At 32.4% G+C, this 62,433-nt stretch overlaps 10 protein-coding genes and 1 non-coding gene across 14 annotated transcripts in view; 4 read left to right on the top strand and 7 right to left on the bottom strand.

Annotated features, from left to right (window-relative positions):
* Positions 1-1,820: 1,820 nt before the first annotated feature.
* On the top strand, positions 1,821-3,947 carry LOC100807356 (protein TIFY 10A). The gene is made up of 6 exons (XM_003523472.5): positions 1,821-2,052; positions 2,619-2,706; positions 2,894-3,138; positions 3,233-3,290; positions 3,487-3,599; positions 3,695-3,947. The coding sequence occupies exons 1-5, from the start codon at positions 1,929-1,931 to the stop codon at positions 3,575-3,577; spliced, it is 606 nt and encodes a 201-aa protein (XP_003523520.1). The 5' UTR covers positions 1,821-1,928; the 3' UTR covers positions 3,578-3,599; positions 3,695-3,947.
* A 1,014-nt stretch (positions 3,948-4,961) lies between these two features.
* Positions 4,962-7,674, bottom strand: LOC100527590 (phosphatidylinositol-glycan biosynthesis class X protein-like). Of its 4 annotated transcripts, none has more exons than XM_006577725.4 (5): positions 7,580-7,674; positions 7,363-7,499; positions 6,969-7,284; positions 6,709-6,866; positions 5,459-5,932 (listed from the first exon to the last, which is right to left on the bottom strand). In XM_006577725.4, the coding sequence occupies exons 2-5, from the start codon at positions 7,441-7,443 to the stop codon at positions 5,666-5,668; spliced, it is 822 nt and encodes a 273-aa protein (XP_006577788.1). In that variant the 5' UTR covers positions 7,444-7,499; positions 7,580-7,674; the 3' UTR covers positions 5,459-5,665. The 4 variants fall into 4 exon arrangements, with proteins under 4 accessions (NP_001238355.2, XP_006577788.1, XP_006577790.1 ...); XM_006577727.4 differs by having other exon boundaries at positions 7,565-7,643; NM_001251426.2 differs by lacking the exon at positions 7,580-7,674 and having other exon boundaries at positions 4,962-5,932; positions 7,363-7,545.
* Positions 7,675-9,996: 2,322 nt separating this feature from the next.
* Positions 9,997-10,854, bottom strand: LOC102670193 (uncharacterized). The gene has a single exon (XM_006578961.1). The coding sequence runs from the start codon at positions 10,852-10,854 to the stop codon at positions 9,997-9,999; it is 858 nt and encodes a 285-aa protein (XP_006579024.1).
* A 4,368-nt stretch (positions 10,855-15,222) lies between these two features.
* LOC100806829 (uncharacterized) lies at positions 15,223-17,003 on the bottom strand. Its single transcript, NM_001317609.2, has 2 exons — positions 16,689-17,003; positions 15,223-16,415 (listed from the first exon to the last, which is right to left on the bottom strand). The coding sequence occupies exons 1-2, from the start codon at positions 16,743-16,745 to the stop codon at positions 15,432-15,434; spliced, it is 1,041 nt and encodes a 346-aa protein (NP_001304538.1). The 5' UTR covers positions 16,746-17,003; the 3' UTR covers positions 15,223-15,431.
* A 4,714-nt stretch (positions 17,004-21,717) lies between these two features.
* LOC100816105 (organ-specific protein S2) lies at positions 21,718-22,622 on the top strand. The gene is made up of 2 exons (XM_003522910.4): positions 21,718-21,858; positions 22,061-22,622. The coding sequence occupies exons 1-2, from the start codon at positions 21,814-21,816 to the stop codon at positions 22,307-22,309; spliced, it is 294 nt and encodes a 97-aa protein (XP_003522958.1). The 5' UTR covers positions 21,718-21,813; the 3' UTR covers positions 22,310-22,622.
* A 6,362-nt stretch (positions 22,623-28,984) lies between these two features.
* LOC100806299 (proline-rich receptor-like protein kinase PERK7) lies at positions 28,985-32,435 on the top strand. The gene is made up of 8 exons (XM_014774401.2): positions 28,985-29,662; positions 29,879-30,406; positions 30,564-30,650; positions 30,907-30,977; positions 31,068-31,144; positions 31,276-31,420; positions 31,608-31,769; positions 31,850-32,435. Exons 1-8 carry the CDS (start codon positions 29,083-29,085, stop codon positions 32,135-32,137), a joined length of 1,938 nt encoding a protein of 645 aa, XP_014629887.1. The 5' UTR covers positions 28,985-29,082; the 3' UTR covers positions 32,138-32,435.
* Positions 32,436-34,707: 2,272 nt separating this feature from the next.
* LOC100814149 (coatomer subunit gamma) lies at positions 34,708-41,938 on the top strand. The gene is made up of 18 exons (XM_003522906.5): positions 34,708-34,893; positions 35,353-35,450; positions 35,553-35,603; positions 35,694-35,807; positions 35,918-36,118; positions 36,192-36,293; positions 37,062-37,169; positions 37,248-37,478; positions 37,738-37,988; positions 38,098-38,269; positions 38,379-38,534; positions 38,635-38,685; positions 39,272-39,412; positions 39,482-39,679; positions 39,762-39,893; positions 39,976-40,149; positions 40,333-40,572; positions 41,420-41,938. Exons 1-18 carry the CDS (start codon positions 34,848-34,850, stop codon positions 41,612-41,614), a joined length of 2,661 nt encoding a protein of 886 aa, XP_003522954.1. The 5' UTR covers positions 34,708-34,847; the 3' UTR covers positions 41,615-41,938.
* A 1,805-nt stretch (positions 41,939-43,743) lies between these two features.
* On the bottom strand, positions 43,744-49,330 carry LOC100811645 (guanine nucleotide-binding protein subunit beta-2-like). Its single transcript, NM_001253962.2, has 6 exons — positions 49,163-49,330; positions 48,986-49,080; positions 47,072-47,496; positions 46,321-46,678; positions 44,679-44,792; positions 43,744-44,065 (listed from the first exon to the last, which is right to left on the bottom strand). Exons 1-6 carry the CDS (start codon positions 49,266-49,268, stop codon positions 44,030-44,032), a joined length of 1,134 nt encoding a protein of 377 aa, NP_001240891.1. The 5' UTR covers positions 49,269-49,330; the 3' UTR covers positions 43,744-44,029.
* Positions 49,331-51,445: 2,115 nt separating this feature from the next.
* On the bottom strand, positions 51,446-51,517 carry TRNAE-UUC (transfer RNA glutamic acid (anticodon UUC)). The gene has a single exon. It is a non-coding gene; the product is annotated as a tRNA-Glu (tRNA).
* Positions 51,518-53,434: 1,917 nt separating this feature from the next.
* Positions 53,435-58,501, bottom strand: LOC100810568 (glucan endo-1,3-beta-D-glucosidase). Its single transcript, XM_003522899.5, has 5 exons — positions 58,022-58,501; positions 57,185-57,849; positions 54,942-55,268; positions 54,557-54,833; positions 53,435-53,685 (listed from the first exon to the last, which is right to left on the bottom strand). Exons 1-5 carry the CDS (start codon positions 58,092-58,094, stop codon positions 53,648-53,650), a joined length of 1,380 nt encoding a protein of 459 aa, XP_003522947.1. The 5' UTR covers positions 58,095-58,501; the 3' UTR covers positions 53,435-53,647.
* A 3,656-nt stretch (positions 58,502-62,157) lies between these two features.
* LOC100305439 (protein kinase family protein) overlaps positions 62,158-62,433 on the bottom strand; it is a 3,022-nt gene continuing 2,746 nt past the window's right edge. Inside the window, exon 7 of the mRNA NM_001248486.1 lies at positions 62,158-62,256. Within this exon, the coding sequence (NP_001235415.1) occupies positions 62,158-62,256 (99 nt within the window). The remainder of the gene's footprint in view (positions 62,257-62,433) is intronic.

Below are 62,433 nucleotides of genomic sequence, written 5' to 3'. Positions count from 1 at the left end.
AACAATTCAAACAAAACGTGGTGGAAATTTCTCCGAACAATTCCACGATACGTAAAAAATAAATAAATATTTTTTAATATATAAATTATATTATAATAAATAATTTTTGAACGTATAAAATATCTTTTATATGTGACATATTTATAAATAAATTCTTAGGGGTGGCTTGACGAGTTGGTGGCTTGGCTGCCAAATTTGAAGTTTTTTAGTGTATGTCTTTCATTTCATTTGGGAAAAAAATGTTTAAATATATCAAGTTTACAACTTTTGCAAAAAACTTTTAGACATTTTATTTGACACAAATATAATAAAACATTACACAAAATAAAATAACACACATCATATACTTCAACAAAGCCATCATATACTTCAACAAAGCCATATGAATCTAATTTAACTAACCCGAGCCTATATTTGTATAGTATGTACACATATAAAGTCAAGACAATGGAAGTGATGGATTGTGATGGTGGTGATAGTTATGGATTAATGATAATCCAGAAGAAGAGTGGTGAGCTAATTTATAGATTTAATTATTTTTTTGTGAATCTTTTAAAGATTTGATGGTTATATTATATTTGAATTTGAATTTTTAAATATTGTAATATCAACTGGCATCTATTATTTTTAATCTTGTTATGATGGTTGTTGTTAGTTGTGTTTTCACATAAAAAAATTGTCACATGAGTCATTATATAAAGAGAGAGGTAGAAGAGGCATCAAAGATGACTATTACATCATTTTTTATAACTTAATAGAGAATGTGATTTTTATTGATTCAATAATTAAATTATATCTACATATTATCAAGATTATTCAAATTTTGTCAAAAATGAATAATAATAAGAAAGTAATTAAATGATTCATATTTTATTATATTTTGAAAAGTTTATATAATATCAATTTTAATCTATATAAATGAAATAACAAATGATTTTGGATTAATATGAATTTTTACATATGTGATCTATGTGGAAAAAAAATTACAATGTAACGATGAGTTTCAAAAAATATTATTTAATTAAAAGTTATGAAATAGTATAGTAATTATCAAAATTATATAAATATAATTTAATCTCTCATTATATATACACATATATATATAATATTATTACAAATTAATAGGTACTAGTGACATGTTCAACTCAACTTTTATATTTCTAAGTCTTTCAAAAATGATGTTTAATTTATCTTGTGTCAATATACTTTTATTATATGCTATTGATTTGTTTAAAGAAACACAAAATTATAAATATTTATATAAATTAAGACATATATTTATTGGGTAAATTTTAATTTTTAAAATTGATCTTAATCTTTTAATCTTAGGTTTGTCTTGGTGATAATTATATAAAAGATAAAAAATGAAATTTATAAAATTGTTACATCTACTTTGTTCATAAACTCGCTAACATATACACACACAAATATCTAGGTTTCGGAATAAATTTTTAATTTTGCAAATTAAAAAAACACACATAAAATTAATAAAATAAAATAATTGGCGGGCCAATGAGCCAATTCACTCCGCCTATGGTTCTTGGCTTGCTGCTCCCTGCAAGGAGCTGGTGGGCTGAAGTATCTATACCAGATACATACATGATAGAGGTATGAAGTAAAAAAGAAACATTAGTAAAGTAGTTTTTGAAAACCTAAAAATTAATAGAGTTAGACGTTTATATAAATAAATAGAAAAAAATAAATTAACAATGTCATAGTGGAACTGCACAAGTGCAGTGCAGTGCACAAGAGACAACAAAATAAAGAACCCAAACATTAAAAAATAATACTCATATAGTCATATATTCCTCGTGCTTCAATTTCATTTTCCGTCCGCACCTAGATTTCACAATATATTAACCTCTCCTTCTCTGAACAGAGATACTAGTATCTATTTTCTCCTTTGGGATTTCACTTTCACGGCAAGAATGTCGAGCTCACTGGCGGAGAAGTCCACCTTCTCTCGGACTTGTACTCTTCTGAGGCAATACCTCAAGGAGAAGGGCAGCTTTGGAGACCTTACCCTCGGGATTGCATTGCCATGCACCAACGGTACTATATACCAATTTCATTTTTTTCCCCTATCAACCCTAAACTAAATAAATTGTTCTGAAATTAATCGCAATTTTTTCTATCAGAATTCAGAAGGAAGCAATTTGTGAAATCCTAGCTTTCGATTAAATCTTTCTTCTCTTAGGTTTGAACCTTTGTCTGACGTGTTCAATGTATTCAATTGCTCAACATACATATGTAAAGACGGGTCTAATGCATAGTTTCCAATTTTTCCATATCGGAGAGAGAGAGAAAAAAAAATACTCAACCACTATGGAAAATGAGAAAAAGATACAAAAAAGAAAAAGTCAACTGAAAATATTTTCCTTTTGGATATGAGTTCTAAACTCACTGTCCATAATTTTCTCCTTGAATTGTTAGGCATTTCGGATTTTTCTCTTTGCAATTTGCAAAAATAAAGAAAGATAAGATTAGAGTTGAGATATTTTCAGTGCTAAGAATATTTCTGGGTAGGGGAATGCTACATAGCAGGAACTGTAGTAACATATGGACTCGGTGTTCTCTATGAGATATGAGATTATCCTGACAGATTCTACTTCTCACAGGTTCCCCTGACACATCATGTCACTCTGCAACAACCATGCAGTCTGTTTATCCTCGCCACTTGGAGATTCCAACTTTTATTAACCCAAGGTGTGTTTGTTTGGTTAATTGTAATTCTTTTTGTGAAAGAAAATTAATGAATGACAGACAATATGTAAATTCTCGCTTAGACCGGGGCGTATCTTCCTTAATATAAACTTTTTAAGTCACCAAAAAGAAAGAGTCATGGCTGCTTACAGTTTCATAATAATGATTAAGATGTGATCCTCTTTTTTAGCTCTACGGAGAAGGAGGCTAAAGCTGCTCAGTTGACTATCTTCTATGATGGGCAAGTTGTTGTGTTTGATGATTTTCCTGCTGATAAAGTGCAGGAGATGATGTCTTTGGCCTTGGCCACCAAGGGAATTTCCCAAAGCCAGAACTCCTCTGCATATGCTCAAACTCATAACCAGCAAGGAAATAATCATCCTTCAAGTATTCCTAATATCATTCCTCAAGCGCCATCCACACCAATTGTTAATGGTACTTTCTTTTGATCTTGAGATGATGGTAGAGAATAATACTTTTGTATTTTGGATCGCATTTTTTCCTGATCATAAATTACATTTCCATACAGACATGCCAATCGCCAGGAAAGCTTCCCTTCATCGGTTCCTTGAGAAGAGGAAAGATAGGTAAGCCTCTCAAGCAAGGAAATGTTGTTTGGTGAATCTGTTAATAATGAGTCTTAAGTTAAGATCTTCTGCTGATTCGCATAAGCATAGAAATTCATCTTGTCATGTTGCAATTTTACTTAAACTATATTCTCTGAATATTGCTCTTTTGGCCTACTTGATTAATTTTGTTATTTTTTTTATGCTGTGTTTGCAGAATTGCTGCCAAATCGCCATATCAAACAAACAGTCCTATCTCTGCTCCTAATAAGCAGGCCGAATCCCTAGATGCTAAACCACACATCTGATATATCTACGCTGCTATTAGATGTTTGTTTCAATTATTATGATTCCAAATATTTCCTGTAATTAGCGTTTCATTTTAGTTACATTCTGATAATTTCTTCATTTGTTGCTTTCTGTAGCTCCTTTTTCGGCTAAGAAAGAGAATCAGTTGATGGTATTAAACTGAACAACCAAAACAATCCCCGTCAAAGAAATCTAATGAGTGAAATTGTTGTTGGCGTTATACGTGAAACCAAACACATACAAAATCAATCAACGTTGTTGCAGAATTTTATTATAAAACTAAAAAGGACTTTCCAGAAAGGAGTAGGTGGCAAATTATCCTATAATTGACGTCTTTTTCTTTAAACTCTATAATAACAGTTAATTTTGATAAATTTAATTTCTTCAATGAAAAATAACTTTGATAAATGTCCTACTTAGACGCTTCGTAAAACCGTACCGATCTAAGAGAGGAGCTGATGGATGAGTAGGCTTCCCCTTTCGATTTACGGAATGCGATAATTTCTTATCTACCGACTTATTCACCATAGAAAATTGTATTTGCGGGGTCAAAATTTGCGCAAACAAATATTATATATTAAATTGACTTATTTTGAGAATAGGGAATAAATGTGTTGTTTGCAGCTGTAAATGAAATAGTTAATCATCTAAATTTATTACGATTGTTTACAAAATAAAAAACAAAACAGTTTATGTTTTTTTTTTACGCTGAAGATTTTGCTTACTTCTTACCAGCAATGTTAGTTCAGGTGGTTGGGGATTGAAATCCTTTGCAACATTATGTGCAACAAAAAGAACTACCTAATTTTTTTGAAATAACCACTACATACTTTATTGAACGGTTTTTAGAATAGATTATTCAGATTTATAAAAGTGACTAATATTTTATTATAATTTCTTTTAATTTATTTTGATAAATTTTATAATCAAACTTAGGATACATTCTCATTTGATAGGAAGTTTTAAATGAATGATTAATTATCACCAAGAGAGAATCAACTAACACTAATTGTTTCATTATAACTAAAGGTCTTCAATTCGTTCTTGAGTATATAACAAGCATAAATATTTGAAGATTTTTTTTTTATTGTGTATTCATATACAATGGTCATACTGAACTCAAACAAATTTCCTCTTATGAAAAACATATGTGGTCTATATAAAAAGGTTTAATTAAGTTGTTTACACAAATACATTGTTGATAAAAATCATAACCAAAAGGGCAAGAGACATATCAGGGAATTAACGAACAAAGGACAGGTGCGTCTCAACATTTTCTTGAACATGATTGGCATAGATGGTTGCTTAATAACCTGTCTAATCATAATGTTACTAACGGCAAGCCGTGGAGTTTGATCTTTGGTGCCGTGTTGAATATGTTGTGGTGGAGGTGCAATGAATCTACCTTTACCAATTCATTGTGGTCTGTGGAAGAAGTTATTGAGAGGATTTCTAGAATGTTTTCTGGAATCATAGCCGCTAGGCATTGTCTTGCCATTTCGGATAAAGCAATGTCGAGTAGAAGTAAGATCAAGTGGATTTTCCCGGCTAGTATAACAACTAAAAGCTAGCTGAAAATATTTGCCAAACATAACCCAAATGTTTACAACCATAAAAGAAAAATACATTTCAAAAAGCTTTTGGAGGGGAGGAGAAAAGAGAAGAGGAATTTTTATAAGGTTTTATTGTTGGTTCAATTTTAGGAGGAAAAAGAAGCAAAATTCCTCGGCGTCTAATCTTTTGCTCTCATTCAATATTGGAAAATTTGGAAGGGAGGTGTGATAATTTTAAAAAAGTCAAATGTATTGAATAAATACTCCTATTTATATTTTGAAATCCAAATTTTAAGAATACAAAAGTGAATTATTTTCTAAAATTTCTTCTTCCTCCTTGTGAGTCAAACAAGAAAAAGTCTCTCTCTCTTCCCGTCTTTTTAACCAATAGTATAGAATGTTTAATCAAAGTTTTTTTTTTCTCGCCTCTCCTCTTACTCCGATCGTTAAAATTCCTCTTCCTTCCCCTTCCCCTTCCCCTTCCCCTCCTTTGAACCAATCATCTCCTTACCATTGTTTTAGTTCTTATCTCAGTCAGCTATTGGAATAATATAATGATGCAACAACAATTGCAAGAGTTGATAACAAAGCTGCAATAAATGTAGCTGCAGAAACAAGATCAGCATGTGCCTTTATTCCAGAAGGTATTCTCCAAACAGTATGAGGACCATACAGATTGGCGTCATCCTTTTCCAATTTGAAGAAGCAATAGTGGTTTTCCACCTTTCCTTTTGTGCCGCAGCGCACTAACATATCCGGTGCACCAAATTCAACCGTCGAGTACCCACTTTCATTAAGGGGCTGAAAAAGAAGACAGAAATAGATGAATTGAAGCAGTACTGCAATATACCTGCTAAGGGTCATGAAATAATATACTGGCATCTTAAATGTTACTACCACACTCTCCAACATTTTCTTTTTGATATATTCTCCTGGTTAGGTAAAAAAAAATTAATTTGACTAAATATGACTATACTAGTTAGTATGGAGTAATAAAAAAAAGAGAAAGGAATAAGGAGGAGAGAGAAAAGACACAAAGTTTTTAAAGTGGTTCGCTATACTAAGAAAACTTTCTTGTTACTTGCATATTTTAAAGCTTACAAGATGTTTATATATATATAATACTAATGAGACACAAGTTTTACAAACCAAGCGATGTGGGACAAAGGAACTAAGACCACAAAACTCTAACATATACGAGTCCCATTCCTCATTAGATAGGTTTCATCCTCAAACTAATAGGACTCATGTAAATTTCAATCAATAAAAAAGAAAAGAGTGTGTTGCCAGCAATCTTCATACTAGTACAGTATTTTTCTTTTTTCAAGCCACAACCATTTTGTTCTTGCAGAGGGGCAAAATAATAATATTAGTATTACAATATTAGCACTAATGGTTATAAAAAGCAATTGGCCACGGTGATGTTGCATATAATCATCATCATCTTAATCTCTAGCGGAGGCAATTCCTTAAAAAAATGTTACTTCTTTTGCAGAACATTAGATTCAAATAAATATAAAAGGCAAACAAGCTTAGCTAAAAATGGCATTGAGATAATTGAAGCATAATAGGCTTACTTGATATCGAGCATGCAATGGAAGCTCCATTTTTATATCAGTTGGCTCTTGCAATATATTTGGGTCAACAAGCAAGTGAATTTCAACAGCAGAACGATTGGACAAGAATGAAGGCAGCTCCAGATTTGTGTCACCAAAGACAGCTACATCACTGAAAACTGTAATAAAAAGTGTTAATCATTTGAAGAAATTAAAAATATGGATATTTTTTTTGCTTCTTCTATAAATATGAAAAGCAGGTGAAGGTGAAGAGTATTTACTGCCACGGTGAACAAGATGTTGTAACTCAAATGGATCAGCAAAAACTCCAGAAGGCAATCTTTCAATAATTATGAATTCACATGAGTAGCTTAACAGTTCACACTTTAACTGTTGGGTCTGAAATTTGATTAATGTAGAGACACTACGATGTGAACCTTCACCAATAAGAGTGCGCTTTAAATCTGACAATCTCAACACAAATCCACACGAAGAACCAGAAGGGATTGCTTGAGACATAAAATTATCAAAATCCGAATCGTGTAAAATCGTGTATCTGTCGTAATAGGACTGCATCAGAAATTTGTTGACGGGCACCTGAAAAAGCAAGAAGAAATCATTTGGTAAAATTAAAAGAAAACAAAAAAGGCAGATAAAGAAAAGAGTTATACTAACCGGACTTGAAACTGAATCGGCAAGCGAAGAGCATGTAGCTAAGAAATAAATGAAGAGTTGAATGCATCGCCGAGTTGCCATGAAGATTAGGGTAGTTTAGAGAGGGATCAATTAGACGCACCCACCCACCCTTGTAACTGTAAAAGATGCAGATTCAGAGAGGACACATATACTCATTCAAACAATTTAATGCAACACATACCTCCACTCTGATTACCTGAAGCTAGGACAGCGGTTCGGTTTCGGTTTCACGGATCCGAAACTTCTTACCTGATAACCCATTGTTATGTTCAAATCACAAAGTTATTCTTTTATTAAAATTATTACATATTTTTTCTTCTTCTAAATAATATCTTTCAATTTACTTCTTACAAATTATAAAAATTATAATTTTAACTATATATATTGTTATATTATAAATCAATATATATTAATTAGTATATATATTATATATATTATTACTATTATACACATATAACCACATTTTTTGGTTGAATATGGAATACCTATCATTCATTTCATTTCTCCAATCTTTCTACATGGAGGAGTGTTAAAAACACTCTCTCTAACTCTCTAACAATCGCTTTGATTGAAATTTTTTTAAATTACCTATTTTAATTTTTCATTTCATTTCATTTTGGGTTCTGGTAGTTTAAAGTTTTCTTATTTTGGATTTATTTCGTTTGCATCTTTATTTCTAGAAATGGTTTCAAGGTGGTCCAATTGAATTTTAAAGAGGCAAGGATACAAGAAAAGGAAAAAAAGATGGACCTAGTAGAGCTCAAATGAATTTTGAAGCTTCCAGCACCTAAAAAAACTCAAGTAGCACCCGCTTTCATTACAGAAACGGAATATATAATCTACAATGTAAAACTACATTATGAATTAACCATTAAAATGAAAATGGGTGTTGGCTTGAAGTTATAGGGTGCAGGAAAAAAATGCCCAGAAACAAAAACAACATTGGGCCTTGTGGCCCAAATTATACAACAAAATAAAAGGATCTTACTATCTACACCCTTTGTTTCTATGTACACCCCATATCTCCTTTTTATCTCTCACTCATCCATTATACTTTTTTTCTTAAAGAAGTATACCTCTTTTACTTTCCAAAATTAGATATACCTAATCCAGAAATATATTTTCAGAATTATGATTCATAGTTTTAAAAATATATTTCTAAAATAGATATATATTTTTTCAGTAGAATAACATTTAAGAATTAAGATAGTTGAAGAGAAATAAAAAAAGATAATAAATGCTTATCTTATACTTATATTTGTTTATCTTATTTTTATTCTTATTAAGATAGTTGAGGAGAAATAAAAAAAAATAGTAAATGCTTATTTTATACTTATATTTGTTTAATAAATGCTTATCTTATTTTTTAGTATAAGTATAAGGATAACATGACTTTTTTTCCAAACCTTATTATGGTGAATTCTTCCCAATTTCACTATAAATGTGTGATGGGAAATTTATATTTTTATATTTTCTAATTCTAAGTGAAAACATAATATCTCTAAAATATCTAGATGTTTATGAGGTTCAGAAGCTTTTTGAAAGGGGAATTCCATGTTCAAGATTTCATTACTAAACATAATATTTTATAACAACGTCTTAATTAACTCTCAAGATGAAAAGACTTCATGTGAACATGCATGTGAATGGTTTTGGGTGGGTGACACACATTGAGAGTAAGAGTTCAATTGAGTTAGACAATACAATAAACAAGGATTTCTTATCATAACAAATGCAGCAATTAATAACTTAGCATAAGTTCTATTTACCAAACAAGAAATATAAAACAAGTTGAGATTGCATATTTACATCAGCAACAAATTGGGACAGTGAATAATCAGTGATAAGTATAAAGATGTTAATGTAATCACACAGACACACTCCAAATGCTCGGCACATCCAGGTTGCACCAAGAGGACAACGTTAGGCATGCCATGAGAAGTACCTACTTTATTCATCACTTTCTAACAGTACTGCATTCAGAAGTGAAGACGTGAAACATTAGATGGTCATATAATTAATGTAGCCTGGTCAACTTATATTCAAACACATGCATGCTGAAGTTTTGGAGGAAGAGACTTAGAATTCAATTATTTCATAATACATTTTTTGGAGAGGAAAAATAAATTCTAAATATGTCCAAGGCAGATCAAATGATAAAAATTTAGTCCTATAGTTAACCTAAAGACATAAAAGTTTGTAAAAATATCTAGAGATTCTCTCAATAAATTAAAGATCTTAATTATGATAACTCGAAGTTGATAATGACTTAATATTTGCATTTTCTAAATAAAAAAAACATAACCTGAATAAGTAAAATATCTAGAAGTACATAGATAAATAAGTAATATATAGGGATTCAATATATAGGATAGGAGGGTGAACATATCAGAAAGTAATACTAGAATACGTAAACAGTCTCCCTGTTGGAGATAATTAAACAGATACTAGATAAAGGTAATAGACTATCATCACATTGTTCCTGAAAGCATAAATAAAATACGATCTCTTGGAACTAACTTAAAATAAAAAAAAAATGGCCTAACATCCGAATTAAAATGACCTAAAGAAAACGGAAGCACACACTACGTCTTATGATGATGGATAGCTAAATTAATCGAACCACTCGGGAACAAGCTGTTTGCTGAGGGTCATGTAGGCACAATAAAGAAGGCGATCTTTGGCACCAGTTCGATGGTTATTGGTGTGCTTGCAGAAATATCTGAGTTGATTAAGGGTGCAGAAACCCAGCATTTGTCCCAGCAACAAGAACAACCAATTAATTGATCTTTTCTTAGTGTACACAAGGATTGGTTTGATGCAATTTTCTCGTCCGCAATGCACACATTTCGGCGTCACCGGATTCACCCACGCCGCCGGGGCTCTATCATGCATGGACCTGCTTTCTTTCTGAATGAATTTGCGCAACTCGTTCACTTTCTCCTCCAGATCAAGCGTCATCTCGAACTCCTGCTCGCACCTCCTGCACTGAACCCTTCCGGTGATGACGAGAACATTGTTTTCCAATAGATATTTGCGGTTGTGGACGGTGGCCCGGCGATCCGTCGCCCAAGGAAAAGGTGCAGGGATGGTTTCGCTCTTTCCTTGGCTCCGGCGGCGGCGTTGAGACGAGGCACGACGGGAGCGACGTGTCAAAACGGGTGTAGGAGCAGCAGCACCTGGAGCGCTGGAAGGTGACACCACCAACAAAGGGTCAATGTTATGGTTGGAAGATGACGCCAATGAAGGGTTAGTAGAGTTGTGGTTAGAACATGACTCAAATAAAGGGTTAATGTTGTGGTTAGAAGATGGCACCAAATAATTAGGGTAAGGCATTTGTAGTTCCATCAAGGAGATGTTTATTTGAGGAAGGGAAGGGGAAGAAGAGTGCGTGGTTCTCTTTGGACTACCACACCTGAGTGAGAGAGTGAGATCATGCTCATGATCTTCTAAGTCCCTTGCGTTCTTCATTCCTGCGGCACGGAAAAAATTATCCATGGGAAAAGAGAGAAAGAGATGCGATATACGTATGGCTTGAAAGTTTAAACAACAGAAACTCGGAGCCTTTGAGAATATAAAGACCATCAGGAGTCATAAGATAGGGTTTGTTTTACTTTTTGATATCTCTTTGATAAATGATAAACCAATTAATGGCGATTCAAAATTTGTTTGAGGGTTGTGACTTTTTAAAGACTAATAGCTCCGAACATTGCGTCCATTCAAAGTTCGATGCTCGAAATCTTAACAGCGATTTTGATGCAACTGATTATATTCCTTGAATGTGATATTCTGTTAGAAATAACTGACTGTGTCCAAGAGATAACTTTACTCATGTACTGTACCCGAAGAAGACTCAATCGTAATATCTCTTTGAATTCTTAAATTTCAAAAACTAATAAACAAAGTAATTAATTAATACCTTTGAATCCTGACGGGTCCAAGATCAGATAACTTCTCCTGCACGCATTAGCATACGTGGAGTTTTAACCCATTTTCACTCGATTCATTGCATGTATGAAACCCTGTTCTTGCTCTCTTCTTAATTAAGTCCTATTTAATTTTTTTTCTTTAAAAAAAATGCGTCTAGTTATTACAGTGGTGGATACTGGCCAGCAGGCAACACTACGTTAGTCTATGCCTGTTAACTTTGCTGACAATTTGAGAATTGTAAGTAAGTCTATTTAAAGAATTGCTAGTAAAATCAACTTAACAAATTATCAAAACGAAATGAAAAAAAAAAACCCTAGTAAGTTCAAGTTCATCAATCAAACTATTTTGGTTTCTAATATTTTTTTTAGTAGATTCACTAACCGCGAACAGAAAATAATAAAAATTGAACCAAATAAAGATAGAATAAGCACTCGCTTGCAGGGCTATGGAGAATGCAAGGTTATCAAGATACATGTCTAAGACTTCATTGGAAATGCAAGTTAGTTTTAATGGGCTTAATAGTGTAGTTAAGTACAGTATTTAAAGTTGAAAGCTTGTGTCGTTTTTCAAGATTCTAACAACTGTAGTAATTGTTATAGTAGTTTCTACATGTATTTGTCTTGGCCGAGCATCATCAAGAGTGCAAATCGAGTAATGTACTATTTTAGTTGGAAGCTTGTGTTCCAATATTTCAATATTTTAATAGTAATTAATATTTTAGTTTGTATGTTGTCTAGGACAAATCTTTACTAGTATTTTATAAAATTAAAATTTATAATAAATAAATAATTTTAATAAATTACTATATTATCATAAGTAAAATATTTAAATGATTATTTATGTTATAGATACACAATGAACAATTTAAATTATGATATAAGGATATCTTGAACTATTGATAATTTCTTAAAAATTAATTGAAATTCAATTTAAAGATAAAGATATAGATTAAAAGAGATACATGATTAATAAAAAGCAAATATAAAGATAGAAATAAATGGATGTTGGTTTGAAATGGCTGAGATCGAGATAACTTGTTTCACTAGTTGTGGAGATAATGACTTCACAAATAAAAGAAGAGAGGAGATAATATGTGAAAGTGGAATGCACAATCAAAAAGAAAGAAAATATAAAAAGAATGTCTAATTAAAAGAGTAGGAATAGGAAGACTATTCTTCAAGTTGTGTACTTCTATTTATAATATGAGTAAATTAGTGAATGAGAAAATAGTTAATTGAGGTGCAATCAAAAGGTATAAGATGCATGGATTACAAAATTGAAGACTCACCCCTCATAATTATTTTATTTTCTCTCTCTACATATATTATAATTTTTAATACTTATAATTTAAATTTATTGCAAAAAAACACTTTTTCCATTGAATATTTTCTATACATATATAATAGATCAATCTATTTGTTCTATTAAGACTGAATCATTTCAACAAATCTTACCGTATAAAACTATTCTCGATTATATATTGGAATCCAAAAATATAAATTTTGGGTGAGGTTAAATTGGAAAAAAAATATTTCTCTTGGAAAATGTTTAAGATTTAGTAAATATTTTAATATTAATGGTACGGTCTTTATTATTTTCAGAATTATTGCTACAAACCAAATTCTACCATACCTTAAAAAAAATCTACAAAAACACATGTCGAGCAGAGGCGAGAATTATGGCTTTTACTTATTACTTTTTGCATTTCCCATTTTGCTTCCTGCACTTCCAAAAAGACTTCAAGGAACAAAAATACCCCTTTCACCAGGCAATCCTATTCCGCAAGAGTATCAAATCCCATAATAGCTATTTTGAAATATGATTTTTTGTATTCCAAATATCTATTTTGGAATAGGTCTCTCGATTACTTATCATATTCTAGAATAAGTATTTCGAAATAACTATTCCATAATAGGATAAATAATTTGAAGACCTATCCTATAATAGGTATTCTAAAATACAAAAAATCATATTCTTAAATAGTTATTTCAAAATACGATACTTTTATTAAATTACCAATCTAGAATAGGGAAATAGAGTGTTGGACTCCTATCCCATTCATTCTTCACTAACTTTCCCTTCTTTTCTTTCTCTCCCACATTAATAACACACACAAAAACCTCCTTTTGAGATGTTGCAACTCTCTCTGCCACCTCCACCATTCTCTTTTTTCCATGCTTTTACTTGCGCTGCCTCAAACCTCTTCACTCGCAACCCCAAGCCCGTGCCATTATCGTCAATGATAGGAACATTGGCATGCGCGTGGGCATGTTTAAATACAGGCTGGGGAGGGCATTGAAGCTTGAGAGGGAGGGGTGGGAGTCGATGCTAGTGAATAGGATTGTCGATGTTTGGGGAGGATCTAAAGGGCACAAGTGCAATTAGATTGTCACGGTGGCATGAGTGCGGCGAAGTTGTTGCTGTTTAGGTTGTGACAACATGGAGGGGGAGTTGGCATCATTGAGGAAGAACATGTAGGGTATGCAATAGAGGTGCTTGGCGATGCAAGGAAGAGGATGTGCTAGGATTAAGGGTATTTTTGACTTTTCATTATTTTGGAGGTACTAGAAGCAAAATAGAGGGTCTAGATAGTAAAATTCGAGAATTATTTAGATTTGCATAGGCCCAAAAGAAGATTGCCACAAACCAAGTTCTACCAAAAAAAATTTCCCTAGGTTTACCAGAAACACAGTTCTAATTTTTTAAAATTTGAAGCATCTACGTCTAGTCTACCCCTTGATGCAGTGGACGAGAATTTCAAGTTGCTGAAATTTGTAACAATCTACGTATATCCATTACTCGTTGTGCACGGCTTGAAAGTTGATAATTATTAATAGGATTAATTAAGTTTTTAATCCCTTAATTTTATTTAGCTTTTAATTTTTAATTCCTTAAAATTTTTATGATAATTTTTTAGTTTTATCTTCAGTTTTAGAATCTTCCAAATTTTTTCATTTTTAATTTCTCATTTATTTTTATTGCTCAAAATTAGTCTCAAATATAAAATAAAAAAGACTAAAATTAAACAAAACAAAGAGTAATTTTGAGTAATAAAAATAAACAAATGACTAAACACGGGAAAAGAATAGAGGAACTAAAAATATTGATAGAAAATTAATAAAGGATTAAAAATTGTCAATTTTTTTAATGATTAAAAATTAGAATCTAAAAAATTTGAGAAATTAAAAAAATAATTAATCCTTATTGATATATCTCGTATCATAGGAAATGAATGAACAATCTCCTTTTCAAGTCAAATATAATTAATGTGAGCAACAAAATTCGTCTTTTAAGCATGTTATACACCATTAAGAAAAATAATGACTAACACAGTTCTCTTTCTCTTTCAAAGGAAATAATTAGATGGTCTAAAATTATCTCTTATTCATGATCTAAATCAATCTTTATATAATGTATTAAAAAAGTTTGATAAACAAGAAAAAAAAAATACTATATGATATATATGATATGGAGATCATATTAATCTAGGACCACCACATAATTTTTCCTTCCTTTTAATATTTAATACATCAATCAAGTTTATAAATTCTCTCGTTTTCATCCAGGAAATAATATTTGATACTCAAGACTCGTTTAAAATGATTGATTGAGCTGAAACAATCCTATGTAACATGCTCGATTGTCCATCCTCTTTATAGAGGAGGAATGTGGTTGTTGGCTGACAGCTGCTGGTTACTTCATTATTTGAGTACGAACATATTTTCTCTGACCCATAATTAATACTAGCTCATAGTATACTTTCTAGTTAGTAGGCCAACTTCAATCCTTCATCCATATCGAATATCGATATCAGGTTAGTTTTTTTCTTGTAAAAAAAAAAAAACAAAATAAAATAAAGTGATTATTTATCTAAACTATGCTAAACCAAATATGCACAAAACGAGCATATGCAGAAGATAACGATTAGATTACATAAACGTTCTATTCTAAGGCACACCAGAGAATAACATCTTTATTAACGTAGATACATACATAGTTTTTCATCAAGGCGCGCTTTCCTAGCTAGTACACCAGGTCTAGAACTTATGTTATACCTGGCACATATATATATATATAACAAACTTTGATGAAGAAGAACATGAAACTATAGACTATAGTTATGGAGCCAGAGGCAAAGGCACCCAGACTAGATTATCAGGAGGGAAGAAATGACACACAGGTGAGGTTCCCGGCTCAACTTTGAGCACACGAAAGGACACGTGGTCTCGGTCCCACTTAGAGGTGTCCATGTGGCAAATAGCTGCAGCTTGAACTCTCCCTCCATTCTCACCTTCTACCATCACCTCATAGAGATTGGTGTCACTATGCTGGCTGTGGCAGTAAAAAACTGCATAAGGGTAAGGCATGGGGTGACACCCTATAACATTTGGAACTGAAATCACTTTCACTTCTGAGATTGTGTAGTTCTGTAGCAGGGTTGTTGAATTTGTGAGATGAACAGTGGTCAAAACTTTGAATTGTGCATTGGACCCGAACAGATAGTGTGCAAAATCAAACAAGGACTCCAGGGAAGTGGCACAGAACTTGGTCTCTCCTTCCATGGATTCAAATTCACATTGTTTGAGGGTATATTTCATTGCCTTGGCTTGGGGAGAGTGTTTTGGGATGGAGAAGAATTTGAGAAGCGATGGTAGGTGTTTTGATGAGAAAGGAATCTGATCAGCTTCTTCTCTGGTCAGAAATTTTGGAGATGTTGAGGAGTTTTTCTTGGAAAAATAGATGGGCATTATTTTCCCAACCTTCAAATCATTTGGGGTGAAAAACACATTCAGTTCAAGGTCCATGTGTTTGTGATCCTCATGAGATGGCTTATAACCATGCACATCCTTTCCAACTATCTTTTTGTGATCATTTTTATCCTCCTCTTCTTCTATGTCAAATCCTATTCCTTTCTTCACTCTAGCCTCGTCTTTATGGACATGCTTATTCTTCCTTTTTATATCAGCGCCTTCAAGCTGAATAATACTGTCAAGTACAAGACCCTCTGTTGCAAGCTTTTGCAAATCATAGGATACTTCCTTCAGTTGAACTTCATTCCCAGATGTTGTAGCTATCTTTCTAGCTACACTGTCTTGTAGAATCTGCAAAGTCAACGAGTTGAAAAATCAAGACGGAGGATCATGGAGAGATTCTCTTAAAAGTAACAGTTCTCAGATCAACAGGATGATGAAGATTAACTAAGGAACCAAAATCATTTCAAACAAATTAAGTTAATTTGCTTGAAAAAAAAGATGACGAAAAAGTAAAAATATTCCAGAAACAGTTGAATAAGACCTAAGTTGCAAATCTGTAAATGGAGAAAAAAAGAAAGTTTCAAGTCAACAAAGATATGGTTTAACATAGTTGGATCTTACCAAAAAGACAACTAGGGTGCATAGGATGAATCTCCAAGAAGCAAATCCAAGTCTCATTTCTTTGTTTTTCCTTGAAGCTTCTGGCAGAAAAGGAGCAGGAGCTAACTAAAGAGATTGGATGATAGGAAAACTAGAAAGCTCAGAATTCAGAATCAGAACCTTCTGGTGCCGTAGTTTTCTGTCAATTTATGCGTGTTGTTGGGGAGGTTTTACTGTTTTAGTTGGCAAAGTGTGCGTTTTTTCTTAAGTGATTTTTAAAATAAAAATTTGCTTAAGAATTTCTCAAGAGAAATTTGATTTGGGTGTTGTACACATGGGAGACCTTGGGCTCCTCGCAAAGCTTTGATTTACCTCATTGGGCTTCATTATGTTAATTAGTGTACTCTGTTTTTAATTGGCTATTTGATGTACTACGTGATCACGCAAACAACAATTTGCTTAAGTTAACATTACACGTAATTTAAATACATTATCACCATTTGATATATGCCACTCACTTAATTAGTCATCTGTGATTATGAGAGAGGTTAATTATATACTGTCTTTTACACTGTTTTTTATACAAAAAAATAGAAAAATTATGTAATAAATAAGTAAAGTAATAAATAAAAATAAAAATTAATGTTATAAAAAATATGATAAAAAGTATTATATAAATGATGTAATACAAACTTAATTACATTTAACAAATAGAAAAGAGAAAAGAGACATGTCATTTATATAATATTTTATACAATATATTTTTTGTTGAGTAATTTTTAGGTAGAATAAATCTAACACATCATTAAAAAATATCATAAAAAACTTTCTCTCTCCAATCCTCTCGTCTATGTCCAATAATATAAGTTACTCTTTTAGTTTATTTCTCTCTCCATTACATCATTTATTACCTTTCATGTTTTTTTTTCTTCTATCACTTTTTCTCTTAGTTGTAAAATTTGTGACACAGATAGCATTTCTCAATAGAAAATAATTACGATGCAAGAAAAAGAAAGAATTTCGAATAGAAGGTAGACTTCGTCTTTTCTAATATTTGTATAGTGGAGTGAAGACGAAGCATATTTTGAATATGAAATAAGATATATAATATTATATAATAATATTTTTTCTCATGCATTTTAATATATATGTTTTTCCTTTTTTCCTTCCTCTTTCTATTTCTAATTGTTTTAATTTAGTTATATCTTTACTCTCCAAATTTTGTGTATATTTTGAGTCCTTATGATGTTCATCTCAACTCAGATAAATAACATGTTGGCTCAAAATCTATCAAATTGTTAGAGATTCTAGATCTTTGTCACAAATATTCTTCACCTTGAAATAACGTATAACAATATGCAATTTTGATTTCCATTATTTTAATTGTTTTAATTTCATCCCTATTTTTTTTCCAATTGATACAATTAGGTCTTTAAACCTAATTTTTGTCATTGGTAATGAACTCATGACAATGGCCTATGACATGTCATTGTTTATTATGCCTGTTTTGTTAAAACTATACTTATAATATCAAATTGATGTAAATTTTTAATAATCAAATTAACTCTTTGAGGGTTTTTTTTAAAGACAAAAGATATTTTATTGATCTACCACATAGTTTTGCACAAGAGGTGCCTAACCAAGCCAAAACACCTTACATCTGATTTTTCAAAAGAACAAAGGACCAAAAAAAATCTAAGAAACTAAAAGCCCAATCCCTATGCCATTATAACGTGATGAAGCATCTGCAATGTGCCAACCTAGGAATTAAAATTGCCAACCTGCACTTCCTTCTATCTTCGAAGAACAAAGACATCGAAAAGGAAAAATTAAGTAATTAACTCTTTGAGGTGAAAATCAAAGTTTAGTCTTTTTTACTAAAAAGCCATTTGGCAAACTTTTTAACTATAAGGTACGAATAGAATAGTGGAGCATGCATCAAATCAGATGCCAATCTCTCCTTGCTGGCCAGCTTTCTAGGCATCGTGGTGTGTCATAATCAATTCTTTTGACTATTGCAGGTGTCTGTCTCATGTATAGTGGGAATCCAAGAGCGTTGACAAAACTGTTCAATCTGCGGCAGTTGTCATGGTTTTGAAAACCCACTAAAACTTTTGTTGATGGCTGTGGTTGAATAAAGACTCTCAAACGGAACTCAAAACCTGTTACAAACCAATTAAAGTGCCAACCCTGATACATACCACACATTTTCTTATTATTCCCTCATCACACATACTATATAGGGTCACATCTATACATCGAGAAAAATACCATTATCATAAAATATTGCCTTTTCAAAGTCTTAGCCTACGATTCAATCTAGCTACTTTTATTCTTCTACCATATCTCTTTCGCTGTATACACGTGTGAAGCATTTCATTTCTTTGAAACCTTTTTTAAAGTCATTTTGACATTATCATATCAAATCATCAAGCCAATATTTTGGTTTCGACCCAAACCAAAATTTGGCTCTGATTTCCCCCCGAGTTAAATGTAGGAAATGGTACAGAGCCAAAATGATAAAAAGAAAAATGTAGGGGAATTAGGTATAGCCAAACTTTCTTCCACTAATTAAGTGAATGTTTGCGGAAAAGCACGTAACCATAATTGGCTTCCTTCGAAGGATAACTCTCTCTTTTCCTACATATCCCTCACCTTGTTCTATTTCATTTTTTTCATTCTAATGATTAAGGATCTAATAATAATAATAATAAATAACAACAAAAGAATTACTGAAACCTCAAATAAAATTGGGCAGATAGAGTATTTTTTTTATTAACTTCAACACTACTTATTTAATGAACAAAATTAAACCAACGAAACTTGATCACAGTTGATACCATGATTAAATAGAGTCAATTTTCATTTAATTTTTGGGAGCAAGAAGGAAATAGCATTGTGTCTTTATTTATTTTGTTGCCCAGCGAAACATTGTGTCTTCTCCCATGTTTATTTAACATTAATCAATTAAGAACTGAACCGACAGAAACCCTTTTGAAACAATTAATTGTTATAATTACAAGTAGGCCATCTGATGCAGAAATATAGTTGACTTTGGATAGGTTTTCGGCAAAAAGAAGTAGAAGAGAAGCATATGCTAAATAGATATACCGTGCATGAATCTGTGCAAGGGAACAAAAGAAAATGCAACTAGATTTTGATTTGATATTTATTTATGACCATCAGTCCATCATAATCATTTCATTAGTGATGCAACGTTTGAAGTTGACTTTGGAAACAATCCAACCGAGCATTTTGGCGAACTCTTATTATCAACGTTGTGGGTTTAAGATAAAATAATTAAAATTAAAATTTTAGGTCCATCAATAAAATATTTTTTTATTTTTATAAAGAAAAAAATTATATATTTTAATAAAAAGGTTCAACATGTAACTCATATTTTTAAAATAAAATTTATTTCGAACTTGATTATCAAATCAGGATTTGTGTTGTTTTATATTGATCTTATCTCAACCTAACAAATAGACCCACTTATTACCTTGGAGTGCGGGCTTGTTCCATCTGATTACTATGAAATATAAAATATAACAAAATTAAGAAATATCGTGCAAAAATGTGTAACCGGTTGATGGGTCTCTCCCGTTGATTGGATAATTCTGTGAATAAGCGAATTTTCACAAAAGAGTTTAATGTTTTGTATTAATTGTGTAAATTTTTTTATATTATTTATGTATAATATTTTTTCTTTACTATAAAATTGAATTAATTAAGCACGTATAGAGACTTAAATTTAGTCTTTATTCATAATATAATATTAAGGAGTCAAGAGCTACATCAAGAATAATTTCATAAAAAATTTAAAGATCAAAATAAAAATAAATGCGATTTGGAGGAAATGAAGAATGGAAGAACTTTTTATAGACTTTTTTTTGTTTGGTTTAAAATTTTGAAAAATTAAAAAATTATGCACTTTACACCGTCATTTATTATAAACACAACTATCTACCTTAAAGAATAATTTTTTTATTGGTTGATAATATATAATTGTTTTAAACTATCGTGATCATGAAACTAAAAAAGAAAATTTATAATTTTTTTAAAAAAAATAAGAAAGTGCTTTGAGATCGAATTAAAAATTATTTCAGCATCATTTTTTCTAAAGACATTAAACTTCATTGTTACACAATTTCAGCTTCTCTTCAAAATTGAGGATTTAGAAGAAAAGTTATGCTTTACTTAATTTTTTTTTACCACCTAAAATATATGATTAAAATAATTTTTTTATTTTCTTTTTTGTTTCCTCTTACCTACTTAAAAAATTGTTTGTAGATTATTATAAACATACACTCATATTTATTTTATAATAAACTTTTTTTCTTTTTCACGATCATCACATTACTTAATGTATTTATTATTTTTCATTTTTTTTCTTTTCTATGTCTCTTCCTTCTAGATGTTTAGTATTTTTTTTCTTTATCTCCTCTCATTTGCTCCGTTGAATTTTGCAGCCTCCTTTATTAAACAATGCGTTAAGTAATTGACCCGTTGTATATAGGCACAGAGTGACGAATAGACTTGTCTTTTCTTTTGTCGGTCAAAACTTTTTCTATTATAGTATGCCCTATGTCTGCATGAACACGGGAAATCGAATCTGGGTGGTTATACGGCCTAGCCACTTTATCGTTCCCTACCTACCATCTCGACCTTGAAAATAACAAACGTGTATTCTATATATATTTGATTTCTTAACCAATGAATATTAGTCAAGAAATTAAAAAAGTATTTATTTAGTAAATTATAAAAGAGTGTAAAAAAATATAGATAATGTAATTTTTCCTTTTCTAATAAAAATGGTTATACTTTAAGGAGCATTTGTCTTTGGATCATATTGAAATAAATAAAAAGGAAGTAAAAAGAAAAAAATTATAAAATTTTAATAAATATAATAAGCAATAGTCTGTAATAAAAAGATGAAATAAATTCACGTCTGTAATAACCTTTTAATTAATGATGTACTTGATTTTTTTTCCCACTGTTATATATATATATATATATATATATATATATATATATATATATATATGATATAAATATATATGTGTTAATCGTGGGTCACTTGTGCCCTAAAGAAATATCCAGAAGCTGTAGACAACTCTAGCAAAAGTGTCCACAGATTAGTATACACATGAAGTCCAATTTTGCTGTTTTCGTAGTCTTCTCTCTTCTCCTGGTAACCTTATTTTCTGATCATTCTTCTGCTCTACGAAAATTCAGTTCCTCTTTCACCTGCGTTAATTATTAATAATTTTATTTTAGCAAATTATAGCTATATCTGTAGTTTCCTAATTCCTTTGAAGTTTACTTAATCCTTGTTGAAATATGAATTGATGAGTAACAATTGTTATACACGACCCTTTGAATTTTGTGAATAGATTGCCAACTTGAGCTGTGCAAGGAAAGACCTGGGATGGTATTGGAAGAATGTGATGAAGGAGCAACCTATGCCACAAGCAATTAAAGACCTTGTTGAGGATTCACAAGCATCAGCTGCAGGGAAGAAGGATCGTTTTATCAGGGACTTCGATGTAAAGCCTAATGTCATATTATATCACACCCATGTTGTGCCCATGAAGCAGAAGCATAAGCATAAGCAGAATCCTTTTGTCAAGAATCAAGATTGAAGTAAAGCACGATATGCCATGGTTGAACAAACTATATATATCAAAAAGGGTTGTAACCAGTTGAGACCATGATGCATATTGTCTTGTTTGGGCTAGCGATTGACGTTTGAGGCTTTATTATTTAGCAGGAAATTAATTAAGCTGTTAATTAGTGTTTCAAAACTTGTATTTTATTAAAAGCTTGAGCCCTTTAGTTATAGATAGATATAGCTTTAATTGTGGTTATCTAGTTATCGTTCCTTTTGCTGCATCTGCTTTTGATTGGTCTTGATGAAATTTATAACAATAATCATACTGTATCTTGTTCTTGTCAGGATTATTATTTTCTCTTCATAAATTCTTAAGCAACTTTCTCCAGATTGTTGAGAATTCTCACAAAAAGTTGTCTGTCAAAGTTCCAAAGGAATGACTTTTCATTCAAAATTTCGAATATTAAAATGTGATCTTAAAACTAAAAACCAAATGTCATGTGCTAATATTCCCTTCTTTTTTTTTTTGATGATGATGCAATTTAAACATCTGAGGGCGAGAGTGGGCAACGTGCCATGTTGCATGAATACAGGTATCGATATGAGTATTAATCAAAGAACATTGCTAGTATATCAGTAAGAAACATTATTGAACTAACTTCATACCAAAAAACGTGGCTGCATATAATTGGTTAAATAATAAATTAAAGAATAAAAATAAATTAAACCACCCCAAATGTAATTGATATACAAGTTTGTGCTGTTCGTTTCGTACCGTTTAATATTTCTCTATATTTATATTGATTTGCTATCATTACTATTTACTAATATTAATTTAATCTCTTACAAAATTTATTATAAAAAACATTATCATAGTCAAATCTGAATAAACGTGATATAATTTAAATTACGATAATAAATGTCTCAATCTTATTGGTCTAAACCAAATATGTCTCTATCTTAACGAATACATACATAATTACATATTAGATATATGTTTATCTAGAATATAAAATATCCAAATTCTAAATGCATGAGATGATGAGAAGATATATGCTTATCGGAATGCTAGTTTCCCTTTGAAATTAGGCTTGAGGCTACGTGTAGAATCAACTTTCCCTCCTTGCCTTCTTCCCCCGATGAGTTCTTCTACCCTTAATAAATAACAATATGAAATTAACAAAACACAAACACTTCAAAACATCACGTACTCAGGACGCTTTTTACAAATCGGTGGTTAAGAAAAGATGACATTTGTAAACTCTTTTTTAAAAGATGCTTAAGTCTGTTGTATACTTAGATTCGCTGCATTTAAAACACATAGAATTGATACAATGACTTCTTTTTACATAAACATGTGAAATAATGATAGATTTAATGGAAGAATTCGTATTTAATTCTTTGTGTAATTTTTTTTTTAAATCCGTAACATTGTACATTGCAAGTTGATTAATCTTTGATCTACTAAATTGGAAAACACTTAAAACCTCTAAAAAAAATCATTGCACTTAAATATCATTCACTTTATAATTTTGTCCTTTCAATGATCTCTGAGTAAATTAAAGGAGTATTATCACTGACCTTTACTCATATTCAATATAAGATTTGTGTGAAATGGAAAAAATATAAATAAAAATAGCATAATAATTGAATAAATTATAGTATCTTATTATTATGTTATAATCAATGATTTATGTTTATTTTTAAATATTAAAATTTTGATTTGATATTTGTTTGTTATATTAAATTTATATATTAAAAATTATTAACACGTATCTATTTGTTGTTTAGCTAGAAGAAGTATTTTAACAAGTTATAGTGTTATACATTTGAATACCTTTTAAAAGACTAAAATAATTATAACTTATTAACATGTTTTGAAAAACGTGTAAGAATATGCTAAAAAATCATGAATGTTAACATACATTTACTTGTTTTAAAAAATATGTTTCAATAAGTTACACCTTTAAATATATTTTAACAAAGTTAAAATTATAACCTGATAACATACTCTTTCTAAAAATTAAATAAAAGTATATTAACAAATTCTTTATATATATAAATATATATTCTCTTTTTTTATATTTGAAATACATGAATATACCCATTGTCTCCCATTTGTACCCGTATTTTCTAGTACGATCAGCAGTCCAAAAGAGCATCAAAGTTTCTCCTTGCTCTGCAAATATTAATGATGTTGCCGCCACTCATGAACAAGAAACTACCCAATTTTTTAATTGGCAATTCTGGAAGATAATTGACATTCTGGCAGCCTATACGGTTGAATGCGTTGATTTCTTTATGTTATACGGAGTGGTTAACGTGTTTCATAATGTCTTGAACCAACATAATAACATAAGCAGAAGAGAATATTCTTACTTGCTCTAGAATCAATTTTATTATAACATTTAGTAACTTACGCAATAAGAATCGACATGTAAGGTTAATATTAATTATTATATTAAACTGTATTTAATTAGAAATAAGTATTAGAAACTCCTGAAAACTTGTACTAGAACTTTCGCCTTTATTATATTAGTGATAACTTATGTCCTGGTATTTAATTTACAATTTACATTTTTTATTATGACTTTTAATTCATTTCTCTATTTTATATATATATATATATATATATATATATATATATATATATATATATATATATATATATTCACATGCACATGCTTTATATCATTTAAATTTATATAAACATATTTTTTAAAACAAATATGCGTTCATAAATATATGTATAATTTATTAATGAAAGAAATAATTAATATTAATTAATACAAAGATAGAATGCTTAAATAGTAATTTTGTCATCGTATTTTATTTTGACTAACAACGAGAAACTCGTAATATACTTTTCTCTAATAATTTCAAGTTGGTTTTAACTACTACTTCCTCAAGCCCAATATGTTGGCCAATTCCTATAATGGGCTATAGCTTCATGCATTATCATGTTGGTTCCCGTATTTTTTCAGAAATATTTTTTAACCTTTTGGAATTATTATTCTAGAAATAAAAAAGGAAGTGCATTCCAAAATATAATTTTACATTGTGGATATTTTGAAAGGGAAAAAAAGTGCAGGAAGCAACATAGTAAGTGCAGGAAGCAATAGCCCCAATAATGACCCACTTCCGAACATTGCTAGTTGCTGGCTCGTACTCTAAAATATGTTAGCTTATTCTAATTTGTTATTTTTTTTGGTTTTGATGAGTGTTGGGCTTTATGTTGAAGCCCATTTTTGTTTTATTTCGGGTCATGGCTGATGGAATGAAATTACATGTTTCTATTTTTCCTAACTCTGCGCATTTAATTGGTGTGGATTATAATCGATGTTTATAAATTGCTTTTATAAAAAATACTAATAATCTCCTCTTTTGTTTGGTAGCAGTGGTGAAAATCAGATCACAACTTTAGATGATTATTTTTATAGTAAAGTTTTTTTTTTAAAAAAAATAAACTAAAATTTGAAGATTGTAATTAGAAACTAATATATAAAATATTTTTTTGGCTAACTTTTGCTTTTTCTATTTTATACGAAACAATTTATTAATTTAAATATAAAATTAATTACTAAAAGTATTTTCAAACTCTTAATAATGATTATTCACACAGTACAAACCAAACTAAATAGATTATCTTAGAACAAATTTCACTTAATATATCTAAATATAAAATTTATTTGATATAACTAATTATTAAAATAATTTGTTTTTCACAACTAATCCAAATACACACTTAGTTGCTCTTTTTTTTTTTTTTCTTGTTCAAACTTCATAAAAAGCATACTACTTAATATTCTTTTTCTTGAGATAAGGACGTAAATGAGTTGAATTATTGATGAATTATTTAAGTTCACTTTCGAATTCATTTGTTTAATTAAATGTTCAAGCTTTACAACCTCAACATTACAATTTATGAATAGTTCATTTATTTAAATTAATTATGATAATTTTACTGGCATTTGTTATTTATATATTTATTATGAAAATACATAGAACTTTGTTGAGGGCAATAAAATTGATTTTGAAGTTTTTTTTAATATTTGATAAATTATGATTTTTTTATTGAATTATGAAAATTTAATTGTTTATAATTTTTTTAATTTTATGTAGAAAATGTTATATACATATTTTTAGTTATAGATTATCATGTAATATTAAATGTTTATTAAATACTAAATTGATAAAACTAAAAACCAATTTAAGAAAAAAATTTATAATAGCAAAACCAATTAAGACTTCAATAAGTTTTTTTTTTTTTTTTTGTCAAAATGGTATTCTATAGGGACAAAGAAAAAAAGAGATAAGCAAAGGTGATTTTGTTTCATGGTACGTTGACGTCTATTTGTTGAAGATAACAAGGTTAATTTGTCCGTCTTCCAATTCAAGCATATAAAAATTATTTCTCAGTTGTCACGTTTTAAGGTTAATTGAAGGTTTGTTAAGGCAGATAGAGAAGCTGGCCTGGTGAGGCATATCAACAAAGAAGGAATTCTTTATGCTGACCAAATGGCTAATCCATTAAACTATGATTATAGGCTTTTATCATTTGGGATGAACGCCGGTGGGAGACCCTGCTGATTCTTGATGCTGCAAAAGTTGGCACTTGTCTTTGTAATATGCTATTCTTTTTCTTGGGTCATCTGACTCGTGTCAAGTTGATACTTGATACATAGTATTATATAGCCACTGCAGCACTAAATAATACCTGACAGTTGATCACGGAAAAATACGTATACAAAAGGTTTGAATTTGATTATATAATATTTTAAATTTAATTCAATGACATAACACTGATTATATAATTTTTTATGTTTGACCGTGTTTTTTGAAAATTTGTTATCTGTTTTTATGGAGTTTTTTCTTTTAGAAGAAAACTTTGTTTAATTACAAAAACACTTTAAAAAAATTTTAAATCATAATTCAATTCTTCTTCTTGCGATATTGCATTTATAGTTTGGTATTAGAGTTAAACCGAACACTTGATACTATTTAAAGAAAAAGATGACGACAACAACAAAAGTCAATACGACCAGGTCTCATAGATATTATTCACCACTTTGATGCCTAAGTTTATCTTTTTCCAAAAAAAAAAAGTCCCTTGGAGAAGAAAGGATATGCATAGTTGCTTGTTAATCTATGTTTAATTTAAAGACCGAGTTAGATAAACTCACTCTTAGTATTAATTCAAGTGAGTTTATTTTAGTATGATTTATCGGATTTTCGAGAAATAAAATCTGAAAATTAACGGCTCAAACCAACAAGAATCCAAAAAAATATACTCCATCAAAAGAGAACTCTGAAATTTGAACACGTTGAAAGATTGCGAGTGGCGAGGCTCCAATAATTGAAAACTGCTTCATGGAGAATCTACTTCTACGTCAATTCCGAGTCACCTTGGTGGAATCACGAGTAGTTTACAAATTTGAGATACATTAAAAATAATCAAACGGTTCAATTTTAGGATGAGGAGTACACACTCAAGCCAGGCAAAACATGCTACAAGTACTTCCAGATTCTTTATTACTCTGCCCAGGTTTTTCAGGATTGCTTCTTAGAGGAGAGCACAAGATTAATGCCAAACATAATTCGATGGAAAATTTGGCAATATTTATTATTTAAATAAAGTCCGTGCGATTCTGCAACTCCGCGCTTGCTGCCAGAAATGCAACAATACCATCAGACTTTATCCCGACAGACAAATCTTTACACTCACTAACAATAACATGTTCAATTACTTTTTTAGTTTTCGAATGTATTTTTAAAAAATGGTTTAATTTGGTCATTCTTTTTTAAAATATTCAATTAAGTTCTTTATGTTTTTAAAAAACATATTCAATTTAGTCCTATTTAAAATAATTTTGATCTTATTTTTAAAATTTTAGAACATTGAAGACAAATAGGGATCAAATTAAATTCATTTTTAAAAAAATAAAAAATTTAATTGAATCTTTTAAAAATAAAAAAATCCTAGTTGAATCATATTTAAAAATTTCATGACTTAATTAATTTTTTTTAATAATAAAGGATCAAATTAAAAAAAAAATAGATACAAAAATTAATTAAACTTAATTGAATCATCTTTAAAAGTCATTTATCCATACACTAAATGTTAATATAATACGTTATACTATTAATTTAATGTTTGTCAAAGAGTTTATCGCAAGTGATAATCGTCTAACACGAGTGATCATCATCATCATGCCAGACATTCACGTTGAACCATTATCGATTTAATTTGAACCTTTTGCAATGGCATAATGGGTCACATTTCCCTCGTCAAGCAAATCCGAGACACAATTTGAATTGGTTGCGAGAAACAGAATCCAGAACATTGACAACGCGTGATTGATCAAAGATTGTCAAGTTTTGGTTTAACTGTAAGTCTGTAAGTAGAAAAATTAAAACCATGGACAGTTAAGTTAAAAATAGGAATAAAATTAATATTGTGAAAAATCCGCTAGCTGCAATGTAGGAGCTAGCTAGGTGACATGGAAAGAAAACACGATTTCTCGGTTCCCTATTGCCATGCATAACTATTCGTCATGCTTCTCTCTTTCTTTTGTGAATCCTCCTGTCCTTTGCTCTCAGGTAACATTCTCTTTCAAAACGCCATGCATGCAAAATATCAATCGTATGTTCAAAATCAAAACATGTACAACAACACAGGATATACTTTGTTTTTTTGCAGGTTTGGCACCTAGCAGGGTAATTATTTGAGGGAGCGGGGTCAGGCTTAATTCTCCGGGTCTTTAACTTTAATAACTTTTGTTGGAGAAGAATTAAGACATCTAAATGGCTTCAAATTCCGATAAGGATTCCCCAACACCACCTTCACCTGATTCATCTTCATCCCAATCCCCGCCATCATCTCCTCCACCATCCCAAGATAGTTCATCGCCCCCACCATCATCTCAGGATAATTCGTCGCCGCCACCATCGTCCCCCCCGCCATCATCCCCACCACCATCATCTTCGCCTCCTCCGTCCCCGCCACCGCCGTCATCAAATGATCAGAAATCCCCGCCTCCGCCATCTGACTCATCCTCCTCCCCCCCATCTCCACCACCGCCGCCACCTCCTGATAAGGATTCAGGCAGCCACCGGTCGCCACCGCCTCCGCCACATTCAAGACATGAGTTTTCTCCTCCTCCGCCTCCGAACCACCGGTTGTCTCCACCCAAGTCGTCATCATCAGGTTCCTCGGATGGATTGAAAGACAGTGAAAGCCATTCATTGAGCATGCCAGTTATAATAGGAATTGCAGCTGGAGCTGGCATTTTGCTCCTTCTCCTTCTCGTAGTCGTTTGTGCGTGTTCAAGAAGGAAGAAGAGATCTCAGCCTTCCGTTAGTTACTACGCTAATCAACCTTCAGGTATATATGCATTTATATATAAATATATTAACTCTACCATACACTCTTTTAAATAAGCAAGTGTGTTATTTAACCCATTATTAAATGTAGAAATAGAAAATTCATTATTCTTATTAAGTAAATATGGGTAAATGATGAATGAGAAATCTATCTACTATAATTAATGATGAAAAAAGATGACTTACAGCATGCTGGTGGATGAATGGCTACATGCAGATGATGGATATTATAAAAGACCAAGGGGAGGTCAAAATCAGTATGGGTACAATAACAACGGCGAGCACGTTCTGAATATTCCTCCACCTCCAGGAGCAGGTTGGGGAGCAGCACCCCAACCTCCCCAGATGATTAGTAGTGACATGAGCAACTCCAGTTTCTCGGGTTCCCACGGTCCCGTTTTGCCACCTCCACACCCTACAGTGGCCCTTGGATTCAACCAAAGCTCCTTCACTTATGACGAGCTCTCAGCTGCCACCGGAGGGTTTAGCCAACGCAACTTGCTCGGTCAAGGTGGGTTCGGATATGTGCACAAAGGTGTTCTACCCAATGGTAAGGAAATTGCAGTGAAGAGCCTCAAGTCCACCGGGGGACAAGGTGACAGAGAATTCCAAGCTGAGGTTGATATTATTAGCCGTGTCCATCATCGCCATCTTGTGTCACTTGTTGGCTATTGCATGTCAGAAAGCAAAAAACTTCTGGTTTATGAGTTTGTGCCTAAAGGGACCCTTGAATTCCATCTTCATGGTTCGCTCTTTCTTCAAATTATATATATATATATATGCAAATCAGTTAGCCCTTTACTTAATTACTAGAATTTGTGTACGTCTTAACCTTAATTAATTGCACCAGTTTTATTTATATGTATCTATGATGAAAATCTGTTACATTTTTTTCTTTTCAGGAAAGGGCCGACCTGTCATGGATTGGAATACCAGGCTCAAAATTGCGATTGGATCGGCCAAAGGACTTGCTTATTTACATGAGGATTGTGAGTGACCTGCTTAGCTTCTCACAAATAATCAGTACAAACATCTTTTTTTTCTTTAATTAATACAATGTTGGGTGACACCGGGTCAAACCAGTTTTGTTGCATGACTGATCTATTTTAGTGGCTTGGACTGGTTAGGTGGCCAGTTCTGGGTCAATCAGGATTATCCGAGCTGAATTTGATAACACTGCTTTAATATGTTGATTAATGATGAAGTGAACATTAATAACATTTTATGATCTTAAACATTAACTAGGTCACCCTCGTATCATTCACCGAGACATAAAGGGTGCGAACATTCTACTTGAGAACAACTTCGAAGCCAAAGTACGTATATATATCGAATTTCATATCTAAGCCAAAGTGGCCCCCTGATTCGTCTGGTACTTAATTAAAAAAAAAATTCTATCCATTCAGGTGGCAGATTTTGGGTTGGCAAAGATTAGTCAAGACACTAACACTCATGTTTCTACTCGTGTAATGGGAACATTCGGGTAAGAAACCTGTAAACCAACCTATATATACTTGCGCGTGTTGTTTTATGTGTATGTATGCATTTTTATTTCAACTTTGAAGTAATGAAATAATGTCAATTTAGTCTAATCACTTTGTCTATAAAACTCAGTTATATGGCTCCAGAGTATGCATCAAGTGGTAAGCTAACTGACAAATCTGATGTGTTCTCGTTCGGTATTATGCTTTTGGAGCTCATAACTGGTAGGCGCCCTGTGAACAACACTGGGGAATATGAAGATACTTTGGTCGACTGGGTACGTATATTGATTGATTTCCCCAAAACTTTCCATGTTTAATTTGAACATTCCTTCATTTTATGAAAGTTTCCCACACTAATTACTAAATTAATCCATCCCATCTATATATATGTTGTCACTTTCATACATATATAATGAAAAGATATAATATAATATGTATCGTGTACTTGTTCTATATGAACAGGCAAGACCACTTTGTACAAAGGCAATGGAAAATGGAACTTTTGAAGGACTAGTGGATCCACGTTTAGAGGATAATTACGACAAGCAGCAAATGGCTTCTATGGTGGCTTGTGCTGCTTTTAGCGTTAGGCACTCAGCAAAGAGGCGCCCAAGAATGAGTCAGGTAATTAATATATTACTGTATTATCATAAGCATGTGGTGATAATTAGTTATTACATTAATTAATTTGAATATGATGATAGATTGTACGAGTACTGGAGGGTGATGTGTCACTAGATGCCCTTAATCATGAGGGAGTGAAACCTGGACAAAGTTCAATGTTCAGCAGCGCGAGCAGGGAGTATGGTGCGGAGGCATACGGTGCTGACATGATGAGATTCAGGAAACTAGCATTAGATAGTGGCGTGGGAAGCAGTGAGTATGGTGGAACCAGTGAGTATGGCCTTAACCCTTCCAGCTCAAGCAGTGAACAATCATCTGCTGAATATGCCAGGAGGACCACAGGAGGAGGCCGGATGCACACTCCTTGAGAAAATTGAAATTGCATGCATGCATGTGTATGTGTGAAGAAGAAGAAATTACTACTAGTAACAGCTGATCTAGCCACATGTTTTTAATCAAGGCCATGCATGGTTGTTGCTGCAGAGAAAGAAATTACCATTCTTTTATGACTTTTTGTGATTAATTGATTGTGTAGGTTGTCAACATTGCACAGTGGAAGGGATATCTGTTGTAACATAAAATTCCAATTAGAGGAAGCTCCTCCTGTGTAAGTCTTTCGGGGATTTCGACTTGCATTTTGTGTATAATAAAAGATGAAGAAGTTGGAGGTGCATATATGAACAGTCTCTTTCGTGTTTCTTCATTGAAAGTTGCGATGATTAGTTTATAGGAAGTAACAAACAGATTCGTGGAAAATATTTGATTCTTTGTCACCAAAAAGTTTAGAGTAAAGGAAGCTAAAAATATATATGATCAGGAAGAATCAATTTTTTTAAAAGGATATGAGCAACTCCGAGGATTAACGTTATTCTAATTGATACTTGATCTATCGAGCAACTCAAATGAAATACAAATATTATTGGAGAGCAATTAATTAATTATATTGAAACCTATTCTATTGAAAACTATTAATAGAAACGTAAGTTTAATCTCTAAAAAAAAACATAATTTTAATAGAAATTACAAGCCTATCGTCTTAGATGACAAATGAAAACTTTAATAGTTTATCCACTAAAGGAATGTCTCGAGAATATTTAGAAAGCTCTTAAAAATTGTGTTACTTCACTTGGCGTTCTGCATTTGTTCTTCTGAGCTTTTATAGAAAGGTGAAAAATGTTTGTTACAATTAGTTGAAACTCTTCAATCCGTCCTTGATAATTTGAACGTTGTAACAATTAATAATTTTCACTATACTTTTGTATTATTTGTTGAAAGACGAAGCATTTGAATATTCTTTTGTAGGTAGGGATCGGTGTTGGTGGGACAGATTAATTTATCTCTTTAACCAACCTGAAATTTTGTTTGGATCAATTTTGTAAACTTAAATTCAACTTAATCAAGACCCAATAATATTTGAGATAAGATGTGATGAATCCAACTTGTTGACATAATATGGTAATGTTAACATTATATATAACTAACATGTAAATTAAAAAAATGCAGTTAAGATATATTTTATAATATATGTTTTAAGACAAGTGATATTAATATAAATACAACATCATTTTAAACAAAATATTGTTTATTAAGTGAAAAAAATCTCTCTAAAAAGTCAAAAAGTTGTATTATTAATATATAATTATTTTAAAAATGTATTTTTTTTTAAAAATAATATATAACATGATAACGGGTTATGGGACGTACTTGAAGTTAACCCTAGTTTGTCAAAATCTATCAAATATAATTTCTTGGATCCAAATCCGTCAAAAGTCTCTTTGAGTTGGATAAGATGGGGGGATGGACCGAGTTATGAACATCTTTAGGATAAAATTATTTAAGCATTAATCAAACCAATATCTTAATAAACTATACTTGTACTTGTATTTGAGTGACTTATTTAATTATTTTTTTCAATAAAAAAATTCTTACATTTTTTTTTGTTAAAGTATACGTACTTAAGATCATTTTTAACCGAGTTATTGGGATGGTTGCCTTATATTTATTTTAAGCTATATTTTATTTAATCAAATAAGTCGACCTTACTTAAAAATTAAAATTAAATAAAAACTATCAAATAATGTGATATGCAAGATTTTTCATCAACAAGTTCGTTTATATATATATATATAACCTGAAATGCACTAAATGATTTTAATAAAATTAAAATTTATTAATACTACAACATATATAAATTAAATCAAATATATATTATTCAAATAATTTTGTTAGAACTTAAACAATCAATTTAAAATTTAATTGAATTTATAGATAAATAAATAAAAAATGATAAATATTATGTGGATATGTTCTTTTTAATTAATATTCAACATTGTTACATGTGATGTGATAAAATATGCATTTTTATAATTTATAAAAAAATAATTTTGATTAATTTAAAAATTTTATAGAAAATCAGATATATTTACAAGATTAGAAAATTAAAGTTAAAAATATAAATGAGGGGAATAATTAGTAGAAGTTTTAAGTAAAAAAATATTTTTTTTTGTGTCGGTTGTAATGAAAGGACTTCCATGTAACGAAACAAAATTAAAAAGGAAATTTCATACTTTTTATAAATAGAAGGGATTGGATTTTTAAAGAGTGGGTGCATGATTAACCAAATGTAGATTTTTTTTCAAATACTATTTCTAAGATTTGATTTTTAATTTAATTATAATAATTACTAATGTGAACAATTTTAAACTTAAATTATAAATTACCTTTACATAACTACCAAAAATATTATCATTATATAAGCCATTATTAGCGAAAATACACTGATTGAATAAGATGTAACACGAAATTAAAAAGTATAAAAACATATTTACACATTCCTTTCAACGATTATGATTATATTGAAAGAGAGCGTAAAGAAAACTTAAATTAATTGTGATTAAATTTGAATTTTAATCGGAGGCTGAAAAATGTAACTGGATCTGCATCCTATAAGAGTAGAAAGCATTAGCAACTCGTGCGTTTAAAGAGCGAGCAGCATTTTCCTTCTTCAGCGCTGATTCATTTATAAACTTGAACAGAGATCTCATCTCACTTCTCAGAGATTCTCACCAGTGATTGGTGATGGCTCAGCCGCTTGTGAAGAAAGACGATGACCGCGACGACGAAGGTGCACTTCTTCTCCTTTCGTAATTCGATCCGCTTTCTCTCTCATTCGCGCTTTGCATTTTTGTTTCTCTCCGTTGCCGGATCAATCTCTTTCGCTTTCAGATCCGCGTTTCATTTCCATTTCCGAATGCTACAGTAGGGTTCGCCTAGTTAGATATCTCAATTCTCAACGTCCTTGTATTGGATCTTATGTTCCTCCCCTCCGACTTCCCTTACTCTCTCTCTCTCGTTTTATTCCTTTTCGTTTGTGAATACTTGAATTGATCATTCGCAATGCTGATCGTGGAATAAGTTTCCGGTGGTTACTTGATAGTGCTAGATTTTTTTAGCTCTTTGTTGCGATTTTCTTTTTTCTTTGGTCCCGAGTCAGGGTAATACCTATTAGTATTGATATAATTGCGAATTCATTGTATGTTACGATACTAATTGTGATGTGAATGTGATTTTGGTTGTCGAGCAGCTGACTATTCCCCCTTTCTTGGAATTGAAAAGGGGTCTGTTCTTCAGGAGGCCAGGGTTTTTAATGACCCTCAACTAGATGCTAGGAGATGTTCACAGGTTTGTGTCGTCAATGAGAGGATGTGTGTGTTTTCATCTAGTTTCTGTAAATGATTCAGTGGTTGAATTCTTGTGCTGCTTGTTTTGTTATCTTGTTTCCAGGTTATTACAAAACTCCTATACCTACTGAATCAGGGAGAGACGTTTACAAAGGTATAGAATGATATCCATCACCGTGCTTATTTGTGGAATTGTCTTAGAGACACCTATTAATTCCTTTTTGGGTAATTTTATTTTTGCTAGGTTGAAGCCACAGAAGTTTTCTTTGCTGTGACTAAGCTTTTCCAGTCTAAAGATACGGGATTAAGGAGAATGGTCTACCTGATGATAAAGGAGATCTCTCCCTCTGCAGATGAGGTTTCATTTTCTTATGCAACTTTTCTTTTATTTTAGATTCATGCGTATGGTATGTGATCTTTATTACTAACTTGGATTATAAATATTCTATCTCTTTAATTTTTAAATAGGTTATCATCGTCACAAGCTCTCTCATGAAGGATATGAACAGCAAGATTGATATGTACCGAGCAAATGCCATTCGAGTGCTGTGTCGTATCACTGACGGAACCCTCCTTTCACAAATTGAGAGGTATTTAAAACAAGCCATTGTAGATAAAAATCCAGTTGTTGCAAGTGCTGCTCTAGTTAGTGGCATTCATCTACTCCAGGTAATAGTCATACTAATTTCCTTTTGTAATCTGTATATATCCTCATATTCATTACGCTGATTGCTTATTACAGACAAATCCTGAAATTGTAAAAAGATGGAGCAATGAGGTTCAGGAAGCTGTTCAATCAAGAGCAGCCCTTGTACAATTTCATGCACTGGGTTTGCTGCATCAGGTATGCTTCCAAAATTATTTGGTTCTGTACAGGGTTTTTGGTGTATTAAAGCACCTCAAAACTTTGTCATCATTCTAGGGTCATTTAGTGTATCAAAGTTTGTGTGCTGGCTTGTATCTTTGTACTGCCAGTGCATTTTCTTGAATGGTCACTACACTTAATGGCTTATCACAGCCAAGCATCATAAATGAAGATGTCTTCATTCTTTCCTATTACAACTTCCACCAATTAAGTACTTTTCTTTCAGAGTATGACTTCTATTTGAGTTTATGTGGGTGTTGAATTTGACTATACAAAGAGAAAGCTAAACTTCTTGAATTTAACTCATAGTTATACTTCTAGCTTCAACTTCAGCATCAATTTATAAGTGGCGTTTCTTTTAGTATAATGAAAAGTTTTCAAGGTAGAGTATTTGTTCAGATCTCTGTATTGCATTGTTGTTGAAGTTAGCTAAGTTTTGGATGCATTGAACCTCATGTTGGTAAATAAGTGGAAAGTTACCTGCATTGATTGTATACTGCTGTAAATTTTGGCACCATCCAACTCTTTACATGTCTAATGTAATTATCTTGTAGAGTTACAGTTCAAGCCGGACTATGATGGAGAATTATATGCATTAATCTCTATTCCTTTAAAGCCATCTTATAAACTTCTTACTGCACGTCATTTTATGTTTGCCTTCTTGGAAGCCTACTTTCCTTATCATACAAAACACAAGTATAAATTCTAAAGAGAGTTAGTGGTACATGGTGATTTGACCCATTCCAGATACGACAGAATGACCGGCTAGCAGTTAGCAAGCTGGTTACCAGCTTGACCAGGGGAACTGTTCGCTCACCTTTAGCGCAGTGCCTTTTGATCCGTTACACAAGTCAGGTGTGTTTCCTTTCATGTGTGCTTTATTACTGGAATGATATTTATTTTCTTAATCTGTATCTTCCATCATATATGTAGGTTATTCATGAATCAGGCCATACACAGTCAGGGGAACGCCCCTTCTATGATTATCTTGAGAGTTGCCTTCGCCACAAGTCAGACATGGTGATTTTTGAAGCTGCCAGGGCAATAACAGAGCTCAATGGTGTAACAAGCCGAGAATTAACTCCAGCGATTACTGTTCTTCAGCTATTCTTAAGTTCGACTAAGCCAGTCTTGAGATTTGCTGCTGTCCGCACCTTGAACAAGGTAAGTCAGGCTTTAATTACTCAAATATCACTAAAGTAATTTTTATGCTGTCGTAGAATGTGAAATAAAGAATATTTGACATGCCTCTCAAGTCTCACACCTCGCTGCCATTGGAATGAGTATTTTGATTTTTTCCTTCTAAGATTTGGAGTTGATAGAAAATCAAGACTTTCGCTGTTCCCTAAATATTCTAATGAGATTTGCCATGGTCAAACATGTCACGGTTTTTAATCATTAAGTGTGTCTTGAAACTTGACAGGTGGCAATGACGCATCCAATGGCAGTCACCAACTGCAACATTGATATGGAAAGTTTAATCTCTGACCAGAACAGAAGCATTGCTACCCTCGCTATTACTACACTTTTGAAAACAGGAAATGAATCTAGTGTGGATCGTCTTATGAAGCAGATCACAAATTTCATGTCTGATATTGCTGATGAGTTCAAAATTGTTGTTGTTGAAGCAATAAGATCATTGTGCCTGAAGTTTCCTTTAAAATATCGATCTCTGTATGTGTCCCTGAATATAGTTTTTGACTCCCCATACGCCTTATGTTGCATATTTATTTCCTAAAGGAATGTTTTATGCTGATGGTTTGTATTCTGCTATTATTTTCAGGATGAATTTCCTGAGTAATATTCTTAGGGAGGAAGGTGGTTTTGATTACAAGAAGGCAATTGTAGATTCAATTGTGATTCTCATTAGAGATATCCCTAATGCAAAGGAAGCTGGGTTGCTTCATCTTTGTGAGTTCATAGAAGATTGTGAGTTCACTTATTTGTCCACACAGGTATTACTTCCGACTTGTGCTTGTGCTTCATTATTCACTGTTTGTGCATTTCTTTTGTCTGGAATTCTACATCTTGGTTGTTAACGATTTTGTTCCCCTTGTACTGTAGATACTTCACTTCCTGGGAATTGAAGGACCAAAAACATCAGACCCGAGCAAATATATCCGTTACATTTATAATAGAGTACATCTTGAGAATGCAATTGTTAGGGCCAGTGCTGTGAGCACACTGGCAAAATTTGGTGCTGCTGTTGATGCGCTAAAGGTTTTACTTGATTATATTTGCAGTGGTTTTCTCTAAAATTTATATAACATTTTTGGGGATATTTGGTGTCTACTTAAAATCTCATACTTTACTCTTTCAGCCCCGCATATTTGTTCTGCTAAGGCGATGCCTTTTTGACAGTGATGATGAGGTGAATCTCTTTACCGTGTTTTAATGTATTATGTGGCATTTCTATAAAAATGTGGCTTGAGATGCATTAGTTGTGTGGGTTTTTTTGTACATCTTTAGTATTAGTTGCATGAACCTGTGAGTGTAAAATTTTAATTTTGAATTGTTTAAATCTTTCAAATATATGCATGTTTGTCTACAAATCAAAAGATTTTAAATACTTAAAACTATGAATGACATCCCCTGTTTGATACTTGGCCAAATATCAGCAATTAGTTAGAATAGCCTGAATAAATTGTCTACCGTATCGACACTCAACATTTAGTCAGTTAGAACAGTGGACATAGTATAGAATATGAGGGAAATAATAAAGGGGAGGTTTTAGACTTGCTTGGAGAGGGAGAGAAAGAATATGTGGGAATTAGAAAGACAGTTCCATGGTTCTGTATCATGCTGATACTGGTAAAGTCTGTTTCTGCAATAAAATCAATCTGTCCACCCCACTGCTGCTCCAATTTTACCCCCCCAAGGGTAGTTTTTTCACTTCTGGGTATTTTTAAAATTATTAACCTCTTTAATACATATTTGGTATTTTGATTTCTGTGCAGGTTCGTGATAGGGCAACACTTTACCTGAACACACTTGGAGGTGATGGTTCAGTTGTTGAGACTGATAAAGATGTAAAGGACTTCCTGTTTGGGCCATTTGATGTCCCACTTGTCAATCTGGAGACTAGTTTGAAAAATTATGTGAGTCTTCCTCTGCATCTTTCTTGCTTACAAATAGTTTATCATCTCATGTGTTTAATATGAATGTAGGAGCCTTCAGAAGAAGCTTTTGACATTAACTCTGTGCCTAAGGAGGTCAAGTTCCAGCCTCTTGCAGAAAAGAAAGCCCCTGGTAAAAAGCCAACTGGTTTGGGTGCTCCCCCAAGTGGTCCCCCATCAACTGCAGATGCATATGAGAGGATGCTTTCAACCATTCCAGAGTGTGCAAACTTTGGGAAGCTTTTCAAGGTTCTTTCACTTGATTCTGCTCCGACAATTCTATATTTTATGTAGTTCTTTTCTATATCTAAAATGTATTTTTTTTTACCAGTCCTCAGCACCTGTGGAGCTCACTGAAGCTGAGACAGAATATGCAGTTAATGTCATTAAACACATTTTTGATAGGCATGTTGTGTTCCAGTACAACTGCACAAACACGATACCAGAGCAATTGTTGGAAGATGTAATGAATATTATAGATGCTTCAAATTTTTCATAAAATAATCCAACTCCAAGGTCTTTGTAATTATTTTTCTCTATTACAGGTTATTGTGACTGTGGATGCTTCAGATGCAGATGAATTCTCAGAGGTGTTCTCCAAGCCTCTCAGGTCTCTTCCTTATGATTCACCTGGACAGACTTTTGTGGCATTTGAGAAGCCAGAGGGAGTGCCAACAGTTGGAAAATTTTCTAACGTTCTGAAATTTATTATTAAAGAGGTATTATCCTCTTTATTTTTGTGAAGCTTTCTGGTTTTTTTATTATTTGATATCATGATTATGTTTATATTATAATTCAAGCTTGAAGCTTGTTTTTATTTTTTTCATTTAGGGAATTTGTGGAAAATAATCTATAATATTTTTGTAGCAATCTCATCTCTAGATAAACTGAATCTTCTTCAGGTTGACCCAACCACGGGTGAGGCTGAAGATGACGGTGTTGAAGATGAATACCAGCTGGAGGATCTGGAGATTGTTGCAGCAGATTATGTGTTGAAAGTGGGGGTGTCTAATTTTAGGAATGCATGGGAAAGCTTGGGCCCTGATTTTGAGCGTGTGGATGAGTATGGTCTTGGTCCTAGAGAGAGTTTGGCTGAAGCTGTAAATACTGTTATCAACCTACTTGGCTTGGAGCCTTGTGAGGTAAGCTGATGATGTCAATTGCTGCTTTGATAAACTCTCTTTTGAGATCATTTTATTTAACTTGTATATTGCACGTGTTGCGTACAAAGGTTGCACAAAGTGTTTTACACAAACATTTCAACCTATGACCTCCTGTTAACTGCCTTAAACCCTCACCACTGACCACTATTAGTGCCTAATTTAATTAAACTGATTATGAGAAAGCAAGTTGATCTCACAATTTTTATAGTTTGGTTGTTCTACTTGTTAGATGCTGTTACAAATTCATTTTCTATACAATATTTAGTCAAAAGCTTAAACCGAAAGTTGGAGTGCTCATAGATAATTTTGTGCATTACTTGTTAGATGCTGTTACAAATTCATTTTCTATACAAGATTTAGTCAAAGCATAAACTGAAAGTTGAGTGTTCATAGATGATTTTATGTAAATGATTAATAAAAGATGGAAATACAGTTGGTGGATATAAAGAATGTAATGTTCGTACACGAAGCCTAATTGCCACTCACCCCTGTTCATTAGAAAGATTTGAAAGCTAACTTTGTGACATAGCCAAACACCAGCCTCAAGGTCGTCCGTGCATGTATATAAGGACGCAGTTGTATGTGCAGAGAACCTAAATGAGGAGTGATTCGTAGGTGCTTCTATTACTCCATGACACTAGAATCTCACCTCATGTTGACACTTGGCTTGTAGACTCGCCATGAGTCATTTCTCACTCCATGAGCACCTGACAAATTCTAAAAGAAAAGAGTATATTATCCTTGGTGTATGCTTTTCTGTTATTTACTGGTATCATCTGGGAAGGTGACATCTTTTTTATAATTTTTATTTGCTGATTGTGTGCAGGGCACAGAGGAGGTTCCACCCAATTCAAGATCACACACATGCTTATTGTCGGGTGTATTCACAGGGAATATAAAGGTGCTTGTACGGTTGTCTTTTGGACTTGATGGTCCAAAGGATATTGCAATGAAATTGTCTGTCAGATCTGAGGACGAAACTGTCAGCGATACCATTCATGAGATTGTGGCAAGCGGCTAGTCCATGAGTCAAGAAATATTGACTCAATTGGGCCCCTTTTTTGGTTAATGAAATTGGAGTTTAGCAGGCATATAGATGTTGACGTTTGTAAAGAATTTCAAAATTGTCCTTCTTCACTCACTGCATTCTTGTTAGACTAGCAACGATACTGCAAGTATCGCGTCGGGTTTACTGCGGTACACTTCCTCAGAATGATACTTCATTTTTCGGTGTAGTCAATGTAAGATGAATTTTGGGGATTTAACTTAAATCAATGTTTGTGTCCTCAATGAATTGGATATTTGTTGAACAGCAATAGATAAGTACAGAAGACATGTTTCTTAACCTGGTCCAGATTTACGCGTTGTTGTATTATGATGACGACGAGTTTTTTTTTTTTTTTTTTATCGAGAGAAGGTTTTGTTTGATTTAGCATTTAAAACATATAGAAGTCATTACTTTTTAAATAATAGAAATTATGCTCAAGGTTTCCAAATGTGATTTCTTTAGTCATATTATGTCATAAATTTAATAAATTTTAGAGATTAATTTGGCAAATCATGCTAAATACTAATTTAACTTCAATTTGACCAGCGAATCTTTCAATATACTACTTTGACTTTTGGCTTTACCTTTAATTAGGTTTTAAAGTCGAATGATACAGAATAAATTGAAAGACAAGATGGATTCAAATTAAATGGAACAAAAATATTATTCTGTTATTTGAATATTTTTAAAAAATAGAATAAAACTAATATTTCCTTCTATCGCTTGGAAAAAGACTAAATAGAATATATTATATTTTTTTTAATTTTCATATTATTCTTATTCTACATCCTTCCTTAAAAAATAATTTTTTGAAAAATAAAATTTTCTAAGAAAATTACTTTTAAAAATGGTTACAAAAAATATTCACAAGTAACGTTTTGTAAGAATAAATTTCTCTTTAATAAATACCCTGGATTATGTTTTGTAATAAAATACTATTTACAATAAAAACAATGTTTTAAAAGATTTATCCCTTTAAATTTATTTTTAATACCCTGGATAATGTTTTTAAAATGTTTTATTTTAAAAATATCACTTTAACATTACTTTTAAAAATAATTTTTAAAAAGATATAAGCAGTATTTACAATCAAATTATTTTACTTTAACTCAAATCTAAAATCAATTATTTAAACTGAACCAAATAATAGGAATTTTTATTCCGAAGCTATTTGAAAATATTTCTTGCCATTAATTTTTGTCGTAACCCGTTCAAGTAATGAGTGGAGACAGATGGTAAGAATTGTATTAATTTGGGGAAATATCATTGACAATTGATTGAGGGAGCGTGAAGGAATACTAACTGGGAACAACTATGCATCATGCATGTCAAAATATCAAAGCACTGGAATCGGAACCATAAGCGGTGTGTGCGTGTGGAACATGGGCATGCATTGTGATCAAGCACATTCGACATTATAATGAAACGAATCTCTAGGAAAAAAATAATAATTAGAAAAGCAATTACATAGTAAGAAGAAAATTGAACAAAAATAAGGATAGTCGTATCTCATTCTTTTAAAAGGTGTATAGAAGAAATGGGAGATGTAAAAAACAGAGAAGGAAATGAAGACGCGAAGAAGAAATGAGAGGTGCCACATAATCCAAAGACACCTATTTATGTGTAGGGAAAAATTAATACGAAAAACATAATCAATTTCATAATTCGGAAGTTTTGGCTTCATCAAGTGCACCCCATATTATATAAGGAAAATAAAAGAGTTAAGTAATGAAGGCTCTCATCCTCTTGCCTTATATTTTATCTTCATTTTTCCAAATAACTTCACCTTCAACTTTTTTTCATCACTAATCCAAAAATCCTTTTTCACTTCAAATATCCTAGACCGCCAAAAAAAAAAAACTCCACAAGAAGATTCAATAATGTAATTGTCGTTCTCATGTATAAATATTTCAAGCAAAATCTATCGTCTGGTTCGCTATTTATAAGGTTATGAACATTAAGTTTTTCACTTTTTAACTCGACGACCTCAGCAAACTCATTTAGCTCCCTTTGTCTGTCACTCCATCATTCTTCACTGCGGTTTGAGGCAGGTGAAGTAGGTCGATCTTACTAAGTTGTAATGTCTTCAAATAAAATTGGTGTGACAAGAAAGTAAACAGTCCTTCATTTTGGTTCAAGATACAGGTATCAAAGCGATGAGTACAATGGAAAAACTACTAGATCACATACACGGACCAATAGGTACGGGGAGAAAAAAACCGCCGCACTAGTTCCATTGTTAAAGGCTATATATAGCCTTTGGCTTCCAATTTTTCTTCACATTCACCATCGAAAGCATCGCTATTGGGTTGTACTGAACCACAATACAGTGAAAGGAGAGGCCTAGACAAAGGTGGTAAAAAAAAGACTTTGCCCCCCCTTAAGGGCTCAATTCACCCTCCTATACCCTCCAAATGCCCATATCTGCAAGAAGCAAATAATTATGTCAAACTAACACCTAGATTTTCCAAGTGAGAAAAGGCACACGGGAAACACCATATCCCATGAATTTAACCAATAACTTCCACATAAATTAATACTCAAGGATACAATTGATACGATATCCACTGATTATTGCTGCCAGTGTCAAGACAATATTGGTAAAAGAAAAAGTTTCAGCAACATCGCTAATTAAGCAGCCAATACCAGTGGTTAAATGATAAGGACCACAGGATGATGAAAAATGTGATTCCAGCACAAGAAAATGGTCTTGTTCAAGGATTTTACCATTGCCTAAGAATAAGTCCTAAAGCAATCAAGTTTTGAACTTCATCTCAATACATGTTTTCTATAAGCTCCTATGTGATCTGTCAATTTATTGCGTTTTCTGGCTTAAATCCTAATTCTTTTTTTTTTTTTAACATTAGAAATAAATGAAAGATTGTAAGCCAACAAGACAAATATAATTATCCAAGTGACTTTAAAGAACATGAAAAAAATCAACCAACATAGAAGCTAACCTCCAAAATTGGTATATCTTCTATGTGTCACACACATAACCCATAAGCTTCTAAATCAAGCCAAAATGCATGCTCACCTTTAAGTTTGTATCCCAACTTCCTGTACACAAGGCACTTCCATCAGCTGACAAACCTAAACAGCTGATCCTGCCCTCATGAGTGTTTTGAAGAGATCCTAAATTCAAGACCACCTGCAATAAAACGAAGAAACAGGTGTTGTTAATCGTAGTGCATGTTTGGATATGAATGGTCACAAAAGTAGCAATAGATATAAGTACATGAACAAGTACAAATTAATGAGGCAAAAAGCAACGTCTAAAAAGAAATTTGTTTCTGGTCAGTTCTCTCCTTTTCTTTGAGTGTGTGTGCACACAACATGCATGAGTGTCAACTGCTGGAAGTCAAAGATTTCATATAGTGCCGCTCTGCACAATTTAATCCAAGTTGGAACTCTTTTTCAACTTCCTTTGCCTTGCCTTTTTTCCAAAATAAGAAAAACCTCAATCAATCACTTCAAAACATTCATATTGACTCTTTTTTACTGACCCGCAAAGCAAGGTCGTGTATTAGGTAATGTCTTTAGACAAAGAAGCCAAACCTCTCAAAACCATAAGATCCAATATTCTGACATTCATAATAACTAGACCTAATTGAGTTACCTATAAAACAAAAAACACAACACCCAATTCAAGGAGCCAATTTTGTGACATCTACCACAGTTCTTAGATATAGTAACATGTAAAGGAAAATAACTGCTCCACACCCCAAGGCATTGATATTGATATGAAAATAAGCCTAAATTAATAATTTGGTCTTTATTTACATATGACATCATTTTTGTTTTAATCCTTAATGAAAAAATCCTACATTTTGATCCTTACATGAAATTTTTTTTTACCAATCAGTCATTATCATTTGCTGAAGTCATAACAGTGTTAATTTTTGCTGAGTTGGCAAGGTAACTTGAAAAGTTAGTTCCTATACCTGACACTGCTTTTCATTTTAATCCCTACACGCAAACACTCTATACTTCGTTTTGGCCTCTGCATTAATACAAAATAAAAAAAATCTCTACATACTGAATCTTTGATGCCTACATAAAAAGACAACTCGGCAAAATCTACCAGCATTATAACTTCAGCAAATGGTAGAAACTGACTTGTAAATGTTTTTTAATGTAAGAACCAAACCATATTGTTTTTTTAATGAAGGAACTACAACAAGAAATGGTGTTATATGTAGGGAAGAAATTATTAATTTAACCAAATAAGAATTTCATAAAGTTACAGGCACCAATTTTTAAGCAAGATAAACACCTTTTGAACCTATTATGATTTTGCAGGGTAGAGTACACCCTCAATCACTCTTTCTACACAAAATCACCACATGCTGAAATATTGAAAATCTATTGAACAAGAAACAAAGTGAAACAAAAACAAATCCCCATATTATATGTAAAGTAAAACCAAATTAACCAATTTATTATTAGGAATTAAAGACGATGTTTATAAATTTGTTCCCCCATTCAAGGCAAATCCTCATTATCAGAAACATCATTTACCTATTTCTTTTATTATGTAAGTAAAACAATTCACACTAAAAATAAGCAATTGTATATGTTTGGTTAAAAAGTGAAGCTGGATTTAACCAAGGAACCAGGCTGTGAGCAGAAAGAAAGAGCCCTACTGTTTTTTACATTACAATAAAGCACCAGTTTACCTTTGCCAACAAAGTGTCCCAAACATAGCAATCACCATTTGTATATCCAGCAAAAAGAAGTCTTCCAGACATGGAGAATGCAATGGAGGTCACATGTGCAGCTTCATTGTCCCCATGTTGCCGATGATATACTTGTAGTTGGTGGCCGGTCCTAATGTCAAACAATCGGCAAGTTCCATCATCTGAGCCAGTTCCAAATCTATTTCCATCAGGAAAGAATTTGACAGTATTAACATCCCCCTGGTGCCCATGAAATGTCTGCACTGCTCGGCTTGCCACACGAGTGTCCCACAATCGGGCAGTTGAATCACAAGAACCAGATACAAACATTCTAGAGTTGGATCCATTAATGGAAATGCTGAGGGTGGGAAAAGCAAAAACATTTTCTTAGAAAATAATTAAGACTAAACAAATAATATTCAACTGAATCATGTTTTAGATAATACTGCAATTAAATCAACTTGAAGTGCACGTCATCCAACAGATTATTTGACAATGCAGAGGAACATGAGTATTCTATATGATATGAAGATGCTATGGATCAATATTAACCAGTGTGTTGACTGCCATTTAGATTTCATAATCTTATTAGTGTGTGTGTGCAGATTTTAGGAAACAGATTAAGCATTTATGCAGTTGCTTTGCATCTTGAAGCCGAAGGGACCATTCAGTTGCAAATAAGCTGTAAGTGTTCAAGAAATGAAAAACAATAAGTATTGGCTCAAATTAATCCAGTAATCTCCTATCATACCTAAGTACATCTGCAGTATGTCCAGACTGAAATTCACCACCAAAAACAGATGTTCTAAGGCCAGTAGTAATATCCCATAAAACACATGTCTGATCACCAGAACCAGTAATCAAGTGAGTATCTTCATCTGGAACATACTGACAAGAGGAAACATAACCTTTATGTCCACTAAGCATCCGTGAAACGGCTAGATTCCCATCCCTGTCAGTGGGGGAATTAAGATTAAAAAGGGAGCAAACACTGTCAAGGCCCCCACATGCAACAGATTGACCGGTTGGGGAGAAAGCACAGGTCATGACCCACGCACAGGGAAGCTTTATGGCATGTGTTTTCTGGCTTGTTAGAGCATTCCACACTATCAATCTCCCATCTTGGGATGCACTAACAATTCGATTCTTTTCTGAAGTCCAATCCAATGAGTACACCTACAAATTCAAATGAATACATAGTAAATAATACTGTTTCTCCATGTTAACCTGGAGCGAAGAAGCAATTGGAGAAGTACACAATTCGATTCTTTTCAGACTTAATGAGTCCAAAAACCAACAATTATTATTTTCTATTTAAAAATTCTAACTATTTTACCCTCTTAACATTATAGTTACCAAGTTAGATGGCTATGCTTTATAGCTGATTTTTAACAGTTGTCAACAAGGTGCTTGTTTCTTGTCTGTATGAAAAATGGCACACCTATAGTGCCAACGCAAGCCTCAACCAGCATGGCTTGCTAATTCCCCCTTCTGGGATAAATTATTAGCTAGTCCAGGACCACCACCAATCCAAGTCCCAACCAATATCTTCGTGACACATGGTTAAGACTTTCAACTTACAAGGAAAAAATAATAACACTTAACTATATGTCACATGGCGATCCAGGTTCACCTGATAATTTTTCCTCTTTTATCGCTTGGCCACGTTGCTTTACATGCTCCTCTTGCTGCTTTTTACTACACCTCCCTTGGTTTCAATGAAATTTATTGGCAAGCACGTGGCAGTGGATGTGGTGTAAACATACAATGCAAAATTTATTGAGTCGCATTAAAGATCAAGACATAATAATCAACGCATTATTTCATTTTGAGCCGCAAATGTTGGCACAGGGCCCAACGAAGGTTGGTTTTAGCAGAAGTGCCTAGTCCCCCACAATGTGACAAACCATGGTTTGAATCTTGGCAAGGAGAGGTGCTCATGTTTAGTGTCTAACAGTGTATTGAACCAAATTTTCTCCAAAAAAAGATTCCTGTAAACATTGGTGTACAGCTTTGCTTATAGTAACAAAACGACAATGCTTTTTACCCTAATATCATTTTTCATTTACAACTGTACCCTCCAGGATTTGGACCAACCTCTTTGAGCCGAGTTAATGCCAATCTCCTAGGCTGACCTAGTTGGACCAAGGGAGAGGGAGTGGTCGCACTAGATATCCCTCCAAGATGCAAGTAACCGCTCCCTCCTTTGCTTATAGTGAGTTTGGATATCTCCTAGAATCAATTCTAACACCCAAAACCATGGCGAAAAATTGAAAAAGTTGAAGCAACTATTTGTTGTTTTGGCCTTGAATTGAAAGCTAATCCACACACACACACACACACACACACACACTTATTGATTAATTCCCCTAACATCCAAATGGATAGGCATTCGGCAGAAGCAGAACACAACACAAAGTTGAATGGACTGATAATCATAATAGAAGATCTTGAGACTGATAGCGTGAGGGTTACGTGACTAGAACAGAAACAAGTTAACAACCTTGCACGGGATTCAATTTTAATCGCTGACCTAATTCATTTTGAATTCCTAAGGCTTTGCACAAGCACCTAAATGAAAAGTTGAATAAGTTACAGTGAAGGAATGCGAACGGATGAGAAGGTAATCCCCGTAAATAATAAAACAAAATAGTGAATTGAATACCTTTCCCGCATGACCCTGGAGAGTTCTACAACAAACGAGATCGGTGGGACCAAAGGTGACAGGGGATCTACCTTGAGACCTGGCGTAGCCAGCAACTATATATATAACAGAAAGAAAAAGAAAGTTCGTGAGTTCAGAGAAAGAGAGATCTAAGACGAAACTGTGCAGTGCACTTACTATCTGTATCGAGCAATGAAAGACGCCTCTCCTTCAAGCGCTCCCTGAGACTGTTGACGGTTTCCGTCGCCGCCAAGTGACGCTCCTTCAGCTCCGTAACGGACATGTTAGGTCTTCCTCTGCTTCAATTAACAATCTTCTCTTCTCTTCTATTCTACTACATGTTCCGCTGCATGCACCATGCTTCCTAAATAAATTCAATTGTAAGACCAAGAACAACAACAATGAGAAACAGTACGCCGGGCCCACTTTAGGAAAAATAATTTAAATATCTGTATTCTTTTTTTTTTTATGTATTCACTTTAAACCATAGATAAATAAACTCCCGCTTTACATATTTCTTTATTTTAAAGAAAAAAAATTATTAAAAATATGTGTTTTGTTTCTTTAGCATTAATATCCCTGTACTCGGTAGGATGGACAGAAATTTATAGGAAAAAAATCAACGAAATAAACTATAGGAATTAAAATTTAAAAAACTTAATATATAGGATTCAAAATATAATAAAAAAATTATAAAAGAAAAAATAATATTTAAGTCCTAAAAAATAACTCTTATGCGTCATCAACGCCATATCATTCAAATAGGAGTACTAATTTGAATATAATCTTTTAACATGAGACATTAATTATTCGACATTATCACTTATTTATAGTTTTGATTAATTTTTATATGGTACATAATTAAAATTTTCAATTTAAAAAAATAATAAAGGTTAACTATATATTTTATATAAAGATTGACAGGAACTATGAATGTTTGGTGGTGTTAAACTACATAATAAATCTTCTAATACATCTTTTTAACACAATTTTTATTATTAATAAAAATTTATTAAAAAGTATAAAATTATAAGTAAAACCTACCAATTTTGTACACAATCTTCTAGTATGTCTTCCTAACACAACCTTTTTCATTTGACTATGCTTGTAAAAAGACCCCTGTTAAATTACAAGCAAGCTTCTTCTGTATATAAAAACCAAATTAAATGGCTGTCTTAAAAAAAATTAATGAAATATATTGAGTGATCAAAATTATTTTAAAAAATTGATATTAATATTGTAGTAGATAAATATAGTAGACCTAATGCGAATTCTAAAATCACTCTCTAAAATCAGAAGCAGAATTGATCAAAGCATCCACACGAGTTTCCTTCACAATAAATATGACAAATGCGAATTCTCATGAAAGAGCTCATCAATCTCCTGATCTCCCTAATCACTCTCCACCCGATATCATTGCTAGTTGAATTACTATGCAAACACTTCAAAAAAAAAAAAAGAAGATAAATTTAATAGTATAAAAGAGCGGAGTTTTATCTAAATAAAATTTCGTTTTTTAACATGTCTAGTTTAATTATAAGTTTTTTACCATTCTATTTTGACCCCCAGTTAGTGAAAAAGTACTAATTCCATCCCTGCCTGCTCAAGATATATATGCAAGAACCTGCATGCATGCTAGATATATAACGTTGCAGTACATAAGATGAAAACGTTGAACTCGAATCCAAAGCTACTGCATGCTGTCATCAACTTTACCTAATTTCGTAGCTTGAAAAAGACAATTGCTGTGCTGGGCCAGTCTCAAACCAAGTGATCGAGTGCCTCACCTAATTCCACTATGTAAATACAGTAACGAATTTTCCGTACCTTACTTTTATTTTGTAGAAGATGCGATTGATGACATTGTTTGATTTCAAATCTTCCTCTGATCAGAGGTTGTTGGTTAGACGATTTTATTTCAAATCTTCCATTAATTTCCAAATGGTTTTTAATTTCTTTAGACCTTCACCACAACGTAGTCAATATGTAATTAATGTCCTAGCTAGCCTGCAGAATCTGGATCAGGTATATACGCATGAGCTTTCCATTTCACTCCCATTGCTGCAAGAGAAAGCATCAAATTAACTCATTTAACTGAATTTTGCCATAGTTAAGGAACTCATTAATGTTTCTTTTTCAAGCGTTGCCATAGCAAATCACGAACTCATGCAGTTTGAGGGTCCAGCAATGATCCTTTAATTTGTTATCTGGGTCATATATATTAATATTATCAATCAGTGTGATTTGAACAAGAACAAGATTGATAGAATATGTTGTATTATTCCAATCTTCAGCTTCGTTTGAATCAAAATCTGGCATTTTTATCTTAGGACCACTTGTCGAGGCCAAGTCACCCTCACAGTCATATTTGCTGCTGGACCTCGCGAACCTGTCTGTATTCACGGTTAGCAGCATATAAAAAAACAATTAAAAAATTACAAACTTTTTAAAATTTAAAATTTCCGTTGCCGGGAATCGAACCCGGGTCTCCTGGGTGAAAGCCAGATATCCTAACCGCTGGACGACAACGGATAACTGAACATACAGTCGATGATTTTATATAAATACAAAGTAATCAATATCATCTAGCTCCATTCCAAACCTTTTACTAAAGGTATTCCCAATCCCATTTTGTTCCTTTCAAATATAACATTAAATTCAAATCAATTAATTTTTTATGGTTTGACTTGGTTTAATTTCATAATTTTTTATTTTTTTAATCTATTATCATAATTTAAATCTATCAACTAAATTTATATAATTATTATATATGTTATATAATTTTAAAAATAAATTTTATTTAACATATTTTAAATAAAAATTATTATCTTCTATTTAGTATTAATATAAAACAATATTATAAACTCTTTTTGTAACATAATAATAGTGCTTCACTCTTGATATTTAAGATTATTAGTACATCCTTTTTAATATGTGAAAGTAAAATATATATATATATATATATATATATATATATATATATTAATTATAAAACAAATGAAAACTAATAAATTATTCAATAGTTATTATTAATTATGACAATAAAAATTAATATAATTATAATATGTGATTTATTTGATTTGGTTCAAATTTTAAAAATAATTAAAAATTGAAGCAAACCATAAAAGATATACAATTTTTTAGATTTTTTATTTTTGTGATTTTCAATTTAAATTATTTTTTATTATTTTTTAATTGATTTGGTGGTTTACAAATGATTTAGACTGGTTTTGAAGACCCTATCTTTTAGTTTCAGCTTCTACAATCTCTTGTCACAACGTCACCGAGATTTGTTTCGATAGATTACAACACAATTTATCAATTTCTCATAAGGAATATTGTATCCGTTGTCACTACTGCATCTTTGCAAGAAACCTCGCGATATTTACAGCACAGCATCTATACAAGATCATAAACAACGGTTTAGGAGAAAAATTTACTATATTCCAAAATTCTAAAAATAACTAATTGTAATATTAACATAGTTAGTACTCCTTCAGCCTTCTTGGTTGTACAAAGGAGGATCACATTTCAATTTTTTTACGTAATTGTGCATTCGTCGAGATTGTGAGACTATGTATTCTTTTTATCTTCTTTATCAGTTTTCACTCTTGAGGTGTCTCTTGGATATCAATCGATGTCCCTATGCTATCAGTCAAGCATCTCATTATGCACGTCATCAATCTTTAGCGGGTAAATAACCTTAAATGTCGATAATATGTGTTTCGGGATCTCGAAGCAATAGAAAAATTAAATATGATAAACCCTTGTAAGAATATTAGATTCGTAAGTTGCAACGCACTCCTGTGTAAACTCTAATGTTTGACCTAAAAGAATAAATTACACTTTACACTTAAATATTTTTGGACTATATCTCCTTACACAAAAACATGAGGACAATAACTTAATAATCAAACAAAATCATCTTATCTTTCTATTGCTTAACTTTCACTAGCTAATGAATAACTAGTTAAAATCCAAGCATAACTTGATATTTAATATTTCAATCATCAAGATTATCTTAAAAAGGTGTTTATTTCATGTCATTTATTAGATAGTTATGAAAATATATTTTATTCTCAAAAAAACACATTTTCATGTCTTCATAGTTTTATTCCAACAAGAGAAGGTAGAAAGTTATATTTTTATATATATAATGAAAATAAAATTTATTGAATAGAAATCCTAAAATACTCTCGTTACCTAGCAATACTCACTGTTCAACTACCTTTGTATATTTACTACCACATGCAAAGTAATGCCATTTTTCATGTAGCGGGTTTTTTTATATTTTGGGGGTAATTTTTTTCAAAAAAAATTACCAAAATTAGTATATTTCAAATAAATTACAAGAAATGGTTAAGTCGTGTACGGCATAATCGCTTTTGGAACTATATGGCCGAAAGAATATTTAACATTTAAAAAATGGGAGGGATTGGAATCGTAAAATTAAAGAAAACAATTGTGGATTGCCACACTAAAAAGTGGATATCATACACAACCAGAATCGGAATGGCTCTACAATTAAAGCTATATAAAATCGAAAGCCTATAACTAAAAGAGGGCAGAGTATAAGCCCTTATTCATTAATTTAATTCTAAAGATACACCTCTCTATCCACAAAATTTATTAGTTAACATCATCAAGCTAAAGCCTCTGTTTTCAGGTGCTCCCACCAGTGTAAATGCAAGCATTGTAACCTACGAAGAGGAGGAAATCGAGTTAGACAACCGACAATTATGCGATAGGAACTTACAGCATCATCTCCTTGCCATGCCATCGATTAGAAACCAGAACAACTGCCATAAAGCACAAAGCTAAAAGCCTATATTATATAATTCAATTTCCAATCATTTTCCACCAAACAAACGTCACCTAAAATATCAAAAGCTATAGTCTTTTGACATAGACCCAATATATAAAGATGACTTCTAGGTTGGAACTGTGACTTTAAGTGATCTACTATGAAGCAGTGTTTTGTGGCATGTGGTTGGTTTTTGTGTTTTCTAATTTTTCCAACCAGTCACCTTTAAAAAAAAACGTATATGTTGACAAGTATAACCTTAATGAAAAATTGTGTTGTGACCTTTATGCCCTCAATGTTAGCCCGGAAAAGAACAGTTGTTGTTGGATTACCTAGAACCTATTATTTAATTTTTACTTATTAAAATTATTTTATAGGCCCTCTATCAAAATATAAAGAATAGTACTACTTTTGCCAAATGGCTTTTGGTAACTTAAGCATCACACGTTTTTGCCAGCAAAGAATGTTATCTTTTCTCCCGATTCTATTCCCATCAAAATATAAAGAATATTACTACTTTTAACTATCAACTTATTCCCATCAAATGGCTATTGTTTTTGCCAGCAAAGACAATGTCTATCCAGTTGCACTTCTAATGGCTAGTTTTTCATTTTGGATTAAGCCTGAATGATTAAACAATTGTATCATTAAAATAAAAGAATAAGGGTTAGCAACACATTTTGTAATTTCTAATAAATTTTAATCAACAATTTGTAATTTCTAATAAATTTTAATCAACAATAGAGAGTGACATTTAGAAAACTTACTTGGATTTTGGGATGTGAGTGTTGCTGATTGAGAGAAATCACAGTTCCATTGATTTTTGCCAGAAGTTTGGTAGTATAGATTCATGGAATATGCAGCATGGGATGCTACTGTGTTAGGCTCAAAACAAGCGCCTCCTGGTTGAATTGGCCCGCAATCTATACCTTGGCTACAGGCGTAGTCAATATTGGCCTGCAACTGAGCATCAGAAACTCCAGCTTTGGGTATACACCATCCAGCAGTTTTAGGTGCTGGAGTTGTTGGACTAGTTGATGGAGTCTGCGGACACACAAATAAGGCTACATTACTACATGTTACCAAAAATCATTCAAATATCTTATGAACCTTTTAAGACAGACATTCAAATAGTAGTAGCATTTTCCTCACCTGCTGGCTAGACTTGGTTAATCCAACGTCGTACGACACGGTGCGATCAGTTTTGAACATACCAAATGCACGCTCAGATCCTGGGCCTTGTTTGAGATCCTCATCATAGAGTGCAAAAATGTAAGTGTCCACAGACTTCCCAGGCATCAAAGGTGTCCCAACCAATGATCTAAGATGAGAAATCAGGTTCCCGTTATAGGCCTTTGCATTTTCAACACTGGGTCCCAATTCGTTGCTGTCACCACGTGAGGGCCATCCAGTCTCAGCAACCACAATCTCCACGTCCTGGAATCCCATGGCACTCAAAGCAGAATGTACAGCATCAACCTGCTCAAACATTCAAAACCCAAAATACAAAAGATTTACGCCACTATTAAAGGCCTTCCATTTTTATTTAATTAGCACCATAATGCATGTGTGCACCTACCAAATTTTGCTATTTGAATTTGAGGCCACTAAAGACTAGAGTTTGGGTTAAATTAGTTATTGCATATGCTTAAATCAAAAGGGCAATTGGACCTAGTGGTAGGTTGTTGGGAGAACAAAGTTATTCCCAGACATTGAAATTTTTTCTTAATTTTTATTCCATGAGATCAAAAAAAGAAAAAAAAAGGACAAGGGTTTACCTACCAATCTACCATATTCACTCACTCACTGTGACCCATTTTCTTTATCTACTATGCCCAACAATTATTGAAACTTTGGAAGGACTTGGTTTTGTGATCACATTATGCGTAGCCAGCCTGTCTCCAATAAAAGTGTGAGTGAGGGTATGCACTATTATTACTCAACTACACACAGATAAGAATGAATCCACTCTTATTTTGAGTTATGACAAATGACACCGGGGTAAAAATCCAGAATCCTCCTCAAAATTTTCTTTGCTTAGACATATCAAGTCATACATATTTCCTACTAACGCAAATCTATTATTGACAATTGTACACAATCTTACATACGTATTAGTAACTACGTCTACTTTCTAGTTTAACACGGAAAGTTCAAATCATCTAAACTCTACTGAAACATACTTCCCGATAAAATAACTCAAAATAACAATAATAATTTAATTTATAAAATAATTATTAAATGGTTAAATATTGTGAATCAACTTGTTGTATAAACAACATTACTCTCTCGTTGCAGCAGCACGGAAAAAATTTAAATGGTTAAACAACCTATTAAGTCATGCATGTAGCCCAATCAAATGACTTTCAATTTGAAAATTGGAAAGTAATCGCCATCATCATATTATATTAATCATCGCTACATTAATAACAGGAAGAAAAAAAAACAAGCTGAGCAAAATGATCACGTCATTGGATAAAAAATATAAATTTGTGTCACCGTAACTTCAAGAATCAAGATTCAACACCTTTGTGGAGACCCAAGTCTTACAAAAATATTCAATTCCTCCCATCATCCATACATTTTAACATTAATTTGTGTAAGCGTAACGGTTTAAAGTTAATTTTATTAAAATAAATTCTAGTTAACTTTAAGACAAATGGTAGTAGCAGCATTTAGCGCCGAAAAATACGCGAAAGTGAAATTAGCATGGATTATTAACTATTAACTGTACTAATAAAAAATAATATTAAAATATATGTATAAGTACATGTTTAACCTTTAGGAGATGATTGATTATTTTTTTAAATATATGTATAAGTACATGTTTAACCTTTAGGAGGTGATTGATTGGGGGAGAAATTTTGAATTTCTTGCAAATCTTGGGTTCAAAATTTTACTTTTTCATGTTTAATATTCGTTCTAAAAAAATAAAATTCCTGATAAATAATATTTTTTGAAAATGATTTTTTATAAGTTTTTCACAAAAATTTTCCTATTAAGGAAGTGTGAATCTTAATTTTTTGAATTTAATTTTTTTATTACAATAAAAATATCAAATTATTCTTATTGATGTAATAAATAACTAAAATAATTAATAAGAATATCACGTAACATAATTTCCGAATATAAAAAAACTTTTTCCCTATCCGACGCTACCTTAATTCTTTTTTATAAATGTGAAGGCTGTGAAAGACAAGCTTATCAATGTATTTGGTTAGATTTTAAATCATGAACATATCATGAAATCAAAGGGCGAATACTGTAGCCACGTGGGTGGAATGTAGAAAGTAGAAAACAGAGGATGCTTGTCTTTAGTTGACTCCCACGTCAACTTTGTCATTAAAAAATTATTATTACTAAAACCGAAGACACAGAGAAACATTGCTACTGACCTGAGCATCGAACATGTTGGTGTAAAGCTTCCCGTTGCCCGAGTCGACCCGGCCCGAGTTGGGCTGGAAGAGGCAAAACGCCAGCGTTTCAGGTCTCGGGTCGCTCTGGTAAGCGAAAAACGGGTACGGGTTGATCGTGAACGGCGATTTGTTGTCCTTGAGTAGCGCCAGCAGCTGTTTGAGCGTGTCTTGCAGCGCCGGGTTGAACAACCCGGACGAGGGCGGGTCCGACTGAGTCAACACGGCCATCGAGTGCACTGTGGAGACCTTGATCTTGCCGCCGAGCGAGGCCGCGCCGAGGGCATTTTGGACATTTCGCATCGCCGGGACGAGCTGCGACTTAAGACCCTGGTCGGCTAAGGTCAAAATCTCGTTTCCGACGGTGATCAGAGTGATGTTGCTCGCCGGGTAGTAGGGCAAGACGTTCGCGTTAACCCACTGGGTGGCCGCGTTGGGATCGCCGGCGAGACTCGCAATGTCGCCGTTGGAGGCGCCGATGACGATTCCGATGCCGGAGTTGGCGAGGGCCTTGATGATGGCGGGATCGGCGCCGTAGAGACGGACTTTTCCGATGGTGGTGGATTTGAGGAGGCTGGCCGTGTCCTCCGGCGCCGGAAGGTTGTCGGCGACCTGGCCGTAGTTTACTCCGATGAAAGATTGGGACTCTGCAAGAACAAGAAGCGAAGAAGAAGTTAATGAAATCGAGATGGAGAGAAACAGTTATGGTTTCACTTTTCCGGGAAAAGTAAGATAGCTTTTGTTGAAAGCAAGAAACATAAAAAGGTAACAGTAACAGTGACGGTTGCAAAAAGAAAAAAGAGAGGGAATTGAAGTAACCAGCGAGGGAGAGGGCGATGGCCAATAGAAAAAGGGAGAGGAGAATTGAAGAATTCGAAGGTGTATTAGCCATTGCTTTTGGTTACTCCAAAAACTAATCTTGAAGTGAAGAAGAATAGATGATCCCTTCTTATAAAGAGGAGCTAGAAAGGGAAAAGCAAAACCGACAAAATAAAATAACAAGAGTAGAGGCATGCATTAGAATTGTAACGGTAGAAACACATTAGCTGGATTGTTTGGTTTGGGTCCTCGTAGATGTTGTCCTTGTCAATTCCTGAGTTTCCTCCATTTTACGTAGACCCACTCGTGTATGCTTATATTAATACCTTTCATAAATTTAACGACCCGATTCAAAACTTTCAACCAAACATTTGTGGAAAAAGCTGCTTTAGAAATTTCTTACTCAATACAATTCCACTATTTTGTTTTTGGGTATTGACGCCAGAGGATAAATGACTAACCTTGAAATAACTTTGAAATTGCTTAGATAGTGTGTTTTTTGTTGATCCAGACGTTTTAGAAGACTGTACGGATGCCATGGACAAAATGCTGACATGCAAAATGTATTATTATATGGCTCAAGTCATTAACAATAATTGGGGTATATAAATGTATTTTACCTTACTCTCCGGTGTAGCTTGAGTTATACAAGGTTATTTAATTAGGATAAGATATAATCATTTCTTTATTTTTATGATTCCGGAAGAAATATGATATGATAGGGTAAGATATGATTGAATTATATCCCTTAATATTTTAGATATAAAATTAAGATATCCTCTATGTTCAAATGAGACTCAGTCAAATGCTCATTTGTTCTTTTCTTGCAGGAAATCTCTCCAAGTTTAGGTTCACATTCGTGATTTGACTCATTTCCGTTGGCGTTTCACTTCTTTACAGCGCATTACTGACTCTTTAATTAGGGGCAGATCCACATCAGGTGTTCAAGGAAAATTTCATTGTCTGACTATAAAAATTACAGCCTGCTGCATCTGACTGTCTAGGAACAAACTGATTTTTGAAGATTATCAATTTTCTATAATAGAGGTTATTAACAAGATTAAGTTTCTTATGTATAGACAAGTGCACCTGTTGCATTTGTTTTAACATCTTGATATATGTCTTCTTGTATTAGGGAGACTTTTGATTTTCTCTGGCCGCGGGATATGCCCCGTTTATTGTTGTATCATTTTGGGTTTAATATAATTTATATTTTTTCCAAGATATTAATAGTAATACGGATATTATCTATGCTATGGGTGAGTCAATCAGGTCAACTCATTAGAGTTCAACTTAATAAAATCCAAATTGTACACATATGCTATATCAAAATATTGGACTCAATCTTTGGGTCGACCATTTATGGTACAACTCCCCGTATCAAACACAATAGTGCTTAGAGGCTAAAAAATCCTAAGGTCATAATTTGGACTCGATCCAATGGAAATCGAAGGGTATATATATACTAGTACTCCATGCATTGCACAACATATTCAAGCACTGCAATCAAGAGTAAATGGAGAAAACGAGTGTAAAGTGTAAATAAATTACCAGAGGGAAGAGATGAAGGTAGTGGTGAGGAGGATGAGAAGGAGGAGCAGAGGAGTGTAAGCAGATACTGGAGCCTTTTTCACAAGTGGAATCCGTTGTTAATTGTTTCTTCGATCTTTCAGTTATGAATCTCTGCATCATCCTACTATATATTCTTGTTTAGTTTATAAAAAGAGAAGCTGAGTGAGTGATTCTGGTTGAGAAGGATACAAAGAGGGATGATGATGTGTAGTTTCAATGTTCATCGAATGTGTGGCGACGAGGACTTAAGGACCATTTTCAATTACTGATAATAATGCAGCAGAATATAAGTAGTGATTAGCACAAATTACCAACAACAATTATTGATTGATATTAATTAAGCATATCACAACAGTGGCAACCACTGTACACCAACCTTTTTAAATAAGAAAATACACCAAGGGGCATTTATGGAATTTTAAAAAAATGTTGGGTGCACCAGCAATCATGCTGGGTGCACCTAGCATCAGCCCTTTACTCAACTTAAGCATTGAGTTAATCAAGTCAGTCTACCGAACTTGGCCCATGTCGAGACTTCTAATCAACATCCACATTTGATGTGAATAATGGAATGCATGGACCTTTCTGAAAGGGCATTACTTTCTTTAACAAAATTGAATTGATTTCACGTTGAGTGTTCACGACCAGTTCATTAAGTGAGTCAAAGTCAAGGACATGGAAACTCAGTAATGAGATAACTTGCCTTATTGTGTATTTATTAAAAATTCTTGTGTCATGATCGACAATATATTTGATTTTTCATTGACACAAATTTTCGAACATATGCAAAGAAGCATCTTATATTTCTAGATAAACGTGTAATAAAGTACTTTTCAATGGAACATTAAACATAACAGGAACAACTCCATTACTTGCTTTTTAATTAGGTAACCGTATATAGAGAAAAAAATCATATCACCATTGGAGTGTGATCTAACAGTCAAATTTTATGAACTACTTACAGTTGAAAAGCAGTTGTAATGGGCCAGTTCAAATGAGCCCATTGTGTATGGTTTGCAATAGAAAGGTAGTGGTCATTTTTCTTTACAACAAATTACACTGAGATTTCCTGAGTTTAAGATTTATTATACGCCTTTTTCTTACTCATTTTTGCATTTATCTGACTTATTTTTATTAATTAATCAATAAAAATTACCATCATGAATTTATATTTTGTCTTATAAAAAAACACTATGATTTTATAAACATTCGTATTTAAATTTTTATACTAAAGAACATAGCACAATTTTGATTTTAACGGAAAATTTTCAATTTAAAAAAGTTAGCTAAAATAAATTTATTTTATTTTTAAATATCACACACACACACCCACACACAATGAAATAAAAATAAATACTATTGTAATCAATTTACTATCATTTCAAAATTATTCCATTAATCTTAAAATAAGCAGTTACTTAATTATATAAAATGAAAAAATACACTATTTTTCGTAAATTATTTCATACACAAATTCCAAATACATTGGTAGATTGAAACAACTGTTGACTTTTGTGAAAGTATTCTGTATGCAGAAGACTGTTCTTTGGACTTGTTTTTACGGAAGCAAATACAAAATGCAGATGCCACTGTGAATCTACCGACACGTTCCTTTCAGTTAGCAAATATGATTATATGAAACCTCCTTTTCTTATACGAGAGTTTTTATGGGGACTCAATAATTTAAGAGATTTTAATATTATTAATTTTTTAATCAATCAAATTACATGTTATCTTTTTAATAATTTTTTGTTTTTTTAAAATTAGTCCTTGATTATTTTTTTAAAAATATTAAAATTGTAACCTTTTTAAATTAGAAAATATAATTAAAGATAATTTTAGAAGTCTAAATGCTAAAATTTCTTTATTTATTTTCAACATTTTTTTATAAAACTTATGTTTAAGAAAAAATAATAAGAAATTTTTAAACCCTAAACCCCAAAATATTTTTTTTATATAAAAAGTGTTCAAAGTAAAAAAAAAAAAAAAATAGGATTCAAACTTTTAAAGTTATCTTTAATCATATTTTTTGGTTTAAAAAAATTACAATTTTAATTTTTTTAAATAATAATCAAGAACTAATTTGAAAAAAAATAATGAGAATGACATGTAATTTGATTAGTTAAAAACCTAACAATATTAAAACCTTTAAAATTATTGGGTCACCATATAAACTCTCTTTCTTATAATATATTCTTCACAACGTACAACGTGTTTATAAAAATATAAAATATGGTGTGGCACAAAGGCATGCATGAATGAGATCAAGAGTCGAGAGACCAAATATATGAAGTACAGACGAAAAATTCCCTAAATAAATATCAGCATATTTATCTCATGTAGACTGATAAAATTTATATGTTGTGGGAAATTCATATTTACAAGGTTCATTTCTTGACAAGACAATGCCATACAATACAGCAAAATATATATTCAAACGGACCTACAGAGAAGAAACTACACTATTTATGCACAACGGCTCTTCTGACTTTTTCATAATAAATTGAAAATCGTTGGAACAAATAGTTTGATCTCCAGGTTGCCATGAGCAGCACAACAGACAATCATCTCCAGCTTGATTTATCTGCGGGCTCCACATGCCTGGTTGGATATGGAATCTTACTGGAAGCAGCAGGATCTTTCTCTCTATTTGTTCGAAGTTCCTAGCAAAGAAAGCAAGTTATACTATAATTTATTCTAAGAATATGTGGCTGCAGATAATATTTTAAAATTTTTGTAACATTAATTAATGATAAAACATTTCAACCATTGACACTGTAATTGGTGCAGTTGTTTGTTAAGCATGCGATATACTTTATCTACTTAACCACAAACATGTA

The sequence above is a fragment of the Glycine max genome, chromosome 4, assembly GCF_000004515.6.
Source record: "Glycine max cultivar Williams 82 chromosome 4, Glycine_max_v4.0, whole genome shotgun sequence".
Taxonomy (NCBI): domain Eukaryota; kingdom Viridiplantae; phylum Streptophyta; class Magnoliopsida; order Fabales; family Fabaceae; genus Glycine; species Glycine max.
This window is presented reverse-complemented; position numbering and strand designations above follow the sequence as displayed.

Coding starts and splice junctions, on each gene's coding strand:
- LOC100807356 (XM_003523472.5), top strand. CDS start 1,929: ATGTCGAGCTCACTGGCGGAGAAGTCCACCTTCTCTCGGACTTGTACT. Junction 2,707..2,893: donor CCAACTTTTATTAACCCAAG/GTGTGTTTGTTT, acceptor CCTCTTTTTTAG/CTCTACGGAGAAGGAGGCTA. Junction 3,139..3,232: donor ATCCACACCAATTGTTAATG/GTACTTTCTTTT, acceptor ATTTCCATACAG/ACATGCCAATCGCCAGGAAA.
- LOC100527590 (XM_041014504.1), bottom strand. CDS start 7,443: ATGGCAACTCGGCGATGCATTCAACTCTTCATTTATTTCTTAGCTACA. Junction 6,867..6,968: donor ACATCTTGTTCACCGTGGCA/GTAAATACTCTT, acceptor TTTTTATTACAG/TTTTCAGTGATGTAGCTGTC. Junction 5,933..6,708: donor CATTGCATGCTCGATATCAA/GTAAGCCTATTA, acceptor CTTCTTTTTCAG/CCCCTTAATGAAAGTGGGTA.
- LOC102670193 (XM_006578961.1), bottom strand. CDS start 10,854: ATGAAGAACGCAAGGGACTTAGAAGATCATGAGCATGATCTCACTCTC.
- LOC100806829 (NM_001317609.2), bottom strand. CDS start 16,745: ATGAGACTTGGATTTGCTTCTTGGAGATTCATCCTATGCACCCTAGTT. Junction 16,416..16,688: donor GCACCCTAGTTGTCTTTTTG/GTAAGATCCAAC, acceptor TTGACTTTGCAG/ATTCTACAAGACAGTGTAGC.
- LOC100816105 (XM_003522910.4), top strand. CDS start 21,814: ATGAAGTCCAATTTTGCTGTTTTCGTAGTCTTCTCTCTTCTCCTG. Junction 21,859..22,060: donor TAGTCTTCTCTCTTCTCCTG/GTAACCTTATTT, acceptor TTTTGTGAATAG/ATTGCCAACTTGAGCTGTGC.
- LOC100806299 (XM_014774401.2), top strand. CDS start 29,083: ATGGCTTCAAATTCCGATAAGGATTCCCCAACACCACCTTCACCTGAT. Junction 31,145..31,275: donor CGTGTAATGGGAACATTCGG/GTAAGAAACCTG, acceptor TATAAAACTCAG/TTATATGGCTCCAGAGTATG. Junction 31,421..31,607: donor AAGATACTTTGGTCGACTGG/GTACGTATATTG, acceptor CTATATGAACAG/GCAAGACCACTTTGTACAAA.
- LOC100814149 (XM_003522906.5), top strand. CDS start 34,848: ATGGCTCAGCCGCTTGTGAAGAAAGACGATGACCGCGACGACGAAG. Junction 37,479..37,737: donor CTGTCCGCACCTTGAACAAG/GTAAGTCAGGCT, acceptor GAAACTTGACAG/GTGGCAATGACGCATCCAAT. Junction 40,150..40,332: donor TGAAATTTATTATTAAAGAG/GTATTATCCTCT, acceptor AATCTTCTTCAG/GTTGACCCAACCACGGGTGA.
- LOC100811645 (NM_001253962.2), bottom strand. CDS start 49,268: ATGTCCGTTACGGAGCTGAAGGAGCGTCACTTGGCGGCGACGGAAACC. Junction 44,793..46,320: donor GGGACACTTTGTTGGCAAAG/GTAAACTGGTGC, acceptor GTTTTATTGCAG/GTGGTCTTGAATTTAGGATC. Junction 44,066..44,678: donor GTTGGGATACAAACTTAAAG/GTGAGCATGCAT, acceptor TGCTTCTTGCAG/ATATGGGCATTTGGAGGGTA.
- LOC100810568 (XM_003522899.5), bottom strand. CDS start 58,094: ATGGCTAATACACCTTCGAATTCTTCAATTCTCCTCTCCCTTTTTCTA. Junction 55,269..57,184: donor CCAACATGTTCGATGCTCAG/GTCAGTAGCAAT, acceptor ATGTTTGAGCAG/GTTGATGCTGTACATTCTGC. Junction 53,686..54,556: donor ACTCACATCCCAAAATCCAA/GTAAGTTTTCTA, acceptor TCCTCTTCGTAG/GTTACAATGCTTGCATTTAC.